This window comes from Calypte anna, chromosome 4A (genome assembly GCF_003957555.1).
Source record: "Calypte anna isolate BGI_N300 chromosome 4A, bCalAnn1_v1.p, whole genome shotgun sequence".
NCBI classification, from domain to species: domain Eukaryota; kingdom Metazoa; phylum Chordata; class Aves; order Apodiformes; family Trochilidae; genus Calypte; species Calypte anna.
Genome location: NC_044248.1, coordinates 26,861,777 through 26,933,865, shown reverse-complemented (window position 1 = coordinate 26,933,865; position 72,089 = coordinate 26,861,777). Strand labels below are relative to the sequence as shown.

The 72,089-nt window shown below is 36.7% G+C and overlaps 2 protein-coding genes and 1 long non-coding RNA gene across 5 annotated transcripts; 2 read left to right on the top strand and 1 right to left on the bottom strand.

The window, feature by feature from the left end:
• Nucleotides 1-22,488: 22,488 nt before the first annotated feature.
• LOC115598240 lies at nucleotides 22,489-34,642 on the top strand. Of its 3 annotated transcripts, none has more exons than XR_003987514.1 (4): nucleotides 22,489-22,540; nucleotides 26,707-26,794; nucleotides 34,378-34,431; nucleotides 34,516-34,642. It is a non-coding gene; the product is annotated as an uncharacterized LOC115598240 (long non-coding RNA). The 3 variants fall into 3 exon arrangements; XR_003987513.1 differs by lacking the exon at nucleotides 22,489-22,540 and adding an exon at nucleotides 25,708-25,909; XR_003987512.1 differs by lacking the exon at nucleotides 22,489-22,540 and adding an exon at nucleotides 25,708-25,963.
• A 1,327-nt stretch (nucleotides 34,643-35,969) lies between these two features.
• Nucleotides 35,970-51,891, bottom strand: FBXO8 (F-box protein 8). The gene is given in 11 exon segments (XM_030449602.1): nucleotides 35,970-36,615; nucleotides 37,352-37,548; nucleotides 38,037-38,155; nucleotides 45,526-45,590; nucleotides 45,593-45,652; nucleotides 47,425-47,429; nucleotides 47,823-47,860; nucleotides 47,862-48,013; nucleotides 48,016-48,067; nucleotides 48,069-48,160; nucleotides 51,788-51,891. Coding segments are annotated over 10 exon segments (960 nt in total). The 5' UTR covers nucleotides 48,153-48,160; nucleotides 51,788-51,891; the 3' UTR covers nucleotides 35,970-36,427.
• A 100-nt stretch (nucleotides 51,892-51,991) lies between these two features.
• On the top strand, nucleotides 51,992-65,467 carry CEP44 (centrosomal protein 44). The gene is made up of 11 exons (XM_030449601.1): nucleotides 51,992-52,174; nucleotides 55,769-55,909; nucleotides 56,496-56,643; nucleotides 57,590-57,736; nucleotides 58,248-58,355; nucleotides 59,392-59,523; nucleotides 59,881-60,090; nucleotides 62,524-62,593; nucleotides 64,218-64,345; nucleotides 64,604-64,641; nucleotides 65,279-65,467. The coding sequence occupies exons 2-11, from the start codon at nucleotides 55,821-55,823 to the stop codon at nucleotides 65,334-65,336; spliced, it is 1,128 nt and encodes a 375-aa protein (XP_030305461.1). The 5' UTR covers nucleotides 51,992-52,174; nucleotides 55,769-55,820; the 3' UTR covers nucleotides 65,337-65,467.
• The last annotated feature ends 6,622 nt before the right edge of the window (nucleotides 65,468-72,089 follow it).

Sequence of the window (72,089 nt, the reverse complement as noted above, 5' to 3'; positions counted from 1 at the left end):
CAAAAGAGAAGAAAGCTTTGAGAGATATTTTGTGAGGAGTATTTGGTATTTACTGTCATGCTGTTACAGATGTGGATTACGAAAGTGTAAAAAACCAGTTACTTTTTACAGTAAAAAGCTGTACCCTCCTATCTTCTTGAGTGTTCTCACAGAACACACATTCTTAGTGTTACACACTTTCAACTCATACGTAATCTTTGCTGGATCTCCAATGGAAAGCTATATGTCCTCCAATATCTTAAAATATCTATGGGAGGGTACTGTGTAAGTGCCACGTAGTGTCTGTGCTCAAGAGGTAATTGGACTTCAGTCTTGTGGTATGTCAAATTATATCTGGTCAGAATAATGAATGGACTCATTAGGAGAGAGGATTCTTTGACTCAAAACTCACAAAGGACAAACCTAAGAGCAAAAAGACAGAAAGCCAGATTTCATTGTACAAGGAGGAAAAGGTGTCATCTCTAAGGTCTGATCCTGTACTTTGCATATGCTCTTTAGCTTCTGTTGAAATATGAGCCAATACTCAATAGAATTCAGGAAAGCTTGAGAAGAAGTGTTTCTTTGCTTTGGATTGTTAACTTCTTTGCTCTGCACAGGTGTCAGCAGCATGGGCCTTGAGAAGACAGTGCCATGCTAGCAGTGCTCCCAAACCTGAGGTAGAAGAATCACTGGTTGCAGTATGGGCTGAGACACCACTCCTGCCCCACGCAGTCACAGCCATGTGACTTCATTGCTGCTTTCAGGTGTCCCCCCCTAGCCACAGCATCCATGTCAATATTACCCAAGTTATTTTATTTCCTCCTCTAGCCCTTTCTTACACTTGATCCGGTGCCATAAAATTTTAGCAAGCTTTATTCTTGCACAGCTGTGATAAAGCAATGTCTGTCCTTGTAAACTGAGATCAAGACTGTCCCACAGGTAACAGTGATGTAAAATAATCCAGGAAGCCTGCTCCTTCCCCTCTTATAAGTAGGCTTTTTTTTTTTGTTGTTCTGCTTTCCAAGAAAATTTTCCAAAGCATCCAACTGTAGCATTACCATTTAAATCCTCGTGCTGTTGACGTTCTTTCCTCTGACTTTAAAGAGCTGTGGATCAGGCCCTAAGTAAATAATGAGAATTTCTTCCACCTCAATATATGTTTAATTTCCAAACTAAGCAGTTCTATCTTTCATTTTTATTCTTTATATTTTTTCATGTCCCTGCTTGTTATTTTAAGGAAGCAGTAATATATACAGCATCTATATACAGAGAGTGCAGTATATATGTATATATACTCCGTGCAGTCCAGTGAATTGTCTTGGTGAAGGGATGAATATATGACTGTAAGAAACTCTTTAGAGTTCATCCAGAATACAAAGCTGCTCTTTACTTTGTAGCCTGGATTCAGTCAAAGGTGTATTTAATAGTAACTTAAGATATTCTCTTTTATCAGAGCAAACCATGATAAATGGTGGGGAAAAGATGCACATTAAGGGAGAAAAAAAAAACCAAACAACCTCTGCTAGTATCCAGCTTGCTGCTTAAGTCTGCAAAGTGAGGAAATGTTAATGTAAGTTCAACAACAACTTAAAAATAACGCCAATTATGTCATCTACTGACCAAAGCTCAGTTGTTCCCAACTGTACATTTTCTAGTGTTCAGTCTTAAAGCTAAGTGCTTCTAATTCCATTCCTATGCATGTGTGCACTTATGTGAGGACCTTTCAGTACAAAATCACATAACACTAGAGATATTAGCCTCTCCCTTCCAGTTTCCAAAGTAACTGTTGTCTATAAATGATATCATCACTGGCATGATGTCTGTAAGCTGTTTTTGCAATGACACGAGGTGCTTTGCATCATACTCTATGTTCTGTCGCACACTGGTTTTCATTTTCATTTTTGAGTGACAGGATAAATATTGCCTTTGGAAAGAGTGGCAGCAAAGGAAAGAGCATGTTAAGCCTCAGGGATTGCTGTGGCTTCTGTGCCCTAATGAAACTCTGCCAGACATTGGCCTGGATGCACCCCACCTCCCTGTAGGGATGGAAATGAAATTCCTAAATTAACCTTCACTGAATTAATGTTACCTTAACTTAACTTTATGTTAACTTGGAGCCTCACAACCAAGAGAAAGTCATCTTCAGAGGGGAATCTGGATTCTAGGTGCCAATCCCCACTGCTGGTGAAGAGGATAGCACATACCTCAGTGCCTGTGGTTAGGTAGTGTTTTAGCAAGGTGGGCTAATTTTATGATACTGAGATAGGGACAATAATGATTTCAGGGGAAAAAAATAGTAACTAGCCATCATCTATGCAAATTATTATAGGTAAGGCATATTTAGGGGATGAATATGAGAATTAGAAGATGGTGGTACATAAAATATTAAGTATATAGACCCATTGCCTATAGTTTAAAGCTTTCTTTAATTTCTGTACTAACCTTATTTTTGGAAGAAATAACAACGTTTTAGCCTTTCCCCTTCTTTAAATGACACTCTGAAGTAGTACATGATGTTCTTTTTCAGATTTGTTTTTTTCAGTTCATGCACTTTATTAACATTTTATTTGGAACTCCCATGTATTTTTCCAGGGTTAGCAAAGCAAAGAAGGACTGGGAAAACTATGGGCCAGAGGACACATGGAGAAATTGTGAGAATATTCTCTTTCATTTACAATAGAGGTCTTTGGGAGAGGAAAGCAAGGAAGTGGGAATGCTGGCAAGTGTATCGGCTCCCTAGAAAGGAGGAAGGGCCACATCTTAAGAACATGTAATACTGCACGTCCTTCAAATTTAAAAGCAAGAGGGAAAGGGGAGTAGAAAGATCATTTTTTCTATTTATTTCGCATGTACTATCTCTTCATATAATATTCTCTTCATATAGACTGAAAGAAATCAAATTGGGTCACTTCAAGTTCATTTTAAAGGACTGAAACTAACAACAACAACAACAAATTCCAGATTGTGAGGAAAGTTTTAATTTTCAACAGAATCTGATGTGTGATTCAGAAGAAGTAACAAAGAAATCCACCAGAACAACAAAACTAAAACCAAACCATCACCTAGCTATTCTGAACCAAGTGTGCATAGTAGCTTTTCACTAGAGGTGCCCCTGGGCAGAACCATCCTGGGAATGAAAATCATCACAATCCTCTTTGGCTGGTTCCAGGCTGCTCTTCAGTTTCAAAATTAAACCACATTAATGGACCCCTCTGCTCAATTGCCCAATGTTTTAAAGTTCCTCATCAGATGCCACTGTGGTCTTTCTGTGGGGAGGCTTCGTGACTTTATGTGCACTTAAGGACAGTAATGACTCCGTAGTTCAAGCTTTATGTATTAATTGGCTGGGAAATACTTTTGTTGCCTACACAGCAGCTATCTGTTCTTATGATCCTGCCAAAATACAGACTTACTTACATGCAGCTTTTGGTTCAGGCTGAAAGTGTGCTTTTGAAATTATTCTTGCTCTGTGGCTTAAATGTGTTGCAGTATTTGCTTTCTTCCTGAGGCCACTCTACTTAACTATTTGGGATAATAATCCAGTTAACATGTTGTCCACATCATGCTATGAAGTTTTGGCTAGCTGTAACTGTAAGCACAGTTCTTCATGCAAAGTAATTGAAAATGAACACGAATAGTGATTGACTTGGTAAGAAAATCCAGGCATGAGGTTTGAACAGCAAAGGAATGTAATTAATCTTTAATTAAGTAAAGTTAACGAATCTAGGATTAATTAATTTTTCATATATTTATTTATCTTTTTTGTTGTTCCTGCTACCAACCCAGAAGCTGGTGTTACCTTCAAGCTCAGTATGAATACATCCATTGCTGACTAGCTGATGAAAGTAACTGTAGACACTGCAGAGAAATTATTTTGCCTGAAGTACTTTTCTCTGAGCATATAGTCTAAATTAATTTTTAATCAATAGTCAAATAGGTGTTTGAAATAATGCTCTATATTGGCCATTTTTTTTCATTAACTATAACAGATAACCTAGTAATTAAATTTTCCCATGGTTGTACCTGTGACTGCATAACATGTATTAAAATCTGATCAGATAATTCCCATCAGTGTAAGTTAAATTATTAAAACATGAGATGTAAACATTTGCTTTTGTTGCAAGGAGTTCAAGTGCAGATTCATTTGTTGTTTTAAGAACTGAAGAATTGCAGATTATTTCAGATCATGAGCTCCAGTCAGAAAGTATTCTAAATCTGTAGGAGACCAAAGAAGCAAAAGCTAATTTTTTCTGCCCCAAGACATCTTTGGTTTTCTGCAATACATGCCAGCAGTTGCACAAAATTAATTTGGATGATGAGTAGGGCCATTACTTAAATGTTTCCTGTACTTTTATTTAAAGTGTTTCTGGGAGTGCAGGTAACTACAGATAATTCAGGTATAGGCCAGTAGACAAAACTTAATAATTGTTTTTCACTCTGTCTTGTGTACAAATTCCTTTGCATAATGTCTGAGATTATATGTGTGAGGTTAAGAAACCAGAGACCATGACAGCAATAGGCCCACTGTTACTCATGTCCAGTCTCGTAAAGCTGAGCTCTACAGCTCTACTGCCTTTCTGCCCTTTATGCCAAAGATAAAATGTAATGAGACAAATTTTTAAGCTGAAACCCTGAGAATGCCTTAATGGAAACTGTTATACATAGCTAAATAAGAAATCTGATGTTCAGGTGCCTTTGTGCTAAAACACATAGGATTCTTCAAATTAATCACAGTATGGCCAGAGCTAGTTTGACCAAGTCCAGAGACTGGGCACTTGGCTTTGCTTTCTTAAAGATAAAATATAGCTTAATTTTTATTTTTTTAATTATTAATATTTTTAATGAGGAGGAGGTAGGGACAATATGCTTCCTCCTTTTTCTTTCAATCCACTCAGAAAGAAAATAAAGCAGAGAAGGGAGAGTGGTGATAACTGAAGCCACAGAGCAGGTTCTGTGCTGCATGGCAGCACTTTGCTGTGGTCCTGCCCCACAGTAGATGAGGCTGTTGCAGCTAAGGTGATTGTCTGTAGGAATTCTGCACTGCTCATTACAGATAGTGGAAAAAAGATGAAACCACAAAGGAAAGTAAAAAATAGGTTCTTAGTGAATGCTGCCCTAAGATCCTCCTTTTGGGGTTTCATTCCAGTAGATGAAGGGGATAGCTGAGTAGGAAAATACTAGTGCTCTCCTTCAGATACTTCTTTTGTATTCATAATTTCTTAAGTTAACTAATTTGAAACACCTGTGTCCATCTGTCCAGGGGCACTGAGCCTGTGTGATTACTGTTGAAATTGTACAGTGCTGGTTTTTAGAATTTATGTAGTCACATTTTTCACAGTACTATGTATGCTAAGGCAGTCTCACAAATTCATGACTGCTCCTCATCTAAAATTATTTTTCTCCATGGAGATAAAAGTCCAAGTAACCTCATGGGTATTAATGGTTGTGAAAATAAGTCCACAAAGTATTCCATTAAACTGGATGTGAGGGAAAAAGATTAAAGTGGGTATAAAAACCTGAAGTTCATAACTTTGTATTCAAAGAGGGGCATGGATAACATGCTGCTGGGTAATTCTTAAGCATGAGCACATTAAAAATACAGTATTATGCTTTCACCAAATAAGACAGGAATCCTGTTGAAAATCTAATGCAGGATCATGGAATTAAAATCAGATAAAAGTGTATTTGTATAATGGCAACTGATGTGGGTGGCTGCATGAATTCAGGCAACATTATTCTGGCATTTCCAAACTTAATCCACCAGCTTTAATATTAGAGAAGCATCCTCTGGAGGATGCAATTTATACAGTGTTTTCCTATTTTGCTCCAAGTGTTGTGAAGTGTTAGCTTTGCTTTTAAGTATAACAGCTTAAGTATAATAGTTTGAACGCTAGGTGCTGAATCTGAGAGATTTGATATCACTAAGGAATAAACAGCAAACTCAAAATCAGGAAAGTTTCAGAGTTTCTCCGAAAGTCTACTCCAACCACATCCTAGCTCCATTTAAAAGGTGAATCTTTCCAATCCCTATTTCCTTGTCCTTTTTCCTATGCTAAGAAAACCTATATTAAAAATCTAGATCAAAGCTACATCTTTTTCCTTCCGGTCTGCCTTTTAGGATGCATGAGGGCATCTTCCTGCCCTCACCCACAGACAAGCCTAGACATAGCCAATGTATCTATATCTGGTGGGGTTCTTTTAAAGAAAATTAGAGAAACTGTTATGTATTAGCCAGAATGAACAATTAATATTCAGTGTAGACAGGGGAGGTGCATTGTTCTTTATTTGTATTTCTGTAGTATCTTTAAATTCTGAAGAGCAGCCAAGAGCTAAGGGTGTTTTTTGGTCTACAGACAACATGAAAAATGATACTGCATAAAATTACAGCATTTGAGCAATAAATATGGTATGATCTTGGAAATTATGTGGGTTCTTTAGGATTGCACACTTGAAGGTGGTGCCTAGGTTCTTCACTATAGAAAATTTGGCAGTTTCTTTTGTCATTTTAGAAATACTATGTGTGTATAGAAAAAAGGCTGAATTACGCTGAAGTGTGCAGAGTGCTTTTCTGGATGTGGGTTTTGGCACATGATGTGGGAAGTTTAAAGCTACAGGTTTCTTGATCCTGTGAAGCCCCAGTGAAGTCAGTATAAAGCTTTCATTGATTCTGGTGCCTCAGAGTTTTCAAAATTTAACTTCAATAAAGTAAACATTTACTCTTACAAATAAAGCTTAGAGGACTGTGGATAGTAGTATCTGTGTGAATCCAGGCCATTTTTCATCTCTTTCATTTTCATTTCCACACGCAGTATATGCAGCATAGTCCTTGGCAGTTGCACACATAATGGCCTTTTAAATTTCACAGAATCACAGCTGGTATCATTTGCTGTTATCATTTCACTTCCTCATAAATAACAAGTTGCTTTGTGAAAGCAGTTAATGAAAGTATGATTATGTTGCAGAATCTTAGCTGGTGAAGAGATAAGAAGAAAGCTGCAAAATAGATACATTAATATCATTCCTGAAGCAGAATGAAAATCTCAGCTTCAGCGATATCAACAAAAACATGTTTCTTTTCAGATGTAATTTCCATGAGAAACTATGTTAAATTAAAACCTTCCAGTGCAGTGTCCTTCCATTTTTTTTCTGAGTTTTTACTACCTAGAGATCAAACAGTTTGACACAGCAAAAATTCTAGCGAGTTAGGGAGAAATGCTGATTGGTTTGTTGGCTGGTGGCCGGGGGAATGTTATGACCGAGTAATTATGTGTTCTGGACAGATGTATTAACCAGGCTTCGAGCTGGAGCCACTGGATATTATTTTAGTCATAAGACTAGAGGAACTGAATCATTTTCAAAGAGCTGGCTGGCTGACACTGCTTTAGTGATGCCTGTTCCAATGATTCTTTGGCAACAACTTCCAACGCTGCACTTATGACACAGTAAACAAAAACTACATTAAAGGTTTGTTTTTTAATCATAAAGAAGTTAAACATTTCCACCACTGAGCTTTTTTACTATTTATCAAGAAGCACTGAAGGTTATTGCGAAGCTTCCATCCTTGTTTCTCTTACCAAAGAAGGGGACCTGTTTAGCTAAACTGTTTTAGATCTGATGATAGTAAGAATACTTCATAATTCAAGGTTTTTACCAATTCATTGACTTCTTATCACTAAACCTGTTGTGTCATGCTTGTTTATTCACTCACTTTCTGGGGTAAGTTTGTTGAGGTTTGCTTTTTTTTTTTTTTTTTTTTTTTTGCTCAAGTTGAGAGAGGGTGTGATTTCTTCTGTTCTGTTCTAGTAAGTAATAATGTTATTTTGCAAGATCCTGGAAAATTGTATTGATAGGTAATGAAAGAATGAAAGGAATTGGAAAGGAAATCTATATTAAGTGCAATCTTCGCTGAAAAAAATGTAACTTTATACGTAAAAGGGCATAATGTGTGCATATATTGCTATGTAATCTGGTCTAAATGTGACACTTGAAATACTTCAGTGATCTTTGTGAACTGATAACCAGGAATTTAAAAAACCCTTTGAGCTTCAAGGAAAAGTTGTTTTATACATTTTCAAGCCACTTGATTCTTGTAACTAATTTGCAAATGCAAATTGCCAGGGATGTTTGGTGTTGTTGTTTTTTTTAGGGATGTGTTTTGTAGCTCCTATCTGACTTATCACTGGTTCTTTCCTAAGGGCACAACATAGAAGAGCAGCCCTTCAGAATGAATCGGGAAAGAGTCTGTTGTTTTGATTTCCCTCTGCAGTGATGGATTATGAATGTAAACTGTTGTGTAAGGTCATTTTGCACATTGCCCTAGAGGCAGTATGTCAAGTGAAGCATAGCAAACAAGTCAAAGTTTCTTTCTTGGAATCAAAATGGATTTAAATGAAAAAGGGTCTTTTCTGCTTTCAGATTCTGAGGACTCAGTACGCGAGTGGGAAAATTTAAATAGGTACCTAGAGCCTTGGCAGCTTGTTATAGGAGCCTTAAGAAGAAGTTTTATTTTTAGGTCTTCTTGCTCATTTCACCATAGTAAATGGTGGTTTGCCTGTGTTCCAGGCTCACCTTTTGTAAAACACAGGTGATGAAATGTAAGGGCTGACTACAGATACATAGTGCTAAATGTCTGGGGTCTGTGCTTTGTTTGGTTTGAGGGTGGTATTGAATAACTGAATACTAAAACCCAATGAGATAAAGAACATGCTACAGCAAAACGCAACAGAGTGAAATCAAAACTCAGAATTGCATGGGGGTAAATTCTCCTGTTCCTTGGTGATCCATAGTATTTCTTCACCATTCTGTGCATGTTGGAATACCTTATAATTTGTGGACCTTGACCATCTAGGAAGGAGCAAGTTAGCCTGAATATTTGCCTTCCACCCTACTACTGTTGGCAAATGAGGAGTTTATCTGCAGACTTCCTCTTCATGAGCCTCAGCAGCAAAAATCTCTTAGTCGGCATGGCATGACAGTGAACAAGGAAAAAGTGAGCCCCTGATTATGTATTTGTTTGGGTTTTTTAAATTTTTTTTAATTAATCAAAATAGACTACATTTCAGGAAAGCATAAGGTTTCTCTTTGAATGAGGAAAAAGAAAGGGAAAGCTATAGAAACCAGGCTCTTGTGCTAATTGTTTTATAATTGCTTTATCTTCTTAATATTTTTAGTAAAGTCTAACTTGTTGCCACCAAATATTGTGAAGTTCTGTGTATTTTATAGCTTGCTAGAAACTTAACAAATGACAGTCAAACAGATGCTTCTCTGACAAGGAGCCTTTGGAGGAAGAATTAAGGGATACCTGCACAGCTCTTTTGCACTGTCTGTTCAGTTATGAACTAGGTCACTGCTCTGTTCCGGGTCTTTCAAGAATCTTTTTTGTCCAAAGAAGACTTGAGAGGAAGGAATTATTTTTTTCTTTTCAGAAACCTGTAAGGGAATCTGAAAAGCATACCCTTAAATTTCTAAGTATGACTTTATCCTCTGCATCTGTGTGCATCTATGTATGTACATCAGTCTGCTGGTGTGCTTAAATGATTCAGATTACAATCTGAGAGCCGCTCAGAGGAATGCTAAGAAACAAAATTTAAAGTCCCAAATGACACTTCTAAATTTGTTCCAAATTCTGAATGTATCTCGGAATCTGGCCAAGACAAGGTCTGAAAATATATTCAAGAGCTGCTGGCTTCAGTGGGTGAAAGCCAAAGCACCTCAAGTCAATAGGTGACTCTCCTTTTGCATTCATCTAATTGGTAATGGTCCCAATGGGTCCAACAGGTTGATGTGATGAGAAGCTAAGTGATCACATAAGCATAAATGAAATCCTGCTGTCCCTCATGTCTGAATTCTGCTTATTATATCCCCGGAACACACGTGAGTGCCCAACAGTCAGTAATTCCCTATCCTACACAATGAGCTTAAATTGTCAGCTGAGGTCCCTGGAAGATGTATCCAAGTTTCTTCTTTTCCTTTATTGAAAAAAGTTGGTGCCTTTTGTCTTTTGGTTTTGTTGCTGTTTTTTTTGTTGGCTTATGTTGTTGTTGTTGTGTTTTTTTTAAAGTAATATTATTAAAAATTTATCAGCCTGGTTTAGTCATGATTTCTCTTCTTCTACTTATATTCAAGATGCTGACACTAAAGTATTCAGCCCAAGCACTGAATTCAAATATAATAGTGGTTTATATATTACAATAGTTATTATCCCATTTGCTCTGGGAACAAGCTATGAGATATAAAAAAATGAATGGTATAATGCATAAATCTACTGTAAGCTAGAACAAAAGTAGTTTTCTACAGACAAAAAGTGGAAGATCATGAGACTTATGGCTGGCACTTCTTTAATAAAATGTGCTGACAATAGTGTCAGCCAACTATAATTCTACAAATTGCTATAAATGGAAATAAACAATGGTGTTCAGGGGGGCTGGATTAGCTTACCCAGAGCAAAATAACCCACAAATGAAGACCATAATGTTTAATTCTTCATGAAATTTTCATTAAATTCTTAGTTAAATTAAATTCTTAGAAATATATATATGACTAAATCTGTGAAATCAAAATTAGAACTATATTCTGCATTGAATACGTGGGCCCACATGTAATGTGTCCTCAAACACCAAGATCAACAATTTCTGATTCTTATGTGATTCTGAATGAGAAATAGTCCACTGGTGTAATCTTAGGATGTGGGAACCAGCAGCATATTTAGAGAGCTATCACCTAGCAGTGACATTCCATTGCTTCTTTGATATTTGTAAATCGGGGGACATAGTAATGGATAACTGAAAGAAATGATCCTGCTCATCTACAGATTGGTGCCATTTTTCCCCCTTCAGCCCTAACAACTCTCATGTCCTGGCTGGTTTATAATTTTAGTTTTTTAAAAATAAATGAATACAACATTTAATGGCATCCTTGAAAGCTGGAGCATTTTCATCTCTTGCTCAGCTAGCAGCTGAAGCCAAGCGCCACCTCTGCTTGCCATGCTGTGTGTGCCAGCTGTACAACTCAGTGCAGAGTGGCCCTTTGATGCTAGATTACCCTTGAGTGATTAGATTGGATGTGATTCAGAGACTGGTTTGCTTTGCCCCACTGTTTTGGTACTGGGATTTTTTATTTTCATTCTAGATTTTTAAAAATTTTTGAGCACCACAGCAACTGGGAAGATTACGTTGTTTTTAAACAAGCACAACAGAGGCAGAGTCTGATATACAGTGTATGGGGGTATATACCGAACATAAATACATGGTCAATATGATGTTACATCATATTTATAAGGCCAACACATGAGCATTTCTCTTTTCCTACAAACTGAATCACTTTTGCACTGGTAAAACTCCTTATACAAATATGTTATTAGATACAAAGGAAAGCAGACTATGAATCCAGATATTTTGTTTTGTTTTTATAATGACTAAAAAAGTACAAATCCTGCTGCTAGTGGCTTAGGGATGAGGATGTTTACAGGATAATTTGAGTGGGGACTAAAACAAAAAGAACATTTTCATCCTTTCTGATTAATAGATGTTTGTACAGTACCATGAAGATGAGAGGCAAGTTAAGTGTTATTAATTCATATTCTTTCAAGATATTTATAATATTTATGTATTTATGACAACAAAAATATTTCAATATAAAAGTGAATTATCCCAGGAAAATGCCAAGCTTTTGATCTACTTATACATCACATTGCTGCAAACCTTTTCCTTTCAACCTAGAGTTACATTCAAAAGCAGGAAGATATACAGCTGACGTTTCAAACTGAACGACACTACGATAAACTAGGGTTTCTCTAGAAGATAAAATACATCATAAATCGGTGTAACACTTACCTCATTTTAAATATTACTGTCTCCTTTTATCAGGTAACACTATATAACCTCCCCTTACCTCCTTTCTTCCCATATTTTATTTGGTATATTATTTCTGAGCAATGATCACAACCAGAATTTTTTTTTTTTAATTAAAATCAAATATACGGCTTTGGTGGCTTAGGTTATCTGAAAAAAATATTTTAATTAAAAAGATACCAATTCTTTTGATTCCCTGATGAACTGGTACTAATTGAAACCTACAGTGTTAAGTTTAATCTGCATTCAGTTGTTTAAAGAAATAATACTTACCCTTCTTCAAAGTCAAAATAAAAATAAGTAAAAAGAAATCTCTTAACTGGAAACCTCCAGCCCAATGTTTGTTTGTTGGTTTTTTTTTTTTTTTATTGCAGGTTGTCACAAAATCACCCGTTACTAGAAAGAGCTTATTACTTTTACCTATAAAGACATTTTATTTTATTTTTCTCAGAATAAGGAAATACTTAGTTAACTACAGTAGCTGAGTTGTTCTGCATCCATGGCGCTCTGCAGAACATTGTATCTCTTATAGAAATAGTTGCTTCAGAAAACTCTATTGGGAAACAATTTTCCCTGAAGCAGGGGTTTTTCCCAGGCCTTGCCCCGAGCAGTGTGCCTGTCACAAGGACAAATTCCAAACCCAGAGAGCTAACGGTGTGTCGGGAGCACGATTGCTGTGTACCTGGTCTGCAATGCCCTCATGGGGAAAGATACTTCGAGGAGAGGATAGGAAACAACATTCTAACACTTCAGCAACAAATCAAGAGCACACAAAACCAGGAAAGAGAACGTAAATGTTTGCTTTATTTTAAAAAAAACTTGTTTGTGTTGTTAACCACTACCAGAACTTCTTTTTCAGTTATTTTTGAGAAGTTCTGGGTCAAACTTCCATTTGAAAATATTTTTTACTACAAGATTTTTAAGATAGATCAGATGTTCAGGAGTGGTTAATTATATGGTAAGTCAGAGTAACATGAATTTTATAACTGAGGCTGAAATAAAAGTGACAGATACTATATAACAGGTTCTATATAATTTAAGAAAAGTTGAAAATACAAGATACATATCCATAACTTATTGAAGAAGTTAATTTTTTTTTTCTGTTTTGAAATTGTTGTACTTAATTAAATATTAATTCCAGGTGGGATGTCACCTGGAATTCTTTCATTTAGAATGATTGATCTTTAAGATCTAATCGACTTTATAAATCACTGTATGAGCATGACTCAGTTCCGACCAACCAGTGATTTAATTCTGTTGTGACTATTCTGACCTTAAATATTAAGCAAGCATAGGATACTCAGAAAAAACTGTTATGGAATACTCTTCTGAATAGAAGATATAATTTTTTATGGAAACATGAGAGGTCTTTATTTTCCAAATCTGATCATGATTAAGCAAAATCAACTAACTACAATCAAAATCAACTACATTCAAATAAACTGTCATGTTTGGTTTTCTTCTTTTTCATGTTTGGTTTGGTTTTCTTTAACAACTGAGGTTAATCTATGCATGCTCTACCTCTAAGCCACTGATAAAATAACAGGCTGGGAAACTGAGAGAAATTCTGCATGCCATCGAACACCATAAAAGAAGAAAAACTGTTACTGTGCTATCCACAGGAAAACCAGTGCCAGCTATGCAAGGTAGCAGCCCAAGTACACTGAAAGAATGCACATAGATGTCAGAGTATGGAATGTTATTCCCACCCTTTAATATGCCTTCTGCCTAAGCAAACACCCTATTCAGGCAGCTTGATAAACATGGCAGTTTTGAGAAGGACATGTCACTGCCCACTAGATTCAGTGGGAATATTTGGCCAGACTTCAGTAGGAAGTTAAATAAGATTCTCAGGCTTTAACTCTAGGCATATTTGTCTAATGCATTTGTTCAGCAGTCTTTACCTGTAAAATTTCTTAGCATACACATGGATGATTAATGTCACTCTTTCCCAAGTGTGCAAATATTCCTGGCCTGAAGCTTATTCTTTTGAGTTCTGTAAATTGTACCTAAATATTTTCTCATGTATCAGTTTTCACTTTTGCATACACAGTTTTGCCTTGATACTGTAGTAGGAGAAGGGATAGGATTTATTTATGCATACTATTTATTATTTTATGTTATTTCTGCTAACATTTCTTAATTTCTAATAACATTTGCCATATTTAATATTTCCAGTTGGCAACTGGTTTTAATTCTTTGATACTAAATTTATTAACACTTGGGTCTGAAGTGGCATCAATCTTTTCTCATCGTTTAATGTTATTACGTGATGCTTTTGCCTTCCTAATATCTACCTAATTGCCATTAGGTAGCTATAATAACTAAACTAAATAGGCATTCTGGATAGATGTTTTAAATCAACATTCAGTGAGTATTTTGGTTTAAATCAATAGTTGGTGAATACTATTTTTTGTAAGGGACAAATGCATTGGCTATTGACTCCCAGAAAATTTAATCATGCTTTTTAGCCTTGTACTTCTGTCTTTTTTAGATCTCTACCAGGAGAAAACAAATTAAGAGCTGTTTACAAAGCTTTTCTCCACTTGGTCAATCGCATGTTTTAGAAACAGGTTTGTGGCAACCAGTCATCCAATGGCTTTTACTTGGCTTTCAGGTCATGTCTATACTGTTTGCTCCATAAGACAAAAGGAACATTCAATATGAAGAAATTTGGGCTGTTTAAAAACTACATCAGCTTGTGCTTCTCTTGAGTATAGCTTAAAACAACATATTTCTTATCTCCTCAGGTTCTTTTCCTTCTCATGCATCAAGCTTTTTTATCTCCCTTCAAAGAAGGGCAACATTAGTTTATTTTGTATATGATGTTATGCTGTTACTACAATAGATATCAGGATATTGCAGTCTTTGTGATGATTTAGAACCAAGGTGGGGGGTGTTTTCTTTCTTTCTTTTTCCTTTCTTTTACGTGCTCTTTCTTTACCTCCTTTGCTTTTGGTTTTGCTCATCTTGGATTGACCTGCACGTGTTCTGTAGACAGTATTCTGGCCTGCCTGCTTACACACACATGTGGTGCATATACCAACAGGATCCACCACGAGAGCCTGCGTGCATTCCTGCAAATAAAACCCCTCAGTTTTGAAAATGTGGTTTATTGACACGTCTCACCAAACAAACCTCAAATTCAGCATATCCTGAGAAAGGAATGCTCAAATGCTATGCTAATATCTAGGGAGAGAGGTCTGTGTTCCTGACTGCTTTTAGCTTCCTGTGTCTTTTCACTAGGAGAAGTGCTAGTACTGTGTGGGTCAGACTTTAAGCTGTGAAAAATACACATGTACTCACTGCAGTGACTGCTCCCTGAACACGTGTTTAGTGCACATTCTAGTGATTAATCACTGTGTTGTTAAGAGCATTTTTTGTTTTCAGGTTACGTAGAAGCAGAAATAATCATATGGATCACATAAAATAATATTTCTTTAAAAATTACATACTCATGAGTAAAAGATATCAGTGAAAAATCTGCAAAATGAGTACACTAAATTGTTTATTCTTCATTTTTGTAAATCATTTTATTGTTTTGGAAAAAAATCTTCACAAAACCTCATCAATTTCTTCCAGATAGCATTTATTATTCTGGTTATATGTAGAGCAAAATTGTAAACACATGAAGTGAAGTCTGCTTGCATATTTTGTTCATAAATTAGTTATATTAATGAAATAGCCTTTTTTTTTTTTAGGAGAAATGAAGGAAATAATTATAATCATAAACATTGCCACCAAACTTTGCATTTTACCAATCTCTTCAGCAGTTTTTAAATAACTTTATTCCCTAATCAGATAAAAAAATCCAACTTTTAACTGTGTTTTACTGCTAAAGGTATAAAAGTTTGTTAAAAAGGAAGTACAGGATCAATTTACTGTTAAATGTATTACAGAAGTGAAATGTTAAAATGCTGCAATGGTATGTTGGAAGCATTTAATTTTGATAGGCATGATGTATAGCTAGGGAAGTAAGTGTACTCAAATAATTATGCTGTCTTTGAAAGACTCGGCAATTTAAAAGTAGATTATCCAATGAGACCGAAGTAGTAGTTGTCAAATTTTTCAGGAAGTAATTAAACAAGCAGAGGGTCTCTCTTTTTTACTGGCCGTCTCTGGGTTACATAGGGATTATGAAGAGAGACAAGAAAAATGACAGAGCAGGCTAAACAGCACAGCAAACTCCCCTTGAAGAAAGATTCTAAGATTCTTTTTTTTTTTTTTTTTTCTTGGTGGCTTTCTGACTTAGAATAAGCTGGGTAACGCTTTGCAGTATTGTTGGTGCGGGTATCTGAGAGAACGTGCTCTTTGGAAAAGCAAGAAAGCATAGACTTCTTTTGTGTGTGTGTTTGTTTGTTTGTTTGTTTTAATACCTCTTAATGAAGAGAGGTATAAAACCTGCTTAGCATTTGGCAGCTTTTTAAAAATTATTATTATTTGTCTTCTTATTTTCAGGGCTTTTGTTTAGACCTCGACTTCTCTGGTCGGCTGCCATCTGGCTCTGCCTTGCCCCCTGGAAGCAGAGCTCCGATCCTTTTTCCAGCTGCTGCCGGTGCTGCCTGAGCCTTCGCACCGCTCACGGGGCCGCCTCAATCCCCCTCCACAGCACAGCTCTGGAGGCCTCGGTTTTTTTCCAGCTCGCACGCTGCAACGTGTAATAGATACCTCCAGGTTTCTCGGCGAGATCATGTCTGGTAATGAGCAGCTATTCGCTTGGGTCGTGGTTTAGCTAAGAAATTTTGGTGCCAGACCCCTAGAGCAGGGACTTCAGGCAGGATCCTGCACTTTCGGTCCAGTGGGGGATGCAGTCAGGGGACCAAAATCGCCCCCTGACCAGCAGAAATATGAAGGGTAGGACTGTGTCTTTAACTCCACCTATTTACACTTGCCCCACCTAGGGTTGGACAAAATTGTCCAACAACAGTGGACAATCATTTTTTATGATTCATAAACTAAAATGCACCACGGAGATGCAATATAACTCCATGGCTTCTACTCCATGATTAGATTTATTTTAAATACAGAAATTACAGTTTCTCCATAAAAAAAGAAAAAGGAAAAAAAAAAAAAAAAAAAAAAAAAAAAAAAAAAGTGTTCCTTGAGCCTTTTACAGTTTTAAAAGGCACTGATTCTCTGATCTTAATTTCCTGGGTGTCTGATTAAGCTGATCAACACAGCCATGTGGTGTTGTTCAAAACTGCAGTTGATAACGAAACTTGATCCAGCAATTAACATAAAATGGCTATTGGATTAAGAACCTCAAGGAATTTCTGCAGAGAAATTTATACATTCCTAGTTCTGTGTGGGCTCACAGTTTAATTTTGATTAATCAGAGTCAAATTCAAGATGCACAGGAAACTTTAGCATAAAAAAAACCAGTTATGGAATTGAAGTAATATGGACACAAACTGAAAGCAGAATTAAATATCTGAGTTCAGAACTGTGATTCATAAATCCTAAAGCTTTCCTTCTACTTTATAGTTGTGGCTTTTAGTTTTTGACCTTGAGGAAGGTTTTTGTAGACATAAAAAAGTCAAGCAAAATTTAGTGGTTTTGCAAATTCTTATGTAATCATCCTAGGAATCAGCTCATAAGTACCTAAGGATTGTTGTATCAAATTCAGAGGTTTCCTGACTTCAGAAAGATGAGAAAAATGCTCATTTATCTACAGTATATGTTCTGAAGCATCTCTAATGTTACAGTGTACTCTGATAATTCATTGCAGGAAAAGAAGAGCTCAGCAGTTCTTCCTTGTCCTTGCTTCCATGACAGGGTGCTCTAACAGGCAGGATAAAATGGCAAGGCCAAGCTATCCCAGGAAAAATAATAGCAAAGTCAGGTTAACTAAATTGTTTGAATACTTTAAACCATGACTGAATTTTGGATTCTGTAACAGGGTAGAAAGCCCTGAGCAGTAAGTTTGGTTCAAGGCAAGGCTTTGGCATATAGACATATGTACCTTGTTTTTAAACAGTTGTTTTTAAATGAAATAAAGCTGAAACCTGAGGCTCTTTAGAATACAGAATGGTTTTAATGGTGTTTATGAATTTGTAACCGGGAAGTATCTAGTTTTTGGCAGTAAAACAGTACTCCTGCTGTTTTCTTAAAAAAAAAAATATTAAAAAATAAAAAAGATGCACAAAAAGAAACCCACTTCTTTGAAGAGTGACTCCATTTCAGCTGTGCATTGCTTTGTCTAAATGTCATCTCACCATCAAAGCTATATTCCTAAGTTTGTATACACTGAGCTGATCTTCTAGAAGGAAAATATATACAGCCCAGCATACAATTCTGCAGTTATGTATGTATGTTACTGCTTTTCTTTCTATTCTTGACAGGCACATACTGACTTTCTAAAGTCAACCTAGCCACAGTTTTTAAGATAGCCAAACTAATAAGCATTGCTAGAATAATAAGATGTACTGCTTTGAGCAGAGAGCTCATAAGCTATTTGGCACTGTTGCTGGCTCAGATTAATAGAAAGATGCTGCCTCTGGGTACCTTTGCTGACTGCACAAACCAGCTCACATCTCTCTGCACCATCCTTTCAGTTCTTCTTGCTTTAGTATCAGGATGGTTCTTCGGAACCTCTGGCTACTTATGCTCTCATTTTGGTAACAACTCACCATTCATCTCATGGCAGTACACTTAAAATGTATTTCCAAAGTCTTTTCAAAGCAAAAATGTAGGAATCTGATACACGAATGTTCAGTCATTAATATACTTATTCTAAAGTTTTCATTATGGTTTCTCCACATATTCCAGGAGAACAAATGCAAGAGAAGAAATCACAATAGACCTATCCCATAAGATGAGGAGGCAGATCATATCAATGTAACAGGTTTCTCTGAGAAATGCCATAGATCCCCTGTCCCTGCATGGGCCTTCAGGAAGTCTCCTGCAGAGTCCCATGCCTACATTTGCCATTGCACTGTGCAAAGCAGTAAACAACACCTGAGACCACTTGGGGGGACTCAAAGTCCATCTGACAGAAAAATAGGAAGTTGGCCTAAGTATTTTGAGTAGCCAGGCAGTCACTAAAATTGCATACAACTGTTGCACTATCTGTTTCACTCTTTACTTGTTCCTGAGGCATGACATTTCTCCAGAGAGAAAACTGCTGACCCTGACGTTTTCACTTACCTGAAGAGCCAGTTCTCCCCCACACCAGCCAGAGCTTCAGCCACCTTCTCACTTGGTGCTAGAAATAGTGTGGAAAATGGTGTGTACATTTTGACAACAGAGCCAGAAAAGGCTCTCTCCAGTCTCTTTCTTCTTACTCTTTCTCATATGATAGACTAGTGCAGAATTTCTAAAACATAAGGATTTACAGCTGTTTACCTTACCCGTTCCCTGTTTTAAATGGCAGGACATGGACTCCTGATTAATGCTGCTGACTACTGAAAAACTGCTGCTGTGCTCTGTTTGGAGGACTGGAAGTCACCAACAGAATTTCTTGGAGCAAAATTTCCTTTTCAAAAGTCCAAAGTTGCCCGTGCAGCAAATAATCCAATAACATTTCCATAAGTAAGCATGAGGAATGACCTGTAAATGAAGTGTATGCTTTGCCTTTAAAAGAGAAAATTTGAGAACTCAAGTAAGATTTTTAAAAAATTTTTGAGCGGCCTACGGGTTTTTTTGCTCATTAGCAGTTATATCTTAAAAAAAAACAAAAAACAAACAAAAAAACCCCAAAACCCCTAACTTTACTATTCATAGAATCATAGAATAGGCTGGGTTGGAAGGGACCTCAGAGATCATCGAGTCCAACCCTTGATCAACTACCGCCACAGTCACTAGACCATGGCACTGAGTGCCATATCGAGTCGCTTTTTAAATGTCTCCAGGGACGAAGAGTCCACCACCTCCCCAGGCAGCCCGTTCCAATGTCTGATCACCCTTTCCGTGAAAAAATTCTTTCTAATAGCCAATCTGAACTTCCCCCGGCACAATTTAAGACCATGCCCTCTTGTCTTACTGAGAATTGCCTGGGAAAAGAGACCAACCCCCGCCTGGCTCCATCCTCCTTTCAGGTAGTTGTAGAGAGCAATGAGGTCTCCCCTGAGCCTCCTCTTCTTCAGGCTGAACAGCCCCAGCTCCCTCAGCCTCTCCTCATAGGATCTATTTTCCTGATCAGCTTTGTATTTCTACATGAAAGCTGTAATTACGAAACACTACTTCTGGTATCTGGAAAACTGAGATAGTAGGAAATTATGACAGTATCTGAAGGCAATAGGTATTTTTCTTAAGGCTTTCTGCAGTCACAGTTGCGATGACCTGGAGTGAGAGGAGCCCATGGGTCTTCTGCAGTTGCACTATCTGATTAGGAATGCAGGACACTGGGCAGTGACAATGAAATTAAACAGGCCCATATCAATCTCTGTTCCTGTAAATCCAGTTATGCACCTGTGTACCAAGGATGTTATACACCAGTTGTAAAGACCCTTCTGAATTCATCCACAATGTACAGGAAAAGTATCAGAAAAACGACTAATATTCGTAAGAAATGTGTATATATGAACACTAGTGCAGTTTCAGGACAGGTCTGTGAACAGACTGTTTTTTCTCTTAACTGAAACAGCTGATTGGAACTGGTTGTACTGTCTTTAGAGTAATCAGCCTGCTGGTTTGAATGGAAATGATGCTTGGAATCAGTGTCCAGAGAGAGACTGACTTGGGAAGAGGCCAAATTTCTATGAATGGGTTTGAGTCTGGTGGGGAAAAACTCCCATTGATACCCTGGAGAGGTGTACTTGGAGGTCACATTTGAGAAAAGAAATGTTTAAGAGTTGTTCTGTGTATGGTAGCAACACCAAAATCTGCAAACTGCAGATTATCAGTACATTTTCATGTGATTGGTATAGCATATTGGGGGGGGGGGGGGGGAGGATATTATATGACACTAAACTGAAGCTCTTAATTGTAGTTGTTAATTACCCTGGATGTAGAAGGGATTAGAGGAAGAAAGAAGACTTGAAATCTGAAAGCATGTGTTCAGAGTGTCCTCAGGTATTTTGAACCCACACAAACTGAGGATCAAGAGACAAGTATGGTGTGAATAACTTCACAGATCCAGTGAAAGGGTTTGATCATATGCATCATCCTCCACATTTGGGGGATTATTGGCTGTGATTATAAATACAGTGAGAAAAAATGTATGGGTATATATATACATATGTGAGAGATGAAACAGCCCTCTTGATTCTTTTTCAGTCCTTCAGTCCAGAATCAGAAGGCTTTGGATTTTGCCCCAAACAATTAAGACATAACTGGTGTGGAGTGTGGAGCTTCCTGTTTGATCCTATGGCTTCCATGCAGAGAAACATAAGTTGTTATATGCTTGCCAAAGCAGTCAGTTTAAAAACCTTGTCAAAGTCTATCTCACTGTTCGTTTTACCCAACAAGAAGGCTGCTCTGCTGAAGCAGCACAGGCTACTTGGGAGAAAAAAAAAAAAAAAAAAAGAAAGAAAAAAAAAAAAAAAAAAAAAAAAGTGACATTTCCTTTCATCGGTTTTTCTTTGCACCTTTTCAGCCTTACTGCTGCCCGTTTCCCTCGAGTGTCTGCGAAGAGGCCCTCGCTCCCACCTCCCTCCTTAGGCTCCCCGCAGGGACTTTGCTTGCCTCGCATCCACTTTCTTTTTTTTTTTTTTCTTTTTTCTTTTTCTTCTTTTTTTTTCTTTGCCCTCCTCGGGTGAGGGAGAGAACTGGGCTGGAACTCAGGGAGAAGGTAAATCTCCCGCCGACGGCACGGGCAAGGGGAGCCCCTGTGGGCCCCGTCGCTTCCCTCGCGTCACCCGTGCTCTGGTTTTCCTCTCCCTGAAGCACTGTGTATACAAAGGGCTCGCTTCTGTCTTTCAATTAGGTAACCGAGATTTATTTACTTTTGCTCTTTTTCCCGTCTCTACACGTATTCAGTGTTTGTAGCTGCTGTCAGCCTCGGGGTTGGTTTTTCTATTTGGTTTTGTTTTGTTTTGTTTTTCCCCCAAGCGGATATGTTATTTATTTGTATTTCTCCGAAGGCAGTTTTAAATCAAATGAGTGTGTCAAGGAGGACTCCGTCCAGCCTGTCTCCTAAAATAATCAGCAGCTCTCCGCCGCTCCGGCCGCAGCGTGCGGGTGGCAAAGTGCATTTTAATGAGTCGTCGCGGAAGACGAGGGTTCTGGCCGAGGGCCTGACCCCCCTCCTTGGCAGGAGCTGGGGCTGCCCTCTGCTCTGGGGGATGCCCGAAGAGCCCCATTTGGGTGGGCGACTTCTTCCCAGCGCGTCGGAAGGGGAAACGTTGAGCCCAGCTTTAGTACATCCCTCCAGAAAAAACAAAACAAAGCAACCCTCCGAAACAAAATGAAACAAAACAAAACAGTAAACCCACCAGGGTATTGTTGGAGAAGGAGAATTTCCACAAGTTGAAGGGGCTGAAGCAGGGTGGGGTGACCCGTAGTGGTGGTGACAATTCTTGGCACCGGCGGGTCCCCCAGGGCTTTCCCGGAGCGCCTTATAAGGCGGAGGGTGGGGGGTCGCCCCAGGCAGGGCTGCGAGGCGCCGAGCCCCCGCCGTGGGAGAGCGTGTGCGTGGGGGAACTGCTGCGTGCTACACGTGGTTGTGTCATTCTAGATAACGGAGGAACGGCTGCCGGAGGAGTCGAGGGACATCTGAGGCGAGCCCATCCCGCCAGAAGGCAGAGTGATGGCATCCCTCCGGGCTGCGAGAGGTAAAGCTGATCTGGCCACTACAGGATTTTTTAAACTGGTGGTTTGGCTTTTTTACTTTGGTTTCAGTGCATTGTTTTTGTTTATTTATTATTTGTATGAGGGGTTTTGAGTTCGGTGTTTGTGGGGTTTGTTTTTTTCGTTTGCGTGGGGGTTTTCTGTGGTCGAGGTTTTTTTGGTTGCTTGGATGGTTAGCTTGTTACTTTTTTTACCTTTTTCTTTTTTTTTTTTTTTTTTTTTTTTTTTTTTTTTTTTTTTTTAGGGGATTGTGTTTTGGTTTGGTTTGTTTGTTTCTGGTTTTGTCTTCTTTTTCCTTACTTTCGGAGTTTTCTGAAGAGCACAGACCTACCTGGGGCGAGACGGCTTTGCCACTCCGGGGAGCGCCTCTGTCCAGTCCCTCGGCAGCTGTCTGTCTGTCTGTCTGCCCCACACTGGGAGACGGACACGGCCGGCCTAGCTCCGGCAAGGAGAACCACCAGAGACATAGTCCAGCAGACACTGCTTGTTCTACCCGCGCCTCCCGCCTCGCCTCGCCTCCCTTCCTTCTCCTCCCGCCCAGCTTCCCGCACCCCCGGCCCCGCTGCGCGGAGCTGCCGGCGGGAAGGAGTGGTGCCTGGGCAAGGGGCTCCCCCGCTGCCGGCCGCTGCAGGCGTTGCCATGGGAGAAGGAGGCACTTCGCCTCCTCCGAAACTAATTGTCATTTTTCCGCGAAGAAACGGAGGTGCTGCGGGAGGTGGGTTCGTCTTTTTTTTGCATTAAAACGAGGGTAAATTAAAAATCACAAGGAGCGGTCACCTGCTCCGCGGCCTCCCGCGATCCCCCGCGTCCTGCCCTTAAGTTTTTATTGTCTATAAACAGTAAAGCAGGAGCGGCCAGTAATAAGATCAGGAAAGGAGGCATTAGACAAACAGCGCCCAGGCACCTCACGCGTAGGAGCGTGCTCTCAAAAGACACTTTCTGTCGAGCCCCAGTAAAGGTTTTATTGGTAATTGAGAAGAGACACACAGCCGCAGGTTTGGCATTAATGACCACTTCAGTGGGTAAAAATTACAGTGCCTTGCTTGTGGACGAGACCCACTGGGCAAAGGGCACTGAGCAGCAATAACATGTATTTACTAAAGGAGTTCCTGCCAAATTAATGTCGGGATTTACGCTTCGATTTGCCGGATAAACCTTTCAGTAACTATGAAAGCAGGCCAATAACTTTTATAGAGGAAAGAAAAATATTTAAAGTCAGTGACTTCTTTAGTAGCTGAAAATTAACTTCTTACAACAAATGGGTTTTTTCCTGCCCGTTGAATCAAAGAGACTTCTATAGTGAAATTTCATCCTGAAAGTTCTGCTATTTAAAAAATAACAACACCCCGCGGGGCAATATTTTAGCTTTTAAACCAAACCAACCTGAAGCGTTGTCTGTGGGCAGAGGTGCTCACTCAGATTCATTGAGAGCAAAAGATCCACAATATTTTTCTTAGAATTTTCAAATATTCAGGGAGCACAGAAATGTTTTACTCCGGTACAGATCCTGAAGTTCTTCCTACAAGATTTTTTTATCTCCTCGTTGTCAAACGAAGTAATTAGGAAACGGAATTACCCTCTCTGGTGCTGTGCTTTCAGGTAGCAAAGGCATTAGAGCTGTAAACTTGGCATTTTCTGAACGTCTCCGGCTCCTCATCCATCAGCACTGGACCTTTCAGAGCGTTTAAACTTTGCATTTAGTTCGATGCTACTCAGCTGTGCAGGGATAAGTTCTGTCGCCTGACTCCAGTGACTTCCCGTCTCTGGGCAGAGGCAGAGAGGAGCAGGGTTGCCGGCAGCTCCCTGCCCTGCTCTCTCATCGCCTCCTGGGCCGCTTCCGTCCCGGAACTGGGATTCACCGGGTATCAGCGCTTGGAAAACTTGGTGGGGGTATCTTCTACTGTCCTTGGCAAGGATCCCTTTTTTGTAATTGAAAACCAGTCACGCGAATTTCCTCAAGTCGTGGGCCCCTAATACTCTCTTCAATGTCAATGTTACTTAAAAACAAACAAACAACACGGGAAAAAAAGCCCACAAAAACCACAACCAAAACCAAAACTAACCAACCCACACAAACAAAAGCAAAAAAAGAAGAAAACAAAGGCAGTTGTGGCTTTGAATTTGGAGATTTATCGAACACGGTTCTAAACCTCTCATTTTATCCGTGCTAAAGGAAATAGAAAAAAATGAGGTACGGATTCATAAAGATACATAAATGAACACGCAGCTATAGTGTGAGTGTGCAGATTTGTCAGTTGTTGAGAGCACTTCCCCTGAAAAAGAGAAGAGGATGAAGAAATAGTTATCCCTTCATCAGATTAAAACCCATCTGTTGTTTTTAAATATTTAAATCCTTTCGTCAGGACTATGGCTTTATTCCAAATAATTAAATTATAGTGATTTTGCTAGTCGCATGGGACAAAAACACAAACAAAAACACAAAACCAACGAAACAAAAAACCAAAAACAACAACCGAAGAAACTCATAAACAAGTGAACAAATCCCAAAAACAATTTCTCCACCTTCTCATCTCCAAGGCAAAATTTTTCAGTGAATTTCTTGGCTTTATTTCCTCTCCTTATTCGATGCTGAGGCTTAACAAACGAATACAGGTCAGAAAACGTATTTGAAAACAGTAGGTTCATTTACGACCAAGGTCTGGCCAGCATTAATCTGGTGTTTGGAAAACAGTTGACAGTTGTGAGTGTTCCCCCCTTTTCCTTCCTTTCCTTTAAAAGTAAACCCCTCCAAAAACAAATCACAAACCCTCTCTTGCTTACTCCAGGTAGAGTTCCCTTTCGACTTGCAACCAGCCCGAAGGGCTAAATGGAAAGACCATTTAATTATTTTTCTTCTAATCGCTTTAATCCCCGTTATAGTAGGAGCAAATGATGATAATGTGATCCACATGGAGAAAATCCCCGGGGAAGGGGGTGGGGGAGATTAGGACAGGGGGATCCTCCCGGCCCTGCGCCCTGGCAGGTGGAGCATGGCGGGGCGGAGTAGGAAGTACGGATCGACTCAAAAATAAATATGGCACTGGAGTAACGCTTTCTAATCGGTGGGCACCTTATTTTTTATTTTATTATTTTGTTTTTGCATCGGTTGACGCGTCTGTAAAGTGTCGCGGTTGTCACCTTGTTTCGACAGGGGACCATCCTAAAACAGAGAAGGAAAAACAAGACCACCCATCCCCCGCCTCTTCGGAGCCTGAGCAAGGACAAGCTGATTAATTTTCTCTGGTCGCCCTCGCAATCCCTCAGGGACGCTTCGCTTTGCCCCAGCGTTCGGCCGGCGGCCACGCATATCCCTCCGGCTGCAGGGGCTCTGCGAAAGCCCGAGGAGGAGGAGGGTGAGAAAGAGGAAGGGAAGCTTATCGACAGTATCAGTTAGAACCCCCACCGAAGTAAGACTCCTAGGAATAGAGCTAACAGGGCAATCACCGGGCACTTGGTTTTCTTTGGATGTTTGCAGTTCTGAACATATGCGGGACCTGTCGGTTTCTATAAACATCTCTCTGCAGGCAGTCAATCAATCATACCAGCAAGCAAGCAGACCAGGAGCCTAGGATATATACAAGGCATAAATATGTACATACAAACCCTGACTTTGTACTATTTGCACTTTTTTTTTTTTTTCCTCTTCCCAGAGCCTTTCTAAGAGAAACTGTACCTAGGAAGATTATTCCAACAGAATCAGGAAGTCACAGTGGAAAAGTGAGAGGTACTGTTAGAAAGTTATGTTATACTATATTTCATGTTTTAATACCACTGAGGGAAATATTAGAAAAGTAAAAAAAAAAAGTCTTTAAGCAAGCTGAATACTTTAAAAAAAATATCCTACTATACTTGTAGTTAGGGACCTAATTTCAGGAATATGTGCCTGAAAAACATGAAAACTTGTAATTTAAAAATACTATGCAATAGATATATCTGGAAAAGGTATGATTTTACCAGATTTTCTAGTCAGCAAAGTATACTTTATGTCGCAGTAATTTCCAGTCTTAATTTGAAACATATTTGTATCCAGGGATAGCTCCTTGCAAATGCACTGTATTATTATTATTAATAATAATCTTTTGATAATAAGAGCTCTGCACAGCATGGAATTTGTGCCCTCTCTTTCTGACACTAAGTTTTTTGCTTGCAGCAGCACGTGTGAGCAAGACATCCATAGGGTGAAGAACACAACAGATCTGAGACACCCTGGTAATGCAGAGGAATAGTTACATATCAAGGTAGGAGAAAATCAAGTTTCAGGACTTAAAAGGAGAAGAGCAGATTCTGAGCTGGTATAAACTAGGACTTTAACTGAAACAGAGAAGTGGCTGGTGCTGCAGAAATGGTGGCTTGTTTTTCTTTTGTTGCTATGATCCAAAATGTGGTCCCTTCCTCTAGACAAGTGAGCATCAAGTAAAGCCCTGGGCTGCTTTGGCCTGGTGGGGGAATGACACTCAGAGAGCAGAAGCTGTGCTTTCGCTGCCAGTATCATGGGGAGCTTTCTCCAGCTGGTGAAACCTGCCAAACAAGCTTGTGAAATTGTGGACAAGAGTGTTAGTTTTGCTCAGGAAAGACTTTGTGACTGCCATTGTCTCTATGGAGCTATTCTCAAATGTATTTTTATTTTGTTGCAATTATTGCATTTGCTGTGCAAGTTTTCCCACAAAAATAAATATGATGTTAAACTCGCTTTCACTCTGATTATTATCTGTTTAAACAAATCCTACAAGGAGCCTGAGCCAAATGCTACTCATGTCAGGAGAGTGGTTTTAGGTGCTGCTAAATAGTAGAGAAAGTTGGTTTCACTGGCTTCTCAGAACCTTAAAAGCACATGTTTAAAGATGGATATCATCAGCAGAATAGGGACAGAGCTATTAATCTGATTACATCCAAGACCCCCCGTTGTAAGAACATGTTTAAAATGGATTGGATCACTTGCTTGCTTTAAAGTTGTTCTCATTTTTATGTAACAATTTATAACTTATCATCAAGTAAGACAGAGCTTCAACAGTCAAAGGTTTATTCTTGTGAACCTGATGCATTGTTTTCCATAGCAATGTATTATGGAATCCCTTAACAGACACTTGTGTTGATCTGTGGTAGATAAGACAAACACAATGAGGGATAAAAATATCAACAATTTCCAGTTAAATAGTGCATGGAAGAAATAAAAATAATTAAACTAGTAGGTGAAGATTCTTTAAATATTTAATAACTTTGCAAGTAATATTTTTGTAAGCATGGTAACACAAATTCCACATTCTAACCTTCTGGGGTGGTAACTGTGAGGTGACTCTTTTTTCAGGTATCAAAGTTTAGCTCACATGGAATTCTTAATCTTTATTCACAAAAAAAATTGGCAACCACAGAAATTATATTTTAATATTAAAGAAAAACTGTCAAAGGTTCACTTTTTTTTTTTTTAAACTCTCAAGATTCATAGTCCTTTCCCTCCTTTCCCTGCTATCTTCTTTCCTCCTCTCCCTCTACCCCTGCCCCCTTTTTTTTTTTCCCCTTTGATTTTCCCCTTTTTTTTCCTTTTTCCCTTCTGTCCCCCAATGATTGTTGAGAATTATATAAACAAGGTTGGTTTTTTAGTTCTTTTTAAATGAAGGAAGGTGAAGAGAGGTACACAACACACATACCTGACAGTATGAACACCCCACACACCCAATCTTCCTCCCTAGCCTTTTTCAGCTTTTGGGAATACCTTCTGAACATTGTGATAGGACAAGTGACAAATCCCTTTCTAGAAGATCTTGCTTCTAAAGACAATGCTACTGACTCACAAAAGACTGTTTGTGAGAAGTGCCAAACAGTGCAGACAGATTGCTATTCATCAGCCTATGAACACACCAATTCTCCAATGCTAGATTATGGGGCACACCTGTACCCTGAGAACTGGTTACAAAGGGCACTTTAGTCATCACCTGAGAATGTTACAGTTGACTAAAATTGAGACAGACACCTTTTGTTGTAAACCAATATTCCGCTGTGCTTGTACAGGTAGGACTCTGCTACTTATTTTACAGATCTTCTATGCATTGTGGGCAATAAATTTTACTATTTTTCTTTTCTCTGAAGTTAAATGCTTTTTTACTAAAGCATAAATTGTATTAAGTAATAGTATTATTTGCACTGCATGCAGTAAGCATAAAGCCCCCAGAGTGCCAACCTGCTTTTTAGTTTTTGCTTCTTCAAAACCACAATGGAATCCTGACTCCAGCTCCATGAGTTACTGATTTGTTTTTGACAGTGGTAGGGCCAGAATTTTACCAGGGTGTATCTTGTTAGGTGTTGTACAGACAATGCAGATAAGCCTCTCCAAGTTATTCTGTGTAAAATTATGCTTAATTGAATTATGTAGTGAAAAATGTCCAAAATAGACTATAGATTTTTGATCAATATTCATGGAATCAATTTTAAGACAATTTTGGAATAATTATGAGACTAGAGTTACCGATATAAAGCTGTATGGTTGGTAATGTGGGCTTTCTTTTCTATTTCTTTTGCATAAGCAATGGTCTATATGCAGAAATATCAACACTGACTGAGAGTACACCTTAACTGCTGCTTCTTTTGTTTCTGTTATTTAACCAGTGTTAAGAATTCACAGAGAAAACTTCATTTTTAAAAAAATAACAAGATTATTCACAGTCCATTTACTAATTAGGGGGAAGACAAGAGTAGGCTGCAAGGACTCTGCTCAGCCTCGCTCTAGACAGCTGTGGAGCAGAGCAGACTTGTGGACAGAGCAGGGAGGCTGCTGTGTTACTGCAGGAAAACGGAATTCAGGCATTGGAATTCCAAGTCAGGCATTGGAATGGGCTGCCCAGGGAGGTGGTGGATTCTCTGTCGCTGGAGGTTTTTAAGAAGAGATTGAATGTGGCACTCAGTGCCATGGTCTGGGAACTACAGTGGAAGAGGGTCAAGGGTTGGACTTGGTGATCTCAGGGGTCCTTTCCAACCTGGCTGATTCTGTGAAAGAGGGAAGATGAAGTTTGAATATGGCTGGGACCAGGTATCCTCTTATGGACATCACCAATCTCACCTCTTCAAAACTTGTCTCGATACGCATTTTAGGTTAGAGCATTTTAAATTTAATGAAACCTTTAAAAAAAAGTCTTATCAAAGAAAATGCCTTCCTTTGGCTTTCCTCATTTTACTAATTTGTGTGTTTAGACTCAGGTCAGAAATCCTGAATTATGTGTAATAATGTAACACAGTATCACCAAATATTGCTCATTTAAAAGAATTCTCAGTACATTTTAGGGTCTCTGGGATTTAAAAATCTACTGTATTATAGGAATTCAGCACAATGTTTATATACCATTCGGCCTTTAAGTGCTATGATTTTCAGTATGTGTAATGCAGCACAATGTGCAGTGTGAACTTGTAATATCAAGAAAAAGAAGTACTACAGTAAGGGTGATTACTAATTGTGATTACTAATTGTATGTCTTCTATATTTTACTACATACCTAAACTTTATATATAGGGAAAAAAGATTCAAGTGTTTTTTATCATATTTTACTGTGATAGATGAATCTTGTGTACCTACTGTATGTTTTGCTGCTATGCCAGGAGCAAAAGAACCACAGCACACTAGCTTTTGCTAGCACAAATCAGAAATGCTAGTCAGACCTCTGACAGCATGGAACAGTAGCAAATACATTTGCTGATATAAATCCCTAAGTGGAATATAGAGATAACTTACATTTAATGCAAAAGAATGTAGGGTCTTGATTATCACTAAAAAATACATTGAGATGCACTTCTGTAGCACTTCTGAAGCAGTTTGGTTATTTCCTTGCTTGTTTTGTCATCCAGGTGATTTATGCTCAGGAGGCAAGTTACCCTACGTTCTCCAGTTATAAAAATATATTTCAAATCAATTGCATTACATGTAATTATCACAATTAGTCTGAATTCAGGATGTGAAGACATGGAAAGAGCAGCTGTGAAAATACTTTTTTTTAACACATATGAAACACCTAAGATAAAAGTAGTGCAAAGAATACCCATGATGACATGCCCCATGAGGAGTATGTTCTGCCTGGTGTAACAGAGCAGTAAAGTGTTTTTCACTATCTACATCTCCCCGTAGCCTCACATGAGTTTTGCATTCCTGAGTTAGTGGATAGAGCTGAGGTATAAAGGAGTCCAAAGGAGTGAATGAAAGGTCAATTTGTTGGTACAGGGTTGTGACTGCAGAAAGATTAGTGACAGGCAGATGTGTGTTTTCTTTAAAGGGGAAGACTGCTATTGAAATCAAAGTCTTCTTTTCATTTTTTGTGTATTTATGCATAAGGGGAACACAGTGCTCAAGCTCAACAGAATAAATTTCTATGAGGAAAGTGAGAAAGACAAATAGTAAAGCATTTTAAATATCTACATTAAATTTCAAAAGCATTGCTCTTTTTGTTATGTGCTCTTTCAATGTGAAAATATTGTGAAATTTAAAGGTTTTGGCTAATAGCACATATGTGCAGAGATGTGTCTGCCCTGAGCTCCACAGAGGATTCCTGGCCACTCGGCAGCCTATTTCCATGAGTAGGGCTCAGAGAATGAGGCCTTCTTAAGGGAATGCTGCCAAAAAAATGACAGGTTGCATAGATGGTTTTTCTCCAGAAAAACTTACCTGAACAAGCTTTGATTTTTTTTTTTTTTCCTTTTAGAGAATTTCTTGTCTGTAAGGATTACAGGATTTCCATAAGGTTAATAATAAAGGTTATGTGCACTCTGCAAATTTGATTCTGGTACCCAGTCAAAATCAGAGTTTTGAAATAACTAATGAAGTTCACTTCCTCAGAATGTGTTAATGTCCCAACTTAGAGTTAAACTTTCAACAGCTGAAAGACAATACCATTGACATGTACCTGGCACTAGTTACTCAGGTTTATTTTTTCCTGGAAGGCTGTTTTGGGCGACAGAGTGGCGTCCGGATTTCCCAGGTTGTTGTGCTGACAAACTGCAGTGGTGGTAAAGGCAGGGAGTCTGACAAAATCTCATTAATCATTTTAAATTAAATACAACATTCCTCTCCAACACTGCCATGAAGAAAGCTTTTACAAATGAATACTCTCTCTGAAAAGAACTGGTATCCTGACCCTGTTGCTTTCATACAAATAAGCTTGATTTCTGTCATGTACACATGGCTCAATAAGTAGCATTTTTAAGACTTAAAAAAATGCATTTTTTTAATTGCTAGAAATCTGAAAAGTGCTTTTTGTTCATTTTCTGTATTAGGCAATAGGAGTGAACCATGTATCTGAAAAATACAGCCTCTTCGTTCTTTTGATGAATTGCAGTTTTTTCTTTTTTAAATTATCAAGAAAACACAGCAAGTTTGTTTTTAATGCCAGAAAATTCCATACAGGAAATAGGAGTATTCTGTGTTGATATTTTCTAAACATCTCTTCTCTAAGCTTGATTTTATAATTAAGAAAACTGCAATTTTACTAACTTCATTGTCAGCAAAAGTAATGAAGTGATAAAGGAGAAACTGATTTATCTCTTAGAAGCTTTTTACACTAATGTTGTAACTAATTGTAGTTATCTGGTTATGATTTCATTACAGGTACTATATGGTAAATCTTAACATTTAACATCTGGCAAATAATATAGAAAATCACATACAATTTTATCTTACTAAAATCACTGTTATATGCAGATTATAAAAGTTTGTGTATTATTTCTCTGTAGCCATCACATGCCTACGAAAGACACAGGAAATCCTTTAAGTCTGTCCTTTGTCCATTTTAATAGTGCTTTGGAGCTTAGATTGTTAGATTTTACAATGGCAGGGAACAAACCATCAGCCTTAATGTTTATTAGTTTTGATACATGAAATATGTGAGAAGAAAAAATCCAATTCAACATGAGGAAAATAAATCTGACTTTTCTAAATTCTTAATATTGTTATTTTGACATTTTAACATAGCCAAGTAGGTATACTACAATATTGCTTAAGTACTTAATTTAATACTTGCTTTCTAAAATCAGCTATAAAAATATCAGATTGCACAATGACAGCCTCACATAGGCAATAGATGTATAATTGCTTAAAAAAAACAGAAAAAGAGAAAAAAGGAACAATTCCTGTTGATAAATTTGTTTATGTAAAGAACAGAAATGAGTATACCGAAGAGAAAAATAGTAGTATTCATTTGCCCAGGTAGACAGTATTTTCCTGAAGCTGTATTTTACAACTGTTTATAATTTTTCTTTTTCCAGTGTGGGGGATGGGAGGGAAAGTTTTAAAAGAACAAATTGAATTTTTTTCCCCTAAATGCTAATTTCTTGCCTAGTTTAAGATTGGCAAACATGTCTCTTAACTTAAAATTGTTTGGGCTTTTGTATGTTGAAGCAGATTTGATTTATTTTAAAAAGCCAAAGCTGTATAACTCTGTTAGAGTATGAACGGAAAGTATTTAGATGGAAAGAGTATCAGAGACCATCTATAACAAACCACGTGAATATGTAATTGACATGAATGTGTAATGACACGAACATGCCATATTCCTTGAATAAATGCAGGGTGCCACAGAATTTAATACAGGCATAAATGAGCTGTATCACAGTACACTACATGAACACAGGTACGTTCATTTCCCCTATGTGAACAAGGAACAGTTGTCCTCCTGTCATGTCTGTGTGTACTACAGTTAGCAACATTCAGAAATGGCCATTCAGAACACAACTTCAGTATCTTTAAGTACCAGAATCATAGAATAATTAAGGTTGGAAAGGCCATCTAAAATCATAAAGTCCAACTGCCAATAATTAGTGTTTGCAGGGGGATGGGCTGCAGGCTCCTTTCTTCCTTCAGTGTTGTGTAGGGTTGGCATGATGTCAACACTGTGTGGCAAAGTTCAGAGGGCATGTAGTGGTGGAATCACAACAGCTCAGGAATCATTTCACAATTACGAGTAGGATCACAGCCGTGTGATCAGACTTGGGATACTCTTACTTGACCAAGCAGATATTTCCACGTCACATCATTTAGTGACAGCTGGATCTATCATTATTGTATTTTAAAACTTACTTGGAGACACCAGTAGTGCACTGAAGAAGGCACTGTACTAAATATAGTTTTTCTGGAGGATGTCTAAGAAAATTCAAACTTTATCTTTCTTACTTTCTAAGAGTATCAGCACATCTGCTTTTGCTTGTGTGTGTTTTTTCAGACAGAACAAGACCTAACAATGAAAAGTTTGTATTCTTACAACGCAGAAAATTACTTCTCTGCCATTCCAAAGATTTAAGCTTCGAAGGAAAAAAGGACAGAAGAAATGTCTGTTGTCATTTTTTGTTTCTTGGTTACCTCTAAGGAAATCCACACTTGGCATGTGGTGTTTGCTCTTTTCTATTCCACCGTTAGTAACATAATGCACAGCACAAGTTGGGTGCTAACACCTAACACTATTCAAAATCATATTGTGAAGATTAGATGCCATTATCTTATTATTCAGGGGTTTGAGTCTTGGTTTTTTTTTAAGCCTGGATGTGTGCTATGGAAATTTACCACATCATCCTGTTTCTATTTTATCTTCTTGGCCGTTACACTAGTCTTGAAGCTTTCTAAGCATTCCATCTGCCTGCAGGCTTTGTATCTGAGGATGGGAACTGAGGGTAACTGGAAAGTAAGAAAAATGTAGATTAACAATCTGTACCTATCAATGCAAAATCAAAAGTAGTATCACTAATGTAAACTCAAATACCAGTCAGAAGAGAATTAGGCTTTGCTTTGCATTTGTGGTTTAAGAAGAAAACATTTACTAATTAGTTATTTCAAAATGAATTGAATTAGTCCTTTTAGGTGTGTTAACTTCTGAGAAGAGTTTTCCAGGAGGTCATATTTTGCAGTCTTCAGGTAAGCTCACTTTAAGAAGCACACAGACTTGGTTTTATAGATGATGGTAAAAGTTTTCCAATTATTTTTTTTTTTTTTTAACAGGACTAGACACCCAAGTCATGAACAAAGCTCCCCAATGTACCATATACTCTTTGTGTTTAAGATCTATTGACCACTAGAGAATGCATTCTTGGGCTTTCTAAAATATATGAAATTACACAGGCTGAAGTGACAAGGAGTGATATTCTAAAACCTCTCTGCACTATTGCTGGATCCTGGCTGTGGCTGTGTATGCTACACAAATATAAATGGCATTTACACTTGGTTAAAGGTCATCTAAATAAATAAATAAAACAATGAACCCCACGCTTTTTTTATGGGTGCATTTTTGTAGGTGGACTAGAGGTATAAAGTAAATGTACTAAACACTTGAAACAGAAACAGTAGGGACTTTTTTTTTCTTTTTTCTGTCATTTTTGCAGCCCTTAGGCAGACTGCAGTTGTCATCAGTCTTCTCATCTAAGACAAATGTAGCACTCCCCAGGTGCCAAACAGAAAGCCATGGTGTGGGCAAAATGCGTGACTATGAGTTGTATGACCTGCATTCAATTCCTGGCTCTGCCATAGGCTTCCTACATAAAAAATAAGATTATTCTGTAAATCAGAAATGAGAACATATTCCTAGCTTACTTCATGGTGTGGTAGGGAAAAAGGATAAATCTCTTTCTTACCACAAGGAATCCAGATGCTAGTAATAGGTGAATATTACGTGAGCAAACATAATCAGCAACAGCTCTGACTTCAACTACATGTTATGTCAATCTAAGAAAAACACTGCTTTATGAATTATCTGAAAACCCAGGCAAATTCTCATTCAATTCCTGCACATGCATCACAGTTTCACTGCTAATATTCTACACTTGCCAAAAAATGTAAGACACAACTTGGCTGAAACAATTATTGCAGAATTTGCATAAATCTAGATCTGATTAAAATCTAACTATATGACAGATTTAGAAAAAATAATTCAGTCTCTGAGTCTGGAACAGCTCTCCCATTCTGCACAGTCACTGCTCTCATCTTGCACAGTCAGTTTTTAGCAGCTTTCAGCAATGAGACACCTGGAACATACTTGCCTGGGCAATTCCATCACTGACACTTTTACACCAAGGGAAGTGGCAAAATCTTAGCTTCCCCTACTGTTGAGTTTTACTCCATCACCATGCTGAGTTGATGACTGTTATCCTATGACCCCAATAACAAGCATCTGCAATATAGGTCAGCTTGCTCTATGTAAACTGCACAATTTCTCGAGGCTATCCCTGGCTGATGTCAGGGTCCATCTAAAATAGAGGTTAAAATTGAGGGAACAGCATATTGGCAATATGCTAATTCAAGTTACTCAATATAGTATTAGATACCAGCTTAGATATTTTACAAGTCTTCCGTAATCTCCTGTAATGAACTTTATTGTAGTATTTAGACCAGTGTTTCTCTAACTTATGCATCTGAGGTAGTCAGCATGGTAAAAATGTAAAAGAAAGTACAACACCATCTTAAGAGATAAAAGGAGAAATTTTAGTTAAAATATTTTACAATAAAATAATTATGATTATAAATCTCTTTAGTTAAATATATACCCATTACGTGGTATACTAAAAAGAATGAACTTATTAAAGTTTCAAGCAGATCTAATGCACAAATTCACCACTTTGTCAGCTTAGGCTGTAATGTCAGTTTAACATTCGCAAATGGCCGTGTCAGAGTAATGGCATTGTTTTGTGCAAAACTAAAAAAATTATGAAAAACAAATCTCCAAATCCTTCTGTTCCCACAGTAAATAGATAGAAAAGGTAGTTTACACATACACGCACTTACACACACAAACTTTGATTGCATACAGAGGTTAGAATGACCAGCACTAAAATAACCCCCATCTCTACAAAATAATTAATTTCTTCAACTGATGTAGTTTTTGAAAATTACAAATTTTAAGTGCTAGCAAATTGTGCTTCTAGGCAGCCACATGGCCAATAAGGTAGATATTGTCATACAGGTGCCCTACAAAATCTTCACTAATATTCTGTGCAGCTCGTCGTGTATTTCGGATGAATTCCCTCTTTGACATTTTGTTCTTCACGTGAGGGCTTGTTAGATCAATGGAAAGTAGAATCAAAGAGTAACACAGTACATAAACTGCATCTAGACAAGAAAGAATAAATGAAAAAATTAAAAAGGAAACTTTGGTCAATAAAAATATTGTCCAAGAACTTTAATTCTTCATCTGGGCTTAAAATTATATATATGTATATATATACACACACAAAAACATACTCAACAAATTCAAAGTAATAAAGTTCTGCAAACTACCAAATGAGCATTTACAAATCTCTTCATATTTCTACATTATCTAAAAGTCATTAAGGACTTTATGCATGTTCATTTAAACAGATGCTTAAGTTTTTGTAAACTAAGGCCATCATCCTACTAAATCTTATTTTTAAACATGTAAGCAGGCCCACTGCTGAAAACTGGCTCCCTCCCAGCCAATCAGAAATTGATGTTGTGTGAGGCCCAAGATTTCCTCTCATTTCTGTGGGACTGACCACAAGGTAAAATGTTAAGTGTCTAGGTCTTTGCAAGAAAGAGCTTAGGAGATAGTTCAGAGCTTAAGCACAGACAAAAGTGAAGGAAAGATAACACAAAAATTAAACCCACTTATTAGCTAGGTCTAAGAAAAGAATCTATATAGGATTTTTCTGTTTGTTTGGTTTTTTTTAACCCAAGTGGGATGATGCCTGTATACTAACCCACCCCAAGCCATGTTTATACTTTCAGAAATACTTGTTTATGTGCTGACTTAAAAATTATCATAAACAGTATCATAATCCAGAAATATAAAGGCTGATCTACAGAATCAAAGCTCTGTTTTGCTTACCAGGGCTAAGGCCAAGCTCCCTCATCAAATCAGGATTACAAGCACAGAATCTGTGAGAAAACTTTGTTATGAGAGTTTCAAGGTACTCCCCACGCTCCTCAGGAGCGTGAATGTGTCTGAAGAACTCTCTCAGTGCATTTGGCAAGAACTGATTTCTGAAGTTGTGCAGTGTCACAAGGTCATCCAAAACATCTCTCCTAGTAGAATGAAATCCCACATAATTAGAGAACTTTCTTTTAACTATTTAAATATGAAAACATAGCTTTTAAAAATAAAAATTACAGCTTTAGAATAGCTTATGAACTTTGTTTTTTGCTGAAAAACTATTATCACTTGTGACATAGATAACATCAATGTTCTTCAGACACTTAAAATAGTAGACAGATACTATAAAAATAGACACTGATGAGAATTCTAAGTTTCTTTATATGAATATTCTATCACAGTCTATTTAGTTTACTTCAAAGCAGTTTATGCCCAGAACTGCAACAATGCAGAAAAAGCACAGGATATGAGATTTACGAGTTACTGGTGGTATCTTCAGAGGCTTTAAGGGCATTATTACTTAGTTGCCTTTTCTTGCATTTTTACTTCTTAAAAATTACATCAATACAAGGGAAGTAATATTGAACAGTGCTGTACACTAAAAACAAATAGGAAATTTCTCAAGAGAAATTCAAATTACCTTTCATCAAGGTAAATTCTCAGCTTCTTCCAATTTAGAGTTCGTGTGCAAAAGATAAACTTAGCTATTTCTTTCGGCGAATCATCTAGTATGCCCTTGGACATAAAGTAGTTGACTCCCTGGGATAGAATACAGGTATATATAAATATGTTTATTTTTCAGAATGTGTTTAGGAACAGGTATTGTACTTGGTAATGTAGGAACATAGTCCTACTGGTTTGTTTTTCAGAATTATTCCTTTTGTTCTTAATTTTATTTCAACATGCGGAATACATTCTAAAATAATAAATCAATTGCAAAGAAAATTTATTGTTATGGTTGAGATTTTACAAGTATTGACAATAGGAAATTTTAAATTATGAATACCCAGTTCTTTAATAGTTTCTTTACAGTCTAAACTAGTATTTTGGTTTAAATGCTTTAAAAAATGTATTTAAATGCTTCAGGGACCATAACCTTTAATTTCATAGTTTTTGTATTAAGAAAATCTTAGCCATAATGTGTTTAGCCTTTATTATCTTTCATTAAAACACTAATGTTCTCACATGTATACGATGTATCACATTCAAATAGATGCATTTAATGCATTTGTTTAAATGTGTAATAATGAAAATAAACACAAACACATTGATTTCAATGCATAGTTAAGTATCAACATATATAAATTACATACACACAAATAAGAACACTGTGCCTAACACTGAAAAAGGTTAAAAGAACAATTGTGCATTTTTTATATTCATATTATGATTTCCAAATTCCCCACACTTTGCCAAGCATACAGTTCTTATAGAATATACATGCCAAATTTCATGTAAATATAATTTAGCAATATACTGGATTTTTCTGTTGATTGAAATCTCCCAAAGCATAAAATCATCTTCCTTATGATCTTAGAAATAAAACACAACCTAATGGATTTTAAAAATACTCACATTTTTCAACAATCTAAGCCTGAGAATAACTAACCAACTAGTTTCAATTCAATTTGGAGAGGGCTGGGGGTAGTTCTGTGCATTTGTTACAAAGGAGCCTTAAATACTTAAGTGCAGTATCTCTTGACTATACCATAACACTGAAATAATGCAAAATGTGTAAGACAGTGCAATTCTGCATAGGATAATGTGCAAATACCACAACTAAATCCCTTTAAAAATAATTCTGAAATATTTTTTTGTAAAATTTCTGATGTCAGACTCCACAATATTTTGCAAGCCTGCCCTTTTAGTTTACATTACACCCATAAAGATATAGGGACAATGTGCCATCCAGTGTATAGACTAACTTCCTAGGGTTCTTCAATTTTCAAGAAGAAATAAAGGACTGGGTGCAGGTTTGGTAAGTTGTTTATATTACTAAAGCAAAGCCTCAGTTATATATAAAAAAAATAATTAGAACATATGCTTAAGATGTGGGTAACACAGGTGAAAAGCCACCAAACACCTGTAATATTATCTAGCTGCTTTTGCCTGTCCATGATTTTTGCTTAGATATTTACAGAGAATAACAGTTAATCAGCAAACTTTTTGTTGCTGTTGTTAAAAATAAATAAAAAAATAAAGATTTTATATGAGTAGAAGAATAAAAATTCTAGCAATGTTAGACCCCAATTTTAAGAAAAATCTTTATTCAGGAATGTGAAGAAACATGCACTGGAGTATAAGTTTGCATTTAAGTCCAAAATACATTATCTTTAAGATTGTCCATGATGTGGATGGACAACGTAAGGTTAGGTACTTCCCTAAATTAGACCTAAATAGTCAACTAAAAATGGAAGATAAAAATGAGCACCAATCGCATATTAATTCCTCAAGTATTATGGCAATCTATACAAGGCTAGCAGCAGAACATCTCCTTTACACATAATCTGACTTAATGAGTCTTGCCTGTTTGCTTCAGTAGTAAGTATTTGCTTACAGTAATACAAAGGGAAGCCTGACGAGGAAGGTTCAGTAGTATCTCTGCTGCTGCAATACATCCAGCAAATACCTGGCATGCCTTAGATGAAGTAGGATGAAAAGAGCACCATCTCCAAGGCAGGCAATGGGTTAGTTTTCTGTAACTATACGTGATTTCTGTCATGCACTAGATTTCAACTCAATGTGGGATCTTCACCTGAGACGCTACCAAGTCTTTGCAAAGACTTATTAGACCCTGGTTCTAATTCCCTCTCTCTTCTCCCACCACACATAATGCTTGACAGTATAGTATCTTGCTCTGAATCCAATCTCATTATTCGATTTCTTCATTTCCTTCATAAAGTAACTGGGTATAAATAAAATATACTTCAGCACTTGCTATCATTTTTAGTTGCTTTTCGTTTCTTTGTAAGCAACCACAAATACTTTGCAACAATTGAAACTTGATTTCTCTTTAAAGTTCTTAAATTTTTGCTCCTGGCAAATGAAATTTGTTTACAAGATTTATGGCATGTCATAAAATCTGCTTTTTGTAACACTGTAAACACTGCCTTGCATTCATCTCGGAACCCACATTTTAAATAAATTACTTTTGGTAGCTAAAATGGTCACTTGTGAAACAGTTCTACATACTGTTAAAATCTACACTAAGATTATCTACCACTTATCCTCTTAAATGATCCTCTTAGGAAATATGGGATTGAAGTCAGGTAGGCAGATCTGTGCCACTATCTACCTGGTCTGAGGAGATCTTTTTAACACTTAGGAAACTCCACAGGATGAGCACACACCATATGTCCTTCTAATTCTGGTTTAGTGGAAGAGTTAGTGTTAGGTGAACACTGTAAAGGCCAAGAATTTCAATAGCTCTGTGTCTCCCTAACTCATGAGGGCCTGCTTGTTACTATAACGTCCTTAGCATTAGAGAAGTAAGAAAGATTCCTTAAGGATACCTTGCCTTTGTGGCAAGAATTATCAGTGAATTTCAGACAGCTCTGTATAGAATCTTAATGCATGAAAAGTGCTGATTGAAATTATATATGCAAATAATAACCATAGACTAACAGTAACAAAACGACATTAATTGTATTTCAATATGTTATCTTTTGCAGTTGTTCCTTTTTTTCAAGTCAGACAATGCTTATTTCACCAACCTATTCTAGTAGAGCACTGACATCCTATTTTCCTTTCTACCTGTTTCCAAGAACCTTTCCTTTCATTTGTGTCCATACAGGATATATAAAATCAAGAAGTTCTTTTTTCAGTATTGATTTTCTTCTCTGCTGAGAGTACTATCATAACATTTCAGTATAGCAGTAAACATTAGAACTTTTGTAGTTGCCTTTAACATATCTGCTTAGATACACATACAAAACAAACCAGACATATTCTAAGTTAATGGCATATAAACTTTTGAATCAGTATTTTCTACACTTAGTCACTATTTATTCACTTATTTCTACAGATTTTTTTTAATAGTTAAATTAAATTGTATGTGCAGTGTTAGGAGACAATGAAGTTTTTATGTGGTGTGCATTTAAAAGTAGTAAAGAAAAATATGATAAATACATTTGTTATTTCACTTAACTATTTATATTTCAGATTTCACATAAATGGTTGTACAAATTTTCTATTCGTTTAGCTTTAATAGTTTAAAAAGGTGACAAAAAATCACTAGTGGTATATTAGCATTTTAGGCAATTTATAATTCTGAGTTATATGCTTTTACATTTTAGTAGGATTACATAAGTTTCAACATAAAATACTGGTTTCCTTCTAGTCTGTACTGTCTTAAAATAATTATTTTGATCAACAACAAAATTAGAATGTTCTTAAATAAAAGCTCAAGGAAATACAGGCATTCAAGTTTAAATACTACCTTAATTATTTAGATAAATTCTTTAGGGTTGTTGACTGCCATTTTACTTTGTATATACAGCATCTGGCATAGTAGGGCCTCGATTTCTAATTGAGTCTTCTAGGTCACACTGACATTATTAGTGAATATTAATTAGACATGTGTGGTATTATCATTCTCATTTTTCCGGGTAAATGCAATTATCTTAATATATTTCCTGGTCTATATTCTGGAACAAAATGCACAGTACTGATGTTGTATTTTCCAATAGGAGTTTTAAAGATTCTTTACAAGTGAAGTTACTTGGTGACAAATGTGGACATAATATAAAAACATATATTTCAAACACCATCTCTTTCACTGTATGTCTTTAAAACAGAGTCTCAGTGATGCACACTTATAATGGCAGAAATCACAAGTAGAACATAGAAATATTTTCATGTTACACAGAATCCATAAATAGTAATTTACAAGATTCACTTTCTCTGATTTTAGAGTTTTCAAGAAATTCTATCTGTCTGGACTATTTCAACTTTTAAGATAAATAAAACAAAAGAACTTCTTCCCTTTACAGCATACATAAACTTTTCATATTCTTAGGACAGGACAATCAATGCGTCTCAAATTTGGCTTGCTTAATAGAACACTATCAAATAGGGTAAGTTTTGAAAATGAATTGTTTAGAAATATACAGCATGGTCAATATGCCCTCATCTGAACTACTTGTAATTAGAAGTCCGCTACTGTAGACTTTCATTTATAATCAAGAACAGGTCAGAAAACTGATCTCACTGGCAAAAAACTAAGGGCAGTTGGTAATGAATGAGACAATCAGAAGAGTGGAAACCCAGGCTTAGTATAACAACTGTCTCACTGTACCTTATTATTATTATTATTATGCTACATAAAGGAAATCCTGACCTCATTAAAGTCTGAGAGTTTCAGTACAGTCCAGATTCCAATAAAGCCATAAAAAAAGTGCTATTAAATAGAATCAGTTAAAATCATTACCATTAAGAATGAAACAAAACCAGACCCTCTTTCCTGACCAAAGGATTCTCTTTCCCACCCTCAGTTCCAATTTTAACTACATAGCATAGCTTCATGTAATAAACTTGACACTGTATTTTGTAGGGAGTTAAAACCAGAATACAAACCAGTGGGAAATAACTTGTTGCTTACAAATTCTGAGCCATAAGCATATGATATATAAAATGAGTAGTTCATGAGAAACATTTCACATACTACACACTCTAGAATAAAATGCAGCAGAGACCATGTAGGCAGATCAAACAAATTAACATTCATCATCAAGTGTTAATGCTAACAGTATACCACCCCTTCTCCCCAAAGAAACAAATCCCAAATTCCAAAACCTTGGCTACAATGGAGCTGCCATATGAAAAAACAATGGAAAACAACAACCAAAAGAAATTTAGTGAGGAACCAAACATGCATTGGAGGTTTTTTCCCAACTGTGTGTAATGTGATTAGGCACATCCTTTCAGCAGAATGTGAGCACCTGCTATGAATTACACAAGCTCATGCACACAATACATTAAATTACAGCAGATATCACAACACCATGCACACAACAATGGCTAACCAGAGAATCCTACCACAAAGTGTGTAGATGCTCTTCCCTACCCCGTGAGCCACCGCTAGCTCTGGAGCTGATGCTGTGGAGCCTGGTTACCCATTTTCATGACATGGGCGGTGTCCTTTGGAGAATCTTGCTCCTGTGGCTGTAAGTATTCCTATTTTTATAGTAATTTGATCAGGTCTGTTATCAAATGTAAAGCAGAGTTTGGCAGGAAATTCGGAGACACAATTTGTAATAGTGGAATGTCATACCATATATTCCAGTCACAGTGTCCTTAAAATAATAATTATTCTGCCAATATCACAGTTGTACACAATAACAGCAACAGTATTTGTGAATTCTCCTGAAACTCAGGCCCTGAATGATTCCTACCAGGCTATGGTGCTCCACAGGGAGAGAGGAACAGAAGCCCTTAGGAGATATCCTTAGGTTCTCAGCTCTCACTAGGCCTGAAGCAGACTGTCCATACCACTATCCACCACACAATATAACCATAATGAACCCAGAAGAATTAGGTGTAGCGTAATAAACTTAATAGCTAATTAAGGCATACTAATTAGGTAGCTTTAATTTGCAGATTCTAATTTCTTTAAAAGTAACACATATTTCACTCAGTGCCTTTTGTAAGGGATCCATATGCTTTAAACCTACCAAGATTACTTTAGATTAGGTTGGGCTATAACAGCATATTATAAACTACGACAACAAGGGAAAAAATTACGTTAAACAAATTGAAAGACAAATAAAAAATTGGGTGGACAAAGCCTTTACCACTTAAACTTATGTATTATTGAAAACACATTTAGTTACCTAAATATTGCGTCTCATTTGAAAAACTTCACATTTATTACTGAATTCACTTAAAATCCTGCTGAAAATCCATGCAAATCAATCAAATGGCAAGTGTTGGTAAGATGTCTCAGCACTGCATATCACAGTTAAGGCAGAATTCTACCAGATAAATTACAAAATACTGCAATTTGTGACCAATAAAAGTAGTGAGTTTCTTTATCAAGTAGAATAAGAGATAAAGGAAGAATTTAAACTAAATCAAATTATTGAAATGATTCATATGACTTCCGTATTTCATCCTGTGGTCAAAAGTTCATGTTTTCTGTATCGTATCAGCAGAATGAACTATCGGCTCCTAGAAATGTGTCTTTTCATGTCTCTTATTTTATGTTTTCTTCATGTCTCTTTTCCTACTTTGAATTTAATCAATTACCACTTCCTTGTGTATGTATGTGTGTATGTATTCCTTGTATATATTTAGGAAGTTTATACTACTTTTTTGCTCAGTAACATGTACCTTCTTTTCCTAGGAAACATGAAGCAGGAACTTGGCTTTGTACACAAAAGACTCTTGTCATTAAGGTGTTAAGTGCACATCTTCCAGGCAAAAGCTGTCTACTCTGAATCTCTTTTTTCCTTTAAAAGGTGACAGAGTCAAAACAGAAACTGACCTTTCGAGTTAGTTACCTGAATTAATAAATAGAAACCTTTTAGTCTGACATGGGGTATTTAAAAAAATATACATTACCATATACTACAAAGAAAGATTATGCATAAGAAACATCCACAGAAATTAAACTGATCTTTAGGATAGTTCAGGAGTATATAATTTTCATATTTCAAGATTTGCTCCATTATAGTGGAAATATTTAAAAAGCCCTTACAAGAAACCCTACCTGCCAAAGAAGTAATTGGTGTTACTTTATAATTCCTGTTTTAACTGAAGTGGGATCAAACTCATACTCTGCTGAAGCATTTTTCCATTTTAATTTATGTAAGGGTATTCTCATCCTTTTAAAATTCACCATTGCTTCTTCAGTTAGGATCTCTGCCTCATTCCTTTCTCAATATATGGTTATGAATTTCTGGCATCCATAGGTCAGATCGCTGTACAGAGCACTTAAGAGGCAAGCCATGTAAATGATGTGCACAGGTACCATATGCGAAAATGATCAGGATAGGGCTGTAACTTAGTATTAGCCATTCTTACAGTAAAACACACACCTATTAAAACTTGTTTTTTAATATGGCTATAATTAGAAAATAACAATCTTGATTATTTTAACTGTTTACAACTGTCAGCAACAGTTCACTTACCTCATCAGGGTTGGCATTAAAGGTGAGACTGCCCTCATCTAGCTGCATATACAGTTTTCTAAAGAAAATCCTAGAGGTGGATTCTTATTGTATATAGAACAGTGACCCCAAGTGGATTTGGCACAACCTGTGAAAATAGAATTAGTCTATTATTAATATTCTTCTTATTTAATGGAATTTTAAGAAATCAGGTGTAATCAGTACTGCAAGACCAAACACTTAAATGACAGGGAAAGTTAGAAATAGGTTGCTTGTAACATTTAATAATTAAGCCTTTTGCATATGTGTTGCTAAAGTCTTTGTTTGTGTGACTATTGTTTTCTTCTCACATAGCTTATGATATATTTGAGTGCAGTCTCAAAACACATCCCAGCAGGTGGCATCATAACATCCACAGACCTGAGACCTACTCCTAGTATAGGACCACAGGATAACTATGACAAGTTTTACTGCAGCAGTATCAGTTTAACAAATTGTGTTTCTTTACTTGTGTCACAGTTGTACTTGTGCCCCAGTGGGACGCACATCTGCACAAAACTATGCCCTTAACTCATTGCTTTCCTCATCTTCCCTTTCCACTTGACTGTCCTTTTTCTAGTCTTGACCACTCCCATTCCTCCAACAGCTTCCATCACTTTGCATTTTCCTTTTTCCTTTTCCTTTCTGTGCCCCTGACTCCCTATCTCAGTTTCACTGATTTCTGTCCCCCATTTCAGTCCCCTTGATGACACTATCTGAAATCATCTTAAGCTTTCACCTCCTAGGCATGCTGACTGTTGTCCTAGATCCGCTTTACTGAGTTGGTAGTTCTGCTTCAAAATATCTCTTTTGTAAATGACATATGCTTAGGACCCAGTAAGTAGTCCCTTGAGGAAATAGGAGACATTTTGTCTTCTTTTTAGGAACGCCGTGTCTTATCTGTGCTGAGTTCAAACAGCAACCACAGGACTTGCCAAAGCCTAAACTCAAACACATCCATTATTGTTTGGAATACAGACTGCAACAGCTTCAGAGATTGTGCATTTTGAGATTATTAATTAAACTTCGAAATCAGGACACATGTGTCACTACCAGGGTGTGGACTGAACTATGTACGATTTGGGAAACACTTCACTAAAAACAACTGAGCTATTTCCCTGGATGAACTCTGAGGAAAATGTGTAATTTTCCCCTTTTGTATTAAAAAAAATGTACTGCATATAATTAAGAAGGTTCTAGTGTTTTCAGGTTTAGGTTCAGAGAATTTATTTGTATTTAGGTGTGGTTTTGATACCAAGAACCAAATACAATACAACACATATTACTGAACTGCCAAACCTATTTGACATGCCATAAATGCAGAAGCTTAGCAGGATCTTCACTAGAATATCCGTTACATGCCAAGACAACAGTCCATTACAGCAGAACTATTGTGACTAAAGAAGTTATAATTGCATTATGCCCAACTACTGAGCTTGTAGAGTATGACAGGAAGGAAAAGCTGCTTAATTCAAATGCAGAGGGCAAGTAACAGATGAAGGAAGAGATATAGGGAACAATGAAAGGTAAAGAAACAGGACCTGAACAGCAACCCAGCTACCACAGTAACACTACCTACTGTCTGCTATGAGGCATGACTATGTTGTGAAAGAATACACAAGTTTTGCTAACCACCTACTCTAAAGTTGAGTCTGATTTAATGAGTCTTTCCTAGTGTTCTAAACATCATACAACTAATAAAATAAATTTTGATCTTAGTCTTTTATTTGATAGAACACACTTTTGTTTATTTCCTGGACATCAAACTCTGCATATGTTATATAAATGTGTTTCAACCATTAGGCTGAAGAAATTCCACTTGACACATTTGCAGAACTAATATTTTCTTTCCCCCTTCCATCATCATCTTATAAAAAAAACATATGCTTAAGTTGCTCTAAGACAAGTATAGGTGAGTTCTCATCCCCTTCTAAGTAGAGCTCCAGCTGAAGAGGCTTATTTACTCAAGCTAGATACTTGTTTGAAGGTTCAGAAAGTAATAATACAAACCTTGGAGATGTGCTTTAAGCTAAACAAAACTTGTCTGCGATTTTTGTGTTTTTTCCCAAGCACACTTAGTAGTAAGCTCCACTAATACCTGACAGTTAATTAGAAATCCAGAATAACACATAATTAAACTATATTCATGCTTCCATTATGTTAAATCTCATTTAACTCAGAAAACTTGCTAAGATAAAAATGAAAAAAAGCACATCTTGAGACAAATTTAATCTAATTATTATGCTACCTGCAGGTGATACTATTTTATTTTTGCTTACCCTTGCCAGAGAAGCTCATCGTTAGCAAGATCCTGCCAGGACACATGAAGCTAGACAGAGATCAGTTGCATTTAGGTATGACAAAATGGTAAAACTAAGCTCTGGTGGCAGCATTTCCAAGTTAATGAATCCTTCTTGTTCTTTAGATTTTCTTGTCTTCAACAGGTGGTAGATGTCAATGCCTCCTTGGGCTGTTTGCGGTGGCTTGCATTGGAAACACTGTTAGTAGCTATCCTTCTACCATGTTTCTCTGGTAAGATAGCCTTGTCCACCATAGCCTTGGTGCTGTAGTTGCTGGTTTCTAGCAACTCTCCAGAGTCCCTGACCCATCTGCGTGCCTGTTGGACATAAAATCCGAATTAAATGTTGACAATGGTTTATAAATATTTGACAGACAGACTCAGCACACACTAGAAAAATAAAGCTGTAGGACTAATATGAATAGTAAAAAAAAATTACTTTTGTCTATGTTATGCTGTCAATGTAATCTGTCTCCAATGATGCAAACTGAATCAATACTAAAAAAACAAAACCTATAAAAATTAGAAGATATTTTTTCAAAAATATCTGTGCTTACAGATCTAGTAGGATCTCATATGCATTTGAAATAATTTATATTGTATTAGCATCAGGAATTTAAAATGGAGCTTTAACACCGTTAAAGATTGACATGAGTGGAAACTGGTTTACATAAGCAGAAAGAAACAAGCCATAGAAGGTGAATGTTTATAGGAGAAACTGGAGATGTGACAGAAAAAGAAAGCATTACAAAGATGGAAGTAGACAAATGACAGGTTCAGATATTGTGTGAAGCAGTTACCTACATAAGCATCTATTCAGGGGAAATCAAGAATTCATTTCTAGGTAAGGTCACCATTGTGGAGAAACAGTAGTTGTATGTAAAATATATTTCTCACAAGATGAAGAACTTGCTCTTTATTTTTCAATCCAAGCTAGATTAAAATAACAGATAGCAACTTTTATTGCAGTTGCTCAGTTCTTTTTTCTCTTTTCAAGCAATTAAATCTCTTCAAAGAAAGTAGGTTACCAACCTTCATCCTAAAGGAGGATCACCAAGCATTGCTACAATCAGCTCAAGAGCTATAAAATGAATCAGTGGTAGGTGTGCATAAACCCACCAATTCACCTGCCATTCCAACTCCACCCTCCTGAGCAGGCAATTACTGATGTGCAGTGAAGAATCAAGCTAAAAAGCAGATTGTGTGGGTAGGCACTAACAGCCAAGGGCTGGAAGGATGAAGACTTCCCTAAGGGATGAAAAGAGTAGGCAAAGAAAAATTATGAGCAAAAAGGCTACTATCACTGTACTAGAGGATTCAATTAAGTTCCCATTTTTTTCTAGGTACTGTATATGACCCTGTTAACTATTTCAGTACAGTACCTAGTAAACAGTATCTCTAAATATGCTGGGAAGCTTCAACCAATTCTTGACCTTTGCCCTCTGAATAAAATTAGCACTGCCAACAAGTCATTACATTTTTTGAATATGCAGATGACACATTTACAGGCTATGTTCACGCTCTGAAGATATCGGATGATCTGAATGACTGAATAATGATCTTTCAATTCAATTATATAAAAATTCAGGGGTCTAAAAGTGGTAAATATACACAGATACATCTAGATGTACCTCAAACATAATCTGCATGCTCTCTCAGTGTAGCTCTTCATCTAAAACCAAAAAAATCTACCTGAAAATATAGCATTGACTGTAAAGAAAAAGATGAAATACTAGTTTCAGGGACAGAGTGAGCCAGGAGCAAGGGCTTGTAATTCCTTGTAATTATTTCACAAAAGCAATGGAAATCAGCAAGAATAAATATGACAGCATCACAATATTAAGCCTTGTATTTCACAAATGATGAAATGCAAGAACCTATTCTATACGAACTGTCTATATCAAGGAAAGAGAAAGTCAAGTTATGTTAAATGCAGAAATCTCTTTGTTGAGGTAACCTTTTGGAAGATAAATTAAGAAATTTATTTTGCTAGTATTTTGACATGCCTTCAGACAGCAATTCGTATCATTATAATGAAGTTGCATTTCTAGACATATTTTTCAACTCTCAACTGTTACAAGTCTTCTGAGAATACTAGTTATTTGTGCGTAGTTTAAATAAAAGAAAAAACAAGTAGGAGTACCAAGAAATTAAAAGGTGTTTTGTTTTGTTTTTTGTAATTATAATACACCAGAAAGATATAAATACCAGCAGCATTAGCAGAAAAAGATCACAGAAAGGCTGTGCCCAATCAATTATCAAGTGACCTTTATCCCATTAGGTAAGCATGTGGCAATTTTTTAATGGCTTTCAAACATCTTCAAAGTCAGATAATTTTTCTCTGCTATATGTGCTACTTGTAAATAATTCAGTAGTGGTCATGGTGCCACAAGTTTTTGTACTGAGCCCTAAAACAAAATCCAAATTTTAGTTGCTAGTTTAGTATCCTTCTTGCAACATTCAGCTAAAAGTTCCTGTTCACAAAATACATGCTATTGAGAAACACTGAGCTTACAAGAACATCAGCAGTTCTTGTTGGCACTCCCAGGGTCTTCTCCACACACAACAGCTAATTGCTAATTGCTACACATCACAAAAAGCATAATCACTTGTAAATAACTAACACTAGCAGTAGCTCCAAGACAAAAAAATACTACATCATTCAAGAAACAAGCCTCTTAGAATGAACTCACATATAGATATCACTGCAGAGATCACTTAAAAAGTCTTTATTGTAAGAAATGCAAAAGTATGTATTTACTATTTTAAATACCAAGTGAAGAAATTTCAGAGAAGAAACAAAGTGAGACATGATTTAAACCACTCTAGAAACAGCTTCTGGAAATCCACAAGCCTTAATGAGCATGTAGATGTTCAGCATCTTATATGCTGTTTGTCAGATCACCTTATTTTCCCATCATGCCACTACTTTCAGCTCTGTAGTATTCCAGGATGAATGCTTTGAGAACTCACTCATAAAATGAGTAAACTCACTGTTATTCTAAAGACTTCTAAGTAATGGTGTCCAGAATTATGTTTTTAAGTTACTTTGAACTGACACTTTCAAACTCTAGATTCCAGACACTCAAATGGTCCCAAATTCCCAATTACATAACTCCATCTAGTATCTGAAATCTCTTGGTAGCTTGGCTATAGCAAATATCACAGGGAAAACAACATTAGGTTTGTTTATACATTGCTGATCTCCGGCTCTGTTTGATCACAATTTTAGTCACGTCGTCTTTATGCTACTTTGTTACCACAGCAATCTTTGCTGCATTGAAGAGCATGATAGGATATGAAAAGCTAAATGTAAGCTAGATTAATGCTATATTGGTAATGGGTTCTGCTTTATGAAATAAAACACAACCCACACTCTCAAGATAACCCCCCCCTACTTTACAGTAATCGAGCCCTACAGCTGCTGCTGATCACAATCACCCCATGAGGAAAATGTCCCTTCCTTCGGCGTTATCGAAGCTGAAGCTTCGCTCACCGCAGCTGCATTCGTAGCCGAGGCCTGCGGACACCCCTAACGCCGGGGGACAGCCTCACAAGCCTGACCGCAGGAAAATAATGCCGGCAGTTCCAGAGGCACTGCCAGTCCCTCACACCGAGGGCCGCCCCGGCTGACAGGAGTGCCCCAAGAAGCCCCCTCTGCTGCAGGCTGCGGCCGCCCTCCCGCCGCCCCGCCTCGTCCCCGCCTCCCACCTCACGCAGTCACGTTTCTCCGCGCCAGGACGAGACGGGACCCAAGACGGGACCCGGGCCGGAACCCGGGTCGCCCCCCGGCTCGGCGGACACCGGCGGGCCTGGCACCGCCCCCGCGCCCCATTGGGCCGCCCCAACGGTCCCCGCTCCTGATTGGGTGCGCAGCCCGCCCGTCCGCCCGCTGACCCCCGCCTGCCCCGAAGCGGACGGGCGCGGATACTCCTACCCTCCTACCTCTGCGAGCTCAGGTCCCAACCGCCGCCGCGACGAGCTCGGCCCGAGTCGGAGCGTGATCCTCGCCGGACAGGAAGGAGCTGGGCGGCCCCGGGCGGCTCCCGGCAGCGGGGAGAGGCGGTGGGAGGCGGGGAGGCCCCTCCGTCGCGCACGGACAACACTACCGCCACCCCGGCTCCTGCCTGGCGGCTTTGACGTTCGCTGTAGCTGCTGGAAGTGACGTCACCGCCGGGGAGGGGCGGGAAGCGGAAGCCGCCGTTGCGTCTGGCGGCGGCAGATTCAGTGTGTGCGGGCAGACGCGGGCTGGCGGGCTCCTGAGGCGGAGAGCCACGGCAACGCCGTCTCGGGAGCGGAGAGCCAAGACACGCGAAGCAGCAGTTGCCGCGGGTGAGCGTCAGGATGTCCTCCGGGGCAGGGGCTTCTCTCCTTGGGGGCTGATGCGCGGGAGGGAGCCGAGCGCAGGGCGTGCCCTCTCCTTAGAGACAGCGAGAAAAGAGGAGGGGAGGTCTGGGCTTCGGCTGGTTGGGGCGAGGAGGGGCGGGAGGAGAGCCGTCCCAAGGACTGCAGACTGTCTTGCCCGTGGCAGGGCCACGCTTTTTCTTTTTTTCTGCCAGTGTTTCGATGGCTTCCAGGGCAACCGGCCCGCGACGCGCAGTTCCGTGAGCAGTTCACTCGTTCGCGCGTCTGTTTCAGCTGGGCCGACAGCGAAGTCCAGCGTTCGTTCTTCACGTTTTTGCATCTCTGCGTAATGGTGTGACTCCTCCATTTTCCCCACCTCAGGCAACATAAGACTAATATAATTGAAGAAATTAAAACTCTTTTTTTTTGTTAGACTTTTCAAAGGACAGTGTTTACAGTGTTAAAATACTTGGTAACGTGTACAGGGAATTTTTTTGCTTGCCTTGTTGGTTTTTTTTGTTTTTTACATTCATTAATTCTCCGAATGTCACGTGTAATTTTGACAGTTGTTGTTTGAAGCACTTGCAGTTCAAGCTTTTCAGCTCTTAAATTTTGTTATATCTAATTTTATTCGGGATAGCCAATGTTCTGTATTTTTTCTTGTGATTAATTCCTACAGGCAAATGCTATATGCCACTTCTCACAGCGTTCACTTTACAAAGATGTTGAAGTGTCCAGTTCTGGGCCCCTCAGTTCAGGAAGGAAATTGAGGTGCTGGAGCAGGTTCAGAGAAGAGCAAGGAGGCTGTGAAGGGATCCAGCACAAGTCCTGTGAGGAAGGGCTGAGGGAGCTGGGGGGTGTTCAGTCTGGAGAAGAGGAGGTGAGAGGAGACCTCATCACTCTCTACAACTCCCTGAAAGGAGGATGTAGCCATGGGGGGTCGGTCTCTTCTCCCAGGCAGCTATCAGTCAGATAAGAGGGCATGGACTTAAGCTCTGCCAGGGGAGGTTTAGGTTAGATATTAGGAAGGAGTTCTTTACAGAGAGGCACTGGAATGGGCTTGCCAGGGAGGTGGTGATTCTCTGTCCCTGGAGGTTTTTAAGAAGAGACTGATGTGGCACTCAGTGCCATGGTCTGGGAACCACAGTGGTAATGGATCAAGGGTTGGACTTGTGGATCTCAGAGTCCTTTCAAGCTGGATGATTCCGTTATTCTGTGAAAGTATTTTCTACTAACTTTGTTACTTTTATGATTTCTCGAGCTCTTCAGTTTGGTAGTGACAGTAGCTGCCAGTTTTTTAAACCAGAGGGTCCATAGTAGAAAGGATTGTTGGTACTGTTGGGAAACGATTTATATGATTAGATGAATTTATGTATCTTCTATTATAGCTTAAGTTTTATGTCAAGCTCTTGAGACTTGCCTGAGATGTCGTATAAATTGTCAGAACCTTGTCTTAGTGTGCATCCTTTGTAAGGTAAAGTAGGAACAGTTGCCTCCCTTTCCAAATACTTGAGGGTAAATTGTCCCTAGCCTTTAACAACTAGTGTTATTTACTTGCACTTAGCACAACTAGTCACCCAGAACCTTGTGATTAAATGAGGAAGACCTAATAATTAAAGAGGAAAAAAATACTTTAACAAGGGCAGAACACATGACAATCTTCATCATTGTGAAAATTGCTGATTGTAGAGGCACAAAAAGAAAAAAAACACACCCAACCCCAGACCATTGTGAGTGCAAGATAAGCTGTTGTTAGGTTTGGTGCTTGTTTTTATTTTTTAAATTGTTAAGTGAAGTGGGTGTTCAAGAAGACCACACTGCTTTAATGAGTAGGACCAAACAACAGAGCTTCAAACTGGAGTACCCATCAGCATTGATTTCTGACAAGCTAGACATAATCTCTTGAGAGTGTTTGGTTTTGTGGTCTGAATCTTATGTGTCAGTCAAAGAAATAGGTTTTGTATCTTGAGTATATTTCTTCAAGTGTAGGCTGTCAGGCAGTGTCTCTTTAACAAGCGAATTGGTGGGCTTCAAAATATTTGTTTTCCACCAAATAAGAAATTCAGTGAAGACAGTGGCAGGCAATTTTCTCCCATGTTCTAGCAAAATATTGAACAGCAAATTTCTGTTTTAAAGTTTTATAGCTGAAATAATTAGTTTTTACTGAGGCTTTGGGTGAAGTAGAAGATTAAGCCAGCCAAAAGCAGATCTCAAGAATGTTAGAAGAGAGAACTCTTTGTGAGAAGTGCCTTTTTTTTTTTTCTTTTTTTTTTCTCTAAACCATTTAAAAACTGTAAATTTGGCAGTTTGCTGATAGACTTTCCCAGCTGTAGCAGTCTATCCAAAGTGCTAAGATGTAGGTTTTCATTTGTGATTTAAGAGCTGGGTTATCTTTTAAAATCTTCTGTTGGAAAAGAAGTAATATCGGTTCCTTATAAAATGGTTGCAGTATACAGTAAATAATACTTGTAGACTATCTCTAAATGTTAATGTATTTTGAAGGAATAGAATGAGGAAGAAGGTTCTTTATTATTGATACTGATATTTGCAGGTTGTGTTGTTTTGGGGTTTTTTTACTGCTAGCTAGGGATCGCTGCCAGTATTTTTTGTTCTCCTAAGGTAAATTTGTTTTGTTTTGTTTTTTTCTCCCTGTCTCCTGTTTCTCCATCTGAGAATTAACTAATCAGTTCTGTTTGGTGAAACATTAATAATGTGAAAGTGTGAGCTTCCTGTACTTAGTTATTGTAAAACCTAATTCACATGATGGCAATTTCATGCTTTATTATTCTTTTTTTCTTGTCTTGCCTTTTTTTTCTTTGTCTTTTTTTTTAGTTATTATTTTGCCTTTCTTGAAGTCTTCAGTTTCCTTGCAAGATAGTTCTGCAGGTACAGAGGCATCTTTTTATTGTAGTTTGCACCAATCCTTAGCCATGTCTCTTCTGTGAAATGAATCCCATAGTAAATTAAAATTAGTTTCTCAACTTGAGTGTTACAATGTAGAAGCTAAACAGGGACCTTTCGGTTATCATTCCAATGAACTTGCACCTATTTTGAAATATCTACACAATCCGTTGCCCCCCGCCCCAAACGATTTTAGGAGTATTTAATTGATCATGTAAATAGAGAAATATTGTCTATTATTATTGTCTATAAATCCAAACATTGTGCTTTTGGCCAGTGAGCTTGGGGCCAGGTAAGGAAAAGATTAAGGCACATTCGAAACTGAAAAATGCAAAAAGTTTTCCCTGCTTGTTGCTGCTCCTACGAAACAGTGGAGAAACTTGTTTTCACCCAGTGTTCATGGATTTAGCCAGATCTAAATTCATAATAGGCTTTTAGATACCTTTGAAGATTTTAGATAGTTGATTGGATTGAGGATTACTACTTTAACCCCACTTACAATTAATGAAGATGGTGGCTGATACTAATTGGTATTGAGACATAGTTCTGTGCTGTATTGTAACACTTTGGAAGCAGTAGTGTTTAGAAAAGAGGAGCAAAAAAACTTTAAATTCCAGTGATGATACTGATGCATTTTGTAATTTTTGCGTACATATTTTTTTTATTATTTTTTTTATTAAGGAGGAGAATTGCATTGATTTTGTAATCTGAAAGAAGAACAGCATTTGGAATAATGGCAACAGGAGACCTAAAAGGAAGCTTAAGAAAAATAGAACAAGGACTTCGCTTATTAAATTATCCAAGAGATGTGGATTATACAGTGTAAGCAGCAGTATGAATGAATTTATACTAACACATGATGACAGAAAGATGTGTAAACAAGATATGCATCTTATGTGATATTAGCATTTCACTCAGTGATGACTAAGCAGAGCATATGTCTGTGGGAAGTTGGGTTTTGATACATGTGAAGTGGAAGATAAAAGGATGCACTTCTGCTGTCCTGATCAATCCTTAGAATAATCCTGGAGTGTATCTATCTTGCTACTCACTCTTCTGCTGTTCTCTTTTCTTTGATTAATCTCTCACCTTTATGCTTTCTTTGTAAACAAAGCTTTCTTCAGGAAATTTCATTCTGTAAAGACTGGAAAATAAAAATGCTGTTGAATGTTTAGTTGTGAATGCTGGTAATCTTTAGACCTGACAATGTTAAAATCACATGAGGGTCACAAAATGTTGTTAGGAGCATTTTACAGATAGCAGCAAAGAGTGCTGAATGGTGTATGCCGGAAAAAAAAAAGGGGCAGGGGATAGTTTGGTATAGTACTGAAACAAGTTAAATATTTGAATTCATGTAATGAAAGACTTCTTATCTTCTGCTGTGTAAAATGCTTTTGTTTCTCAATAGGTTAGTAAAGGGTGATCCAGCTGCATTTTTACCTATCATCAGCTATTCTTTTACATCTTTTTCAACACACATAGCAGAACTGTTGGTGAAGTGTGATGTGGAACTCACAGCAAAAAGTGACTTGCGTTTCATTGAAGCTATTTACAAGGTATCTGTCTTCATGTATTTTGCAGAAGAGCCAGTTTTCAGGATGACCTCATAATTAACTAAACATCTGGATGAGTTTTACTAGGCAGTGAAAATTTTTAGCAATGAACATGAATTATAATTCTGTTAGTATTAAAGATGAGTAATAAGTCACTCTATGGCAAGTCTGTACTTAGATTTTCACAAAAATAAGGCTGGATATTGTTAGCCAAATTTCAATTTTGAGACAGCTGCAGAATCAGCAATATTATTGTGTTAGTTGTGAAGAATACTGAAATATTTATTACACAAAAGGTTTATAGAAGTGACCTTAGAAGAGATCGTAGCAGCAAATAATCCCAGCAAACTTCAATAAGTATAATGAAAACCCAGCTGAAAAACAGCCATTTTAAAACACCCTGCAAAATTAATATAGAAAGTCCAGTTTGTAGCACTTTATAAATTAGAATGAAATAAAATCCTTAAATGAAGGAAAATAATTTTGAACTATACTTAAAAATACACATAAACACATTCTTATAAAAAGTAGTTTGACCTTAATGGTAGCTTATTCAGACTAGTTTTCCATCTGAGGGCAGAGACTCCTTTACAAAGAGGCTTTGTGGGAGTTTACTTATCCTTTAATGCAGTTGCTGAGATTAGTACAACTTTTTATTGTGTATTCAGTTTGGAATTAATGTCTAAAATAATTTATTTAATGAATCTTAAGATTTTGAGTTAAACCTTACAAGAATGATATGAATGAAGTGTTTCAGAAATGGGTATATTTTTAAGCCTAGTTGAAAGAAACAGCTGAGAATATATAAATAACCACATTAGAAAAGATTGAAATAGTGAAGAGCAGAATAAAACAAAAGATTGTAGAAAAACAAGAACCTGAGCATGCTTTTTCTACAACAAATTGTGTGGTGATTTTAAAAGTAAAGTAAACTCTTATTTTGTTGCAGCTTCTTCGAGATCAATTTCAGTATAAACCAGTTTTAACAAAACAGCAGTTTCTTCAGTTTGGCTTTGCAGAAAGAAAAATGCAGATTGTTTGTGATATTATCAACTGTGTGGTGAGAAAACATAACGAATTAAGTAACTCAAATAAGGTACTAATTAAATGGTGACATTCTTATAAGTTTCTTTTGGCATGGTTCATGCTGCAGGCAGAAGCTGTTGACCACTTTATTTTAAGGTGCACCATCCCCTTTACAAGAGACAAGAAGCTGCCAGTGCTTCACAGTATAAACAAAAAGCAAACTAGAATGAAGATAAATCCAGTATATGGTATCTTTACAGGAAGTTATATGTTTTACTTTTAAACACAGTGAATGTTTCTGTAACTTGGTAGATGTTGCAGGTAGGCTTGAAGACAATGCAAAACTCTGATATGTTCAAGTTTTCCTAACATTGAATTTAAACATGACAGTTGTATTTGTGTTGCACTGGAAGACATCTCAAATCTGAATATTTTCATTAATCGTATTTTTTTACATTGGTAAGGCATTATTTTATTGGAGTATTCTGTGTATCAGCATATGCTTTAATAAGAGGAATTTTCAGTCTTATATATGTATTCCTATCTTGGAAAAATACAGCTTTTCCCTCTTCACTTTGAAGGTTAAATCCCAAATGAGGAAAAAGCGCAGATCTTTTAAATATGAAGTATGGTCAAATTGTAATAATGCCCTTGCTGATCCTAGTGGCAGTACTCTGGATTCCAAACAGGTATGAAAATAGTTTAAAACAACTAATTTATAACAAGTCGGGCTCTTTTTGTAGTATGTGCTTTCAGTCAGGTTTTAATGCTTCATCATACCAGTTGTGGGGTTGATTTTTGGTTGATTGGTTGGTTGGTTGGTTCTTTGGTATGGTTGGTTGGGTTTCTTTACCCCAAAGTGTGGCTGACTGAAGTAATAATTTCCATACAGAATGATATTGCTTCTCTCTTCTAGTGAACAGTTGGCCTCAAAGTCTTGGTGGTAATGAACTAATGTTTGCTGTTTGAGTTGTGTCAAATAGAGGAACATAATGAAAAATGAAGATGCAGCTGGAAAAAGAATATATGTGGTTTTTGGACACTGGAAATGTGTTTGGCTTAACTTTGTAATATTTTCAGTGCAGCTTTCAAAACTTTTTCTCATTTGTCTAAATCTGTTCAGCAAAGATTTCTTAATGTAATATTTTTCATGGCTTCAGGTTTAAAAGAGTTAACACCTGATCTTAATGCAATGTGCTACTCTCGACCTGTACAGGAGACAGCTTTCCCTACATTTTCTGCTAAGAAGTGCAAAGTAAAATTATACAAAACTTTTTAGGATTGTGCCCATTGCATGTTAGTGATTTCAGTTTAGAAAGAAAATAAGAAAATAATGTTTTTCAGAGAAATTTCATAATACCATATTTGGAATGCACTGGCACTTGTGGTTGTTGAGTAGTAGAACTGAATAGGGATATATATGAGTGTGTTAAGAATTCCACAGAAGAGAAAAGTTTCAGCTTCAGTAAAACATCGAGGAAGCTGTAAGAATTAAAATACTGCACAGAGCTAAGAATTGTGTGTGCTTAATCATTAGGTAGCTTATTTTGGTATGTGGTAGGTTGTGATTGTAAGTCTTGGTTCACCTGGAAAGAAAGGCAAAATTTTCTCCTATTTTGTTCTCTTAAGGGGGGAATTGAAATGAAGTGTGTAACTAGTCAGGCTATTTTACTGACAGTGTATCCACTGACTTTTTGGGTTTTTTTTTTTTGACATGGTCAAAAGAAGCCTTGGGTAGAGCGACATTCAGGAGCTGAAGTTAGCAATGATCTTCATCCACCACCCCTTCCAGCACAGGGAAATAACGAAGAAGAATTGTACCTAGATAATGATGTTGTGGAAGTTAAATGTGAACAAGTAAGAACCTTTATTTAAGATACTGTCCGCATTATTCTTAACTTTTCTTACAGGAAATAAAGGTATTAAAAAGGATAGCTAGATGTTTCTTAAATATAGCTAATAGATAAATAATATATTGAAAAAATCAAGTCAATGAAATTGTACTGTATTTTCAAGAGCCAGTACTGTCAACAGTTTTTTTTTAAAAGCCAAGTTCCATGAACAGTCATTTTTAGGATGATTCTGAAATAAGAATTTAGTGTAGCAGAATGTAGGTACTTGAATTTGAGGAAGATTCCACTTAACTCATAATTTGATCTATCAATTAATCTCTGTTTTGAAATCAGAGGATGTGTTCTTATTCATATTTTCAAGGTTGTAGAAGATAATTCTCAGATTGAGTTCCTAAAGAATCAGCTTGCTGATTGCCAAGAAAAGCTTCATAAACTAAGTTGGGTGGAAGATAAACTGCGTGTTTTAGAAGAGAAACTGAAAGGAAAGGTGATCATAGATGAAAAGGACTGGAGTAACTTATTGAGTAGAGTTTTGCTTCTTGAAACAGAACTGTTGTTGCAATCCAAAAAGGTATGTTAATGTCTATTTTTCTTCTGTAACAAAAATTGCCCAAGACACAATGCTGTCCAGCCTGTTTCTGTTCTTGCCCCTTGATGTATGATTTTCACTATTTTTAAATGCATTAGGTGAATGGAAGTGCTGGTTTTGGAGTTGGAGGAATTTTTTTCTTAAATGTTAGTCTCTTGTTTTCTCATGCTCTGTGAGGCAAACTTCTCCATTGGGAATTATTTCCTTGCAGGAGCAGCAGGTGTAGCTAAGACTGTTTCATTAGTAATGACAATGCATATTTTCATTTCCTAGTGAACTTGTAGAAGGAAGCTTTTGAAAAATCATAATTATGCTGCCTTTGAACCATAGCATCAATTTTGTGATCACAGTCTTAATTTCAAAGTATATTTGAGTATCTCTCATGTATCCTTCAGATACTGTCCAATGCTTTTCAGAAGTTGAAAACCCGTATGAATTTTTATCGAAATAGTTGATCAGTGTTGCATTTTCTGTCATAAAAACATTGAATTTACTTGTAGCAAGGAAATCTGTGTTGCTGGCCCTTCAAAATTAAAAATATCACAGAAACTTGTATACAATACATGTTGTTTTCTTTATGCCTTGAGAGTGCACTAGTTATGTAGAGTCTTGAAATTCAGAAGTGTTGGCAATTGATCACTAGGTTATTTTTGCAAGCTATAGCTTAAATTATAAGAATTTACATTCTGAATCTCTTGTTTTTTAAACACAGTTTCAGTTCAGCAATGGTTCAGGTGATTTACCATTTGAAATGGAATTTGTCCTGGTTTGGGCCAGGATAAAGATGATTTTCTGTCTTTTGCTTTTAGCTAAGTCTCTTTAAGTAGTAGTAGTCTCTTTAATTCCTTATGGAATTTTAAGTTAATTATCAGTGGACATATGTCTAAATTCAACGACCAATGCTAATGTTTTCTGCTTCTATTAGTCATCAGAAGCCTTCAGCTGAATGGCCATTGACAGTTTTGTTCCTGTTGCAAGTGTTGCAGTTCTCTTCAAGAGATGCTGCATTTGTGATAGTAGCAATATTGGATACCTTATGTTTCAGAATTGGTTTGATCTTTCATTTCTGTAAATTTGCTTTATTATTACTTCAGTAATCAGTTTATTGCAGTTGTTCAAAGCTTTGAAATAGTATTAACATTAGTAGTGCTTAAAAAGTTCTAGTAAGATAATTTGTATTTTTTTACTGCATGTTACTGAAAGAAGTCATCTGCAAAAACAAGTTTGAATTTATTTTGTGTGTGGAATTGTTGCTTGTCTTTTTTTAAAGCAAAGGAAGTGGGGTTTTATATTAAAAAAAAGAAAAAAAAAAGTCTCCAAAACCTTAACTTATTTACTTATTTTGCAGTAAGCATTTGAAAAATGCCAAGGAATAATCCTTTGGGTAGAGAGCTGCTGTTGCTTTGTTTCATGAAATTCCATCCAACCTGTGCTTCACAGATATAGAAGCAATTGATTACTACTCCTTTCTTCTTATTTTTGCATGTTTCAGAGAACTTTTGGCATCTAGCCAAGATAGCAGGAACACTTAAGATCTGTATTGCACTGCTGCCAAAATAGCAGCAGCTGTTCATTTAACTCTGGGAAAATCTGAAAGGTACCAGATCCATTTAAATGAAAGGAATTAAGTGGAAGTAGTCAGTGCAGCTATCTCATCTCTTTTGTTTGTTTTTTGCTTGTTTCAAGTTATACGTAAATCTGAGTTGTTTTTCAGCTTCTTTCTACAGTACCTATTCCTCCCTCATTTATTTATTTAGGTATAGTATTTCCCCTGTTAACATGTATAGATATCCCAGTATATAAAGGCTGAGATATCAAAACCAGTAAGTCACTGGTGAAAAAGTCTTAGATGTGTTTGAGTATAGTTTTGTTTTTTTTTTATTTCATAATAAGGAAATTGCAATCATGCATTTATTGTTAGTAGAATATGAATTTTGTTTCCTTGTTTATGAATGTTTTCTAAGTTAGAGTTAAACTTAGAACCTTTCTTAAATGACCACTCTTTCATTTAGGAGCTTGGGAAACTAGTATAAAGTAGACTTTAATTCCACTTGAATGCTTATAACTCTAATTTTAGGTTATCTATAGGTTAATTTTCTAGGGCCAAGGAGCTGCATTTATGAGTATCAACCAGAAGTAGAAGGTACTGCTGTGTGCACTATATTTGGACCTGATTTTGACCTGTTTACAAACAGCAATACTGATATTAAAAAAAAAACACAACATGAAATAGATTGGATTTTTAATGCACTATATGGAAGGATTTTTAAAGTCCTCTAAAAATACCTGTGCAGTGCCAAAAAATCCACATGGTATACCAAATGTATACATAGTTAGTACTAAATGTACTTTTGTTCAGTCTAAAGATGATTTAAGTAGACTGTATGGCTAAAATGGAGTGAACTTGTATTTCAGAGAGACTTGTCTACAGAGTTCAGCAATGTAAGTCAAGAATCTGCTTCTAGTAGAATTCCAATTTCTCCTGGTCAGTATTAATAATTTCCTTTTTAATTAACATCGTATGCTAAACGCTTCTTCCTCACCTTGACTAAAAGAGGTTTTTTTAAGTAGACAATTGCACCTTAGTGACCTGTGAATTTAGATGCATGCTGCAAAAAAAAAAAAGTTAACCTGCTTGTCATTTCATGTTTATAGTTTATTATTTAGAAGCTTTATTTACTGATATAGCTGTTAAAGGGTTACTGAAAATATGTAGCATAGTAAGTAATGGAGAAAATCTCAAAGAGACAAATTTGATAGCTAAAGCTGTGAAAAACAATTATGTCAGCTGCACTTCAAAGCAGATATGTTTAAAAAATAAGCCATTTGTAAGCACAAATAAATAATATTTCCTGTCATGGGTTTGTTATAGTTAAAATAGTGTCACCTTTATGTTGCTTTTTATTTTTATTACTGGGCTCAGGACAAATCAGGACTTTTTATTTCACAAACTGTTTCTCCAAATCACTGCTGAACATTCTGTATTGAGTCATCCCTGTTGAAGTAGCTAGCAGGTATCCAGCTGGCATTTTTGCTAATCTATTTGGAAAGCAAGACAAAATCTTTTTCTTGTATTTCCAACTTAACTTTCAATAGTATACACGTAGTAAATAAAACAGCCTTGAGTGGAAAAGAAATTAAAAACATTTCCCAAGCCGTTAGTTGTTATTCTCTCTTCCCCTTGCATCACTCTGTATTAAGTTGGCCTGTTTCCCCTGTGGCAGATCTTATTCCTACCACCAGTAGTAAAGAGGATATTTTATTCCCCACTGTCACTAGGCATTTTTGTCCAGTGTTGGGCTGTTGCATTAAAATTAAAAGGGAATCTCAGTAATGAAGTTTCCATGGAAATGAGGAAGGCCATTTCTTGGTTAAGTCTAAACCTGTTTTAATTTTACAGTCTCAGAAATGAGACTTTTTACAGATCTTAGAATCCTGCAACTTGTTTTCTTCCTTCCGTAAGCTTAGTGTTATGTTACCTACACTTAAGGACTGAAAATAAGGGTGTAGGATGAGTTTTTTGTTTTTTCTAAATGTTAAATTCTCTTCCCTGTCAATTGAAATTAAAAAGAGTATTAAAGCCATCCCAATGCAAAAGCAAAGTCTGCTTCTGCTGAATGAATGCTAAGTGTGTGCCAGTGGGAGAAGAGCTAGTGAAATAGCAAGAGCTTGATAGAAAATTTAGGCTGAAAAAGAAGGTGATGATTTTTTTTATATTTCTACTGCTTATCAGACAGGGTACTTCCAAATTAGAAACTTTTGAACTGCTAGTTTACTGTAAAAATAATGGAAACAAATTGAAATTACTTTAAAATGTCTGACCCAGTAAATTAAACTTAAGGGCTGATTTCACTGTAATCAGGATAAAGGCAGCATTCCTAGTAATCTGATTTGAATTTGTTTTAGGTGTGTTATACATAGTATACTGCATTTTGTTTTAAGAAAAGGAGAAACATTTTGAATGGCTACCAGTAGCTTTTCTTTTTCCCTCTCTAAACAATGCATTCTCTTCTGTTATTGCATACTGTAAATCAAGCTATTTGATTGCTGACCTTGCAATAGGAGAGCAAAAAGGCAAAGGTGACATAAAAATGAGTATTTCTTCATAGATACAGAGAGGAAGGAGGAGATGCCAGAGAGTCTTCACCAGTTGTCTGGATACAGTTCACTATTAACCACCGACCCTTCTCCCAAATCCATGACTATTAATTCTCATGGCCTGACAGATGTTTCAGAGGTAAGTAAAACTGGCAAATGAATAGCTGATTTCAGAGGTCAAGAGAACAAGTAACCATTAGTTTTAGTTGTATATACTACTAGTGGAAAAACAAGGAAACTATGCAAAATTACATCTAGGTCTGTCTCATAAAAGTCCTTTTGATACGTAAACAGTGGTTAAGGGCACATTTTCCTCTATGATTTTTTCAGGTTGAAAGTCTATCTGAAGAATGTTAGCTTTGAAGGGGTCACTAACTTTGTTGCTTTTAAATTGCAGGAGACAACAAGACAAAGAATGGAAAGGATAAGTAAAATGTAAGTAATAGGAAAGGGCAGCAGGAATTCATTTCCTAGGAGGCAGTTGTACTGGACTAGGGCCCATAGAGAACATACATATGTGTTCCAAACCTCAAAGGTCTCTACATCAGGTGTGGCATTTCCTTATGACTCTACTGAATAATAAATCCACTTACAGTTCTGTGTTTGTGGGATGAGTCACTGTTTTGGTTTTTGAAAAGCAATAGAAAGCATTCTTAAGAGTATTGACTAGAGATTAAAGAGTGGTTAGATTCTGGTTGACAAGGAATAGAAATATTATTTATCTTCTGATAGAGATTCTCTGGTTCCCAGTCCTGAGGTCTGCAATTAATTTTTTTTTTTTTTAATAAATATTTTTATCTCACTTGAAGAGAAATGCTTTGGTGTATGTGTTTCTTTAATGTGGCCTGAAATAAGCTATATCCTTTTTTGTGATTTCTTCTTTATACTTAACTTTTGTTGATATGTAGTAGTCATTTAAAATACAAAACAATTGAAGAGGAAAAGGGAGTATGAGAAGAAACTTAGTTTCATGCTTGTTACTATGTTGTGTTCATTATAAAGTTACAGACAAAGCAGTAATTTACTATCATATTGTAATAAAAATTTGTGTGTAAACAAAATTTAATTTCAGAATTGAGGAAACTTCAGAATTGTTGAAAGCCTCAAGCAGTACCTCTGAGAAGACCTGAAAGTACAGACCTTTATACCTGGTCTCTGTAGACTTATGGATATGAGAACTAATATCTATGTTTGTACAGCATAAAATTTTTAATATATCAAATTTGTAATGATCACCATTGCTTTTATTCCATTAAATAAATATTTTCAAATGCAGCATCTGTGTATTGATTTCCCTTTCCCCACCCATATTTTTTGGTTTTAAAAACTGTTCAAATAGCTTATTCCCCACCTTATATAAAGTGGAGTCATTACAGCAGTGTATTTTTCTGTTGACATTTGTTAGCAGTGTGCTAAGTAATACGTTTTTTAAAGTGCAGGCTTGAGGACCATGGTTTACATCCTGTTGGAAACATTCCAGTAGGGACTTGCATATTGCACCCAAGAGATTTTCTTGCATACCATCTTGCCATCTGTACTGTTAAATAAGTCTTAATGAAAACTTAAATATACAATTTTAAATCTGTACTTTTTTTGATGTTTTTTTAAAATATAAATTTTCATGCTGAGCTGGAGAGCACCAACATATTATGGCTTCCATTAACACTGACAGAGTGAGGGGCAGTTTGATCCTAAACACTAAAATGTGCAAGTAAGTCCACAGACTTTGACTGCAAGAGATGTGTTGAGTGTTTTAGTGTGCTTACCCAACACATTTTAAGACCAGTAGCACAGATGGAGACCATCCAGTATACAAAGATACACAACAGTTTTATGATTGGAAGGCGTATTAAAATTTCTCTTTAGAGACGTAAGTAGATGTAAGACTTCCATAAACTTTATATAATCAAACTAAAGATGTGTGAGCTTTGGTAAGATTTATTTATTTATTTATTACTCTTTGTAAATTGGTAGCCTATGGTATCAAGATTTCCTTGTGCTGTAATACTCAGTTCACTTAAAAAGATTTTTGTAGTTTGATACCACAAAAGCAGTGGCTTTATTTTTTTGACAGTTTGCAGGTAAAAGTGAAAGCATCTGTTTCACATTATGCTGTAGAAAAGTGGTTTATGTGTTTTAAGAATAATATATTTTTTTCTGTAAGCATTTGGAATATAAATTGACTTTATTTTACTTCATAGAAAAACATACAGTGATTCATTATTTTATATAAACCATTTTTTTTATTTTTTCAATAGAACTTACTTTTCCAGTTGTCTCCAAAAAAAAAAAAAAACCCTAAAAAGTTATATGATGTGAATGTTTTGTGTCTTCATTGAAAAAAGGCCTTGCTAATCAATGTTCATTATCATAACACTGAATTGGGTTTTCTTCAAAATGTTAGACAGGTTCTACAAAAACTAAATTTTTTCTGAAATAGCACTACAGCACCATCTTGTGGTATATTTAGTACAGAATAATAAGAGCTAAAAGGTGCATTCATATACTGTTAATATTGCTTTAAATCGATAATGATCAAACATTTTTAATTGTTACCTCTCTTTAAATTTTTATTTTTGCCTTAGAATTGTGGAGGATTTTCTGTGAAGTAAGGCAATTTTTCTGTCTGATACTTGATAGTTTATTGTTTGTGGCAGGAACCAGAACAACTGATCTGTTGTTTGCAATGTTATGGCAAAGATGAGAAGTGTCAGTCAATAGAAATGATTCAAGTTGCAGGAATTTATTACTGAGTTTACCTGGTGGATGCAGCAAGCATTAGAAGAAAGTCTTTTGGTAGAAGTTAGTATAATCTCTATTTAGTACTGCAAAATAGTAAAATCACAGTTGTTCAACTATTTCATTCTTCCAGAAGTTTAAATGCAGTACTTTCCTGAGCACATCATTTAGCTGTTGTAATGAAAGGCTTTGCTTCTCCAGTTTCCAGGATGAAGCAGGGGCTCAATTTCATTAAACTGAAGCCAAGGGCGTTTTCCTTGTTAGGGCAGTTGAGCACATTTTCTAAAGTTCATATTTGCTTTCTTTTTTTTAATGAAATTTGGTTTTGAAAGATAATACCATCCACTGAAAAAGAAATACAGTGTATTAAAGCCTTCTTTACATGTTGAGTAGTAAATATTTTTTTAAATTCAGTTCTGCCATTGGAAATGGTTAGTACTAGTAACAGTATGTATCACAGTAAAGCTTTACCAAAGCAGTGCAATGCTGGAAAATGCACATCATGACTGAAAGTAGGAGCAGTTTTTTAATGTTTCTGGTACAATGCTACTTTGAGCATTGTCACAACAGTCAAAGATTTTACATTCTTACATGTGCAAGCATCTGCATGGAGGGATCTTGCTGAGTGACAGAAAGTGTTTGATAACTTCTGAAACACAGATTTAATAAATCCAGAGAATATTCCTCACTGTAGTTTCTATTGTGTGTAGCTCTCTCCAGTGACTTGGAAAAAATCCTTTTTTCAAGATGCATGTTCTGTGATTATAAATCATTAATTGAACTACTGCTGTTTCTCAAAGTTACTGGATTTTTTGTTTAACATATGTTATTAATTTTATATTAATATTATATTTATAGTTTTACTGACCACTCTAAGTTCCTTAACATCAATATTAGAATTCCACCTTACCTAATTGCAAGTATGTATGTATTACGTGGTGTAATAGTGAGTAATTGCATTAAAGTAGAACACTAAAGCTTCCACAAAATCTACTTTTTAAACTTCATTTGAAAAACCAAGATTTTAAACCTATTGAAACTTACAGGAATCCCATGAGGATTTTTTATTCACTCTGCCTTATCCAATATCACTATGTAGTTTAATTCATTTACTGAAATGAAAAAACATTTTCTAGAAAGCGTAGTAAGACCTCTCACCACGTATTCTAAATACTGAAAAGCAGTCTGATAACCTTTCTTATGCTTTTAGTCTGTGTATATACCGCTATGTTACCGAATTCTAGTGCTCGAACTTATGTACAGAAAAAAAATAATTGCAGTTATGACACTAGAATATAATTCTTTAAGATTTTACTTTAGATGTCTGAGACTAAACTGTGTTGTGTATCACTCAAGTTTGGTTGTACCTAAGTAGGAGACAGGTTGAGTTCAGTTATGTCCTGGTGTTTATGCCCAACTTGGAACTGTTTTGCATCATAAGAAGTGTATTTAAAACCTTAGTTACAAGGTGGGTCCTATTTCCTTGTAAGAATATCGAGGGTTTTTTTATTCTTGGAGTTCTTTTATGTGTCTCTATCCTGGTTTAGTCTGGTGTCCCACGCCAGGCTCAGTTCAGTTTCTAGTCCAATAACAGGCATGGCTCAGAAGAAACCTGGACTAAAGCGTTTTTTAAAGTTTTTCTTTCAAATTTGCATGCTACAGTATACATGTGATGAAATCAGTTCCACTAAGGAGAAAATGGAATTTACAGAATTGAAGTCTAAATGCTGCAGAAAGAAGTTACTTGGTTTTGGTGCACTGTCACTTCAGCAGTGATTAGCAGAGCAACCTTGTTTGGACTGTAATGTAAAAGTTATTCAAAAGAACTTTTTTTTTCCTTTTTCCTTTTTCTTTTCTCTTTTTTTTTTCTTTTAATATGGTGTATTTATTATTGAGTTTTGAATAAATATTCCAACCTGAAAAATGCATATACATGCTGGTAGGAGGTAGTGACTTAAGTAATGGGGAGTACTGATGTTCATGTAGAGCAATATATGTTGGTTTTCCCTTCCCCTTTACCTTTTAAGTTATCATAAAGGAATCTTCATATGCCATAAAGCAAAATAACATGATAATAGGATCCAGAATAAGCAGAAACATAATTTGGCTAATGTTAGGTTTATAATCATTAAGTTTTAGCATAAGCAATATCAAAAGATATTATGCCTCAAAGTGTTTTAAATAGACACAATTATATTCCTGAAACATACTGCAAGGTCTTAATATACTTTCACACTTGTCTGTCTGTTCTTTGCACTTTGAGTGTATGTTGAAAAATGAACTGGGATTACAAAAGCTGCAGCTCGAGAGCCTTGAATACTTTCCATAAATGCCAAGAATAGTTTCACAAAGCTGAAGTTTTTGACAGCTTAAGGGATTTCCTTCCACTGCTGCTCATTCCTCCTTGTGCTGTAAACTGCATTTTGTAATTTATGTGACTTAAGTATTATATACTCTTTTGAAAACGCATCCTGAAGTGTATTGAGTGTATTGGGTTGGATTTTAAAATTTTTTTTCTTTGGTCCACATCATCTCTCTGATCCAGGTTATGACATTTAATGCAAACATCCATGTCTGAACTTTCAGTTGGAGCAGCATGCTGTGATCAGCAAGTACCTGAACTAAAAGAAGGAATGTGACATTAGTGTATTACTGTTAAAGAATTTGTTCTCTTTAGTCCATAGTGAGCTTGGAGTGAAGAAATTCCTACACAAAGTTCCAACATATTTATTAATGAAAACTTGTTTATTGCACGTTTGTTTAATTTGGGTTTGAATTGACTGAATGAAGGGGCAAACGTGTCTGAAAAATCATGGCAAATAGGATTACAGCGAATTTGGATTTTGGAATTGGACACATTTTCAAGAGTTAAAGATCTCTATTGCATGTGCTTCTGATTTTTTTTTTTCTCCCCCTGGCCAACTTTTGGTGGATTTAGAGGAAAAACACATAAATTTTTCCCCTGTTGCTATATAAAATGGCTGGAAAATGTAGAGGCAAATGCAAAACCAATCCTCAGGGAATATGTTTGTAACCTTTCATATTGTGTTTTAAACATGTATGAACATGTAAGACAGTTAAAATAATATTTAATTTATCTGATCATACTGTATTATAAAAATTTGAAACAAATCTCTCACACCTTAGTTTAATTGTAAAGTGATAAAGCTAGACAATTAATGTAGTTTGAAGTGTTTCATTAGTATCAATACAAGTGAGTTTTAAGATGCATGAAGCAGTTATTTTTAGCAGTGTATGTTTGTTTCATAGGTGATTAAGTGGAATGTGCTGTGCCTTTCCTATCAGAGTTATGATCTAGGGTTACACAGAATCTTTATCTCTGTTTTGTGTAAGTCATTTACACTAATTTCTTTGCTTTCTCCAACTGTAAAATTTAATTACTCCCTTCATTTTCTTCCTAAGAGTATTAATGTAGTTTGGTTCATTGTTTATGCTTTTAAGAATTTTTTTAAGAATTACTTAGGAAGAAAACTAATGGAAAAAAATGTAGTCTGGCTTTAAGAGTTCTTCTAATTGAAACCATTCCAGTGGAACCTATGGAAAGACCTAAAGGGTAAGTTCGTGAACTTACTTGAGCTTATGTATTAGTAGTAACTTAAGCTCCAGCTTCTTGTAGTTACAAAGGTAGTTGACAGCTGTGATAATTTCAGATAAAGTAGTTGTGCTTTTGTGTGAACTACAGAAAAATAGGTGCTGATATGGTGTGAGATTGCTAGCCTGAATACTTTATCAAATTTCTTTTTTAAGCTGTGGTATTACAAGTAAAGACTGGTGACTCAAGTTTTCTGTAGACTTTTTCATACATAACATTTGGAACATTTCTGTATCCTCTATATTACATAGAGCCTTTTTCATTAAGATGTACCAGCAAACAACTTAAATGCTGTAGTAATTTGTGATTGAATGTCATATTTAAAACTATTCACACTTTTAATTTGAAGCTGACTTTGGCTTGCATAGTATTGCATTGGTGCACTGATCATAAATTGTCTTCAGTATAAAATAGCCTCTGACCTTTATATGGGAAGGGGTGCAATCATCAGGTTATTTTAACATGGGAAATAGCAATTGTTTTGGTAACTGGAAGGGCAATGTCTTTATTTCATAGTTGATGTCATAGCTTTGACCTTGAATTTTTGTTAAAAGTTTTGATATACTTTTGGATTTTGATTTATTGAGCTTTCTAATGGTCTTGTCCCTAACTTAAAAGATTGACGTAAATGTGTACTAATACTGGTCTAAAACTACAAGGAGCTGCAATCTGTAGATGTTCTGGAAAGGTTTGTGAGCTTTGCTGTACAGATGCAGTTTCACCTTATCAACAAATCTCATAAATCCTCATGACCTATGAATCACTTCTTGCTTGAGGGTAGGAGGTGCCTTGAGTAAAAAGCAACTGAAGTCCTAGTAGTGATGTTTAAAGCATTGAAAAATATATGCCCAGAATTTGGAGTTCTTTCTGTTTGTTGAAATATGTCTGCATAGCAGGACTTCTGGATATGATAAAAATGGAACAAAGAGAGAAGCAAGGAAAAGACTGGATGAACTGAAACCGTGTGCCAGCAGGACATAATTAATTTAAACCAATCTCTAAAAAATTAGGCTCATGATGTAATGTGTCTGACAATCAAGCCACATGAAATACAAAAGGGACATGCATTTAGTTAAAAGTTTACCAAGGTTGAGAACTGTTGGGGATTAAAATGGCTCAAATGAGCAGGGAAAATACACTGTAGTGTGGCATTCATACTGGTAATACAGTGGAATATCTCTTTTCATGACAAATGCAAAATGATGATTACAACTTACTCTTCAGAGGTGGTGTGCCAAAGGACAGGACATGGTTCAGACTCCTACCCTCCTTGTAACTTCAGCAAATATTCCACCCGGTGAGCCCCTCGAAAACTAGGAAAATGATGAACAGGTGTAAAAATGATGATGATGACTGTTTTGTACTTGAGGCTTTATCTTTTTGGAAGGAGGTGATGAGACTTGGAATCTGAGTTGATGTTTTTGTACAGAGCCTTTTATTGCTGTTGTCGTTATTGTTGTTCTGCTTCCTGAATTTAGGTAATCCCCTGTGCATTCTCCATGTTTCCAACAGAAAACCTCTAGTTCCCTCT

Coding starts and splice junctions, on each gene's coding strand:
- CEP44 (XM_030449601.1), top strand. CDS start 55,821: ATGGCAACAGGAGACCTAAAAGGAAGCTTAAGAAAAATAGAACAAGGA. Junction 56,644..57,589: donor TCATTGAAGCTATTTACAAG/GTATCTGTCTTC, acceptor ATTTTGTTGCAG/CTTCTTCGAGATCAATTTCA. Junction 57,737..58,247: donor AATTAAGTAACTCAAATAAG/GTACTAATTAAA, acceptor TTCACTTTGAAG/GTTAAATCCCAAATGAGGAA.